This window comes from Phoenix dactylifera, chromosome 1 (genome assembly GCF_051530095.1).
Source record: "Phoenix dactylifera cultivar Ajwa chromosome 1, Ajwa_hap1_PhDact_Kaust_v1.1, whole genome shotgun sequence".
Lineage (NCBI taxonomy): Eukaryota > Viridiplantae > Streptophyta > Magnoliopsida > Arecales > Arecaceae > Phoenix > Phoenix dactylifera.
The window spans coordinates 2300187-2360506 of record NC_143190.1 but is presented as its reverse complement, the minus strand read 5'-3'; the positions used below and the strand labels follow the sequence as shown (position 1 = coordinate 2360506).

Sequence of the window (60320 nt, the reverse complement as noted above, 5' to 3'; positions counted from 1 at the left end):
GCAAAATATAACTGCCACAAGATTAAATTAAGTGAAAGTATATTTTTTGCTGTCTCTCAGTCTCTCTAATTGAAAGTGTTGCCAAAAATGAGGAAGTTACAGTATCTCTTATTCAATGGATATCTCGTAGCAAATCATACTTCAGCAAGAAGAGTAATACAATATATGGGAAAAATGGAAATAATTTTAGGACAGAACCCAAGTGAAGAATTGAAGATTACTGAGATATGAGAGGATATAGGTTGTAAAGACTCAATCAACACATTTTTTTTTAAAAAAAAAGAGTAAAAGTGGCATGTAACACTGACAGCTTGCTCCCACATTCATTTGCCTGTGTTAACTAAAATAAAAATGTTTCAGCATTAACCAGGAAAATAAGTCTCAGCTAGTATAGATATGTCAAGTTCAGGTGTCAAACATACGTAAACTGGAGTTGTGATTTGCAAATTTATGCAATATATGGATACACATCAAATCTAGAAGCATTTAAAACATAACATGCTGTCCTAAGCTAGAGATAGGTGCAATTTGAAAAGTTGTCTTACAACAAGCATAGCATTTCAGAAATGTCAGGTCTGATACTTATTGGATACTTTGTGTTGATATCAGTTTATTTATTTCAAAAAAAAATGGTGATGGCTAGGATGTGCTCCAGACATTTCCTGAAATGTCCTGAATGCTTTTGAACTGCTAGTTTATTTGTCCAGTTGGTTTCGCCCTTCATTATCATGTGCAATCTAACTGAGAGATTTAAGGAGTCCGGAGAGAGAGAGAGAGAGAGAGAGAGAGAGAAGACCTAGAACTATAGAGTTTTTAGAATACTAAACAATAATTAATGTTTGCCATGGATGATATAGTTATCTATGACAACTAGAATATCTACTGAATGCTGTGTTGGGATTTGCAATATTGGTGTTTCTGTATAGTGTCATATCCATCTCATGTCCTGTCTCCATACTTCATAGCAAGACGATCTTCAATTCTTCACTTTTATTTACTAAATGGGCCCAAAAGGTACAGGTTTACACTAATTTGCAAAGAATCAATTGCATATTAGTGCTAAATATAAGGACTAGCACCTTGTACCTTGTGAAAATAGGGTTGGTATATTCATATATACTGACATACGCATAGCTATAGGGCTCTTTGTCTAGTAAAAAAAGTTAACCCATGGACTTACTGCAGAGAAGGTACAATAACCATAGTTTTTTAGTATAGAAGATTATTTGCTCAGGTAAACATTCTGAATTTGAGATTGTATGCTGCAGAAGAAGTCCAATGCTCATGGATCAGATAAACTAACAGATATTACTGCATTCAAAAAAAAAAAAACAGAATTCAAAGCAGTTATGATTTGAAAAAAAAAACAAGGCATGACTTGTGCATCCAGATGTTGATAACCACAAAGGTTTTCAATAAAACAACTAATGCTTACCCTCCTATCATTTTTTGCATGAGACTGGCGGAGGAAGAAGCGATGACAAAATACAATTGCAGTTGCTATTGTTACTTGCGGTCTGCATCAAAAATCATTCAGTGTAAAAATGAGATATCATCAATTTTGTCATGCCATGGGCATAAAATTGATAGCTAGAGGTTAAATTTATTGATGATACTTGACAGAATCAGTATACTGAAAAAAGATAGAGAACTCAATGCGGTAAAAATACCATATGATTATAACTTTAGCAGCTAATTAGGAATACTCAGAGCACAAATCTCAGATTGTCAATGAATTTATTGCAACAGCAAACATCTTATCTATGAAAGAAAAAGAACAAAGATCCAAACCTCATGAACAGATTGAACTGTTAACTAGGAGAGCAAAAAAAAATACAAAAAAAAAAAAAACAAACAAGTGAGTGAACCTACACTTGAAGTCTCATGGCTAAATCTTGCAAAAATGTGCAATATGACTTTGAAAAGGCAAAAAAGAAGTGAATGGAAACTCACACTTTAAGTCTCATTCCTAGGTCCTGCAGAAATGTGCAGTATGACTTGCGAAGATATGCTTCTTTCTTCAGATCAATGCCATCTCTCCTAGATGGGGAGTTTTCTTCAATTTCCTTCCGGCTAAAGTACCAAGTAGAACCAGGATGATGAACCTCCTCAAGCCTTCTATAGGGACTAGTTTCCACCATTCCGTATTGTGAGGGATCACCTGGTAATATACTAGCCATATGGATTTCATTCACCAATTATATTAGGCTGAAAAAGCTGATCCACCTTGTTCTATAGTATGTTTGACAATGTAAATTGGTCATCTTAATAAAAGCAAGAGTAGTTTCCTGCAAGAAATAATACAGAGTCAGTGAAACAATTGTGTGAGTACTAGAAGTATTTGAATTGGAAGAAAGCAAAAGATTGTTGTGACTAGTTGTTTTATTGTTAAGCATATCTACAGCCTTCCACATCCATGTCTAAGAGCTGCATGTTACAGACAAGTTATTTTTCTCAATACAAGATGCAACACTAGAACCAACAGATAGGCAAGGATCTGTCATAGTATTTTATCTACTGCATTAGCTGATAGTTAACTTCACTTGGATGCAGCTATCCTAAAACTTAATTTCTTGCTTAAATTTGTTTCTAACATCTAGTAGTTTCTAAAATCAATCCTGAGCTTGAGGCAGTCACATCATTATCATCTATTGAATTAATGATGAGGTCTCATCCTTGATCAGGATATTCACTAGAGAACTGACTTTTTTAAAAAAAATCAGAATATTGTTTATTTTGGCAAAACCAGAATTTTTCAGCTATTTACTGAAATTCTGGCAATAGCAAATACACCTGAGGCAGAGAAGGTTGAAGTCGAAGGAGAACTAGTTTTTCTTAAAAAAATAGTCCAACAGACTGCCTTGAAAACTTCTCTGCACTTGCTCTTCTCCTCAAAACCTTGCATGACATAAAAGTAAATCTTCCAAATGATATAGGCTCACCATCAAGATGAAAACCGATAAAGAAATCTTAGATAGAACCATTTTGAGAAGCAATAGCAGCTGGCCAGTTGGTTGAATGACCCAAGCCTGAAATTTTTCTCTTTTTCCTTCTTTTATTATATTTTCTATTTTTTCCCTTTCATCTCCTTTCTTTTCTCTCTTTCCTTCCTTCTCTCCTTTTCCTCTTTCTGAGCACAGAAAGAGAGAAATGGATGCCTCCTCTCTTCCATGAGACAGTTGGGCATCTTTATGTCCTCCATCTTATAAATGAGCAATCCCCCCAAATAAGTTGGCCAGCCCTATATTTGAACTAGAACAAGTGGGGCTGGCTTGCTAGCTGAAGGACTAACATGAAAAGAAAAAATGACTAAAATATATCACAGTGAGCTGCAGTCTCTATTGTTGGATCGAAGAGAGTCTAAAATTACAAGTCCGTCCCTTAAACATGGAACAAAGGCAAATAAAATCCTGTGAACATGCACCCTCCTTTTGATCTAAGACCAAATCTCTGACTCGTCTCATTAGATAATTATGCAGTGTCAAATGTTAAATGTACCAGAGTGAAAGACAATGTAAAACTTTTGCTGATAGAATTGCTACCATAACTCAACTAGATTATGCATCAATGTCTGCCTATTTGATCCATAGGTTTGTAACTTGTTCAGGGGATAAGCAATGCCTTCCACCTTCCAGTGGCATGATTAAAGGCAGCCATATGCCACTAATAGAGAGAAACAAAATGTAGATTGGAGACCTCCTAGTAGCCTACATCATAACTAATTTCCATAAGTTATGATGTAGCATAACAGTTACCATCAATTAAAGAAATAAAATAATGATGCAGCAGATATCTGCAAATTACTGTGGTTCTTAAGTGCCAAAATTTTATTTATTTGGTCGCACAACAAGTCTATTTTATATTATAAAGGAGATTAAATTAAGGGTAACTGTTTATTTCAGGAAATCAAATCTTGTGTTTCGCCTCAAACCAGATGGCAAGGTAAATTATTCCTTCAATTGGCATAGGCTGTCTGAAAGTAAAGTTTTCCAAGCACATGTTCACCATGGCAGCATGTCATTTAGCCAACATTTGGAAACCTCGGTCTGCTGGGAATGAGGAACCATAAAGCAAAACCAAATAGTTGGGACAAGACAGGACGATTATGGTTGGAAACCATGGTCTGTAAACCTCCTTAAGAACCAACATCTCTCCACCCCCTTAATTTCTGTGCAATAAATGAAGATGCAAGAACGGCACCTAAAATTACAAAGTTGACATGCTTCCAAAGTGATCCTAACAAACAGCCAGCCTATGCAAATGTTATCTAATCCTGGTGATAAAGGCAATATGGCAACAATGCAAAACAAGAGCTTAATAGGTAAAGGTGGAGGGCTGTAATCTGAGTTTAACGCTCTAAATTTAATATGTAAAATCGAGACAAAGATCACTAGGACAATAGGAGGATTCAATATATTTTTTCCACACTTAATTTGGGCCAGTAAAAGCATCATGACTAAGTAATGACAGAAGAGGCCATGAAAAGCATTATGACTAAGTAAACGTGATATGACTAATTAATTTATTAGTACAGCCAACCACCTTATTTATTGCCAAAGATATCTTAATGAACCGACCAAAAGAGATGCAAGCTAGATCAAGACAGCAAGAGACAGTTGCAACTGGCTGCATCAGTTTCTTCTCTCTGTGAAATCACTACAGAAGAATGAGTGGCATTCATTTGAAGGTGGATTCACAAATTTCCTTTGGGAGTTCACAAATTAGTAGTTGGATGAGATCCCGGAGAGGGCAGAATATCACTTTCTTGCATCCCGAAGAAAGCCTGATAAGTTCGACACAAGGCTCACATATGATCCAAACTAATTCAAAGAACTTAAATTCTTGTCAGCCTGGAGGATTTATATGTCCAAAAGGATGAAAACAAATGAAGATACAGAGGCAAGGCAAGGAAAGGAAAGAAACAGATGCAAAAACAAGAGAAAATGAGATTAGAAAAATATCACCACGCACATAATCAAATTAGAGAGGGTTTTTCCGACAATGCATATGCTGTGAATGTGGAGGTCCAAGTATCACCTCTTCTTGCATCAATTTTTTGTTTAATTTATTCAAGTTTAAAAATAAAAATAAAAACCCGGTTGCATCAAAGTTACGGAATTTTTTCCCAACAACCTCCCGCACTATATGTCACCTATAATGAAAAGATTACCGGGGGCAAAAGAAAAGGTAAAAAAAAAAAGAGCAAAGGCACTATCCCTAATTTTCACTAATCTCAAGAAGTTATTATCAGATCTCAAAAGGATTCACATGAAAAGGAAAAATTTTACCAATGCCTAATAAGTAAAACCCTAGCAATCAATTTGGGCGGACAGAATTAACAAGGCGAAGCTTTCAGATGCCGGCGGATTAGATAAAACCATGCTATGCATCCAAAGCTGATCCAAGCTCGAAGAATAAGAGTCCAAAAAAAATAAATAATAAATACCTTGCTCCGAAGAAGATCGAAATCCGACGCTCAAGCCAATAGCCTCTGCCTTCCAATCGAAACCCTAGCGAAGAAATTTGGAAGCCGGAATCGAACAGGGGGCGGTGGAACGAAACCCTAGAAACCAAAGGGATCGGGATTGGGGAATTGGGATCGAGGGGAGAGCCGGAGGAGAGCGGAAAAGGGGCCTTGGCCGCCGCACCCTTTCCTCTCGCGCGATGTTTTATCTAATAATCTAACGGCCAGTGTGGTATGGGGGCACTCGCGCTGCACGTGCTTCAGGAGAGAACTCGGGGAGGGAGCAGCGGAACTACTCGAAGTCGGAGATGAGAGAGAAAAGGAAAGCCGATGCGGTGGCATGTCGGAGGAGACTGAATTAAGGGTTTAGGGTTTGGAAAAGTCAAACGGGATTTGTATCTGACCGTTGGGAACTTTATAGTGAGATGAATCATGATGACCATGGATTTAGATAGATAAGGGGGATAATGTTAGATAAGATAGTTCATAAATGGACATCAATTCACTCAAATAAATAAAAAAATAAAATGATTCCTAAATATCATTGAATATTTTATTTAGATAAATAAACACATTGTTGGCAGCCTTGGTAAGTTGGCCAGGCAAACCCGAACCCAATCTAATGTAGACTTGATTTTGAGATTCTTTAACCCTGCCTAACCTAATATGAGCTAATTTTGGGTTCGGTCAGGTTAAATGGATTTGGTAGGATTTGTCCGGTTGTGCCATTTAATTTAATTAAAATAAATTTAATTAAAATTTTAAAATAAGACAAAGGTTTCTGATGTTTTTACTGGATTGATTGTTGTTGAATCAAAGCCTTAATCATTGATAAATTTTAATGACACTTACTCGTATTCCAATAAAATTAAAGATATAATTATAAAATTATATAGATATAAATTATTTATTTATTTGTTTATTTATCTATCGGGTCAGATTGAATCAGGTCAGGTCAAGTTGGTTTAGGTTGTGGGCCCTATGTTAATACTACTCCTAAAAATACAATCCGGGTTTATAAACCTTCCACCCAACCCAATTATTGGGTTGAGCAGGTCTGTTTGGGTTGAGCCCAACCCCTCAACCCAAGTTGCACCCACCTCGATGAATAACACCCTCATTTTTCTCAAGAAAGAAAAAAAAAAAGAATAAAGTACAACAGTTTAGTCTAATGTCCTATTCTTTGTGATGGGTTTTATAGAGAAAAATATATTGAGCATGATTAACAGCCAAGAAATGTGACTTGCACGGCATTTTGCTAAAATGTGTTAGACTATCAATCTACTTGTCAAAATTGCTACTAGGACTTAAGGTTGTTTCCAAAAACTGAATGATTCCAACTTCCACTCATAGGGTCCTTGGAGGATGACTACGTCGAGGGCCTTGTCTTACATCCATGGTTAGGCTTTGCTCATTCCGGACCAAGGCCTTGCTCCCTTCTCTCACTGGCTTATAAACCTTTATGCACCCAACCCAATTGCATCACTATTGCATTCCGTCAAAATAGAAGAGACCGCATCAATGCGCACTTCAAGGGGAGATCCTTGCCGATTGGTCATTGGGACAGGGGATGCTGATAATAATTCCTTGAAGCTTCGATTATGTGATGATAGGTGCATGCCATGGTAGCAACCATTCTTATTTGGCTAAAAAAAAGAAGAGATATTTTTTTTGGGACTCGTTTGGTTCGTGAGAAAATTTTTTTCTGAGAGTGACTTATGTTTGGTTGAGCTTCTATTTTTCTAAAAAAAATGTATCAAATATATTATATATTTAATAAAGAAAAAGATCTTACTCATGAATTTTAATGGCTTAAGAGTATTTTTGAGAGAAAAAAAAAAATCCTAATTTTCAACCGGTGGAAAAATGATTTTTTCCTGCTTTTTATTAATTTTTCATTGCTATGAAATATGAGAATCTTATTTCCACAAGCCCATTCAGGCCAAAATAACGACCAGATCGGTCCAGCGGCACCAGCTTAAAGTTAGTAAAAGAAACGATCAATTCAAAGTTAATACACTCAAGTTATTTAGTCCTGATGGCAAAGCAAGAAAGTTAAAGCTGATATTGGTGATGGATGTTGATCAAGCATGATTCAATACAAAGACTAAACTTTTCTTTGCTTTTTAGTTCAGAAAACAAAGACATAATAAATAAAGTCACCCATGCAAAATTCTATTGGCTGTACTTTATCCATACGGTCTGAAGGGCATCTATGATAATATTCTGCTCTGCTGGCAACAGAGATGTTCTTGAATTGATGATCCGATACCAAAAATTAGAATATTCTTGCTCAACATGACTCAAATGATTAGCAGCAAGATTAGAAAATAGGAATTGTAATATTATCCCTGGTCTTCAACTTCTGAAAAGTCATCAGACCAAGAAAAAGGTGATTGTGTAATCATACTTCCATAACTATTAGAACCAGACAATCCAATCACATCATAAACTTTTTTAAGTTTCAGAATCAAAATTAACACATGGATATGTCAGATGCTTAGCAAATTATGAGAAAATCTGACAGCCTTTTTTGCCAATTCCAGTGTTTATTGCCAATTTCAGAGGAGTACTCACACTAATGAAAGCTCTCCAGCAGGTACCGACCTTTTAACTAATTGAGCCCATGCCTCGTTCGTCTCCGTGATAACCTTCAGAGCATAATCCTATTCATCACAAGGAGTAAAACATAGAAATGAGTGGATAATGTATCGCTTCCAATTTTCTTAAAAAAATTAGCATCCAGATTTAAAAGGAATACATTAAATTCAAAATGCATAGTTCATATCAGACGCTGGCAAGCACGGGCACCAAGTCCAAGCACCAAGAAGCAAGCATGTAGTGTTGATGAGACAACATAAATTCCAACTTGCTCGGGCATGTAATAAATAATAAAGATAATCATCTCCTTGTTCCTATTAGATGCATCAAAAGAGACACGTAGTTATTATAAGATGGTATTTGTATCCTATTCAGACAGGATACAAATAGTCAAATAGCATCTGTACCAACAAACTTAGAAAAGCAGGTCAAGTAGAAAACATAAAAAATACCAAACTAACAGCATCATCCAAGCAGACCTAAATCTTGGGAATACCATTAAATACTTCCCAATGGTCCATCTCTAATTGCAAGCTTTTCCCTGAAGGCTTCTGCACATCTGAAGATAATTTGCCCCTCCCCATTCCTGAAAATCACTAAGACCATATTGTCTCATGCTGATTTGCCCCAGGCCATTTCTGATGATTCCTGAAGAATCCAGTTTGGATTTCATTCTCCTGTGTATTCAGACAGCACACCATGATGAATGCCTAAATAGTCATGGGGTGGTCTTACTCCACTGCTAAACAAGCTCATATCAAGAATCTGTTAAACCAAGAATTCACTAGAAAGTGTACTTTTTTAGCCTCAAATATTGAAGCCTTCTCGACCTTTTATATCATCTTAATACCGCCAATTCTCGAATACATAAGCAGTTCCATGAGACATGACTCCAATTTCCATGTCATAAATTTATCAGGGAAGGTAAAACTGCCAAGCAAAAAACTCTTGGATATGTGGAGCAGCGACTTACCAGGTGAAAGCTTGCATTCACCTTCAACTAACCCACATGGAACCTTTCATCAAAGGATAAACTGCTGGTGCCCAACAACAGGAAACTCTTAACACAGAAATTGATAGAAAGCAGCGATCGTATCTTAACATCAGATCGCAACATATCCACCAAGTCATTGTGAATAGGGTGAGAAATCTTCTAGTCCTCCTTAAAGCACAAATGGCAGTTTTTTTTTCCGTACCAATTATCAGCCAACAAAGATGGTCAGGGATAAGCAGTGAGGATCTAATTGTGAATCGATTAGAAATATGCAATCTCCCATTTGTGAGCTTCACAACAAGTTTATAACAGGCATTCGAGGCTCCTTAACATAAACCAAAGGAAGTGTGCAATTTTTCGCTTCATGACATCTTTTATAGGTTTTTCAAATAACCTGGCAATTCTGAAAGTTCTTGAAGTGAACTTTGTCATTGATCAATCTAAAGCATTTCAAAATTTGAAGTTTTGAACCTTATTGACACTTATAAATGATCAGTCCTCTCAGAAAGACGACAAAGACATAGTTACACTCAGCCACATGCATGCAGGAGAATTTTGAGGAAAAAAACAGATTTACTGCACACTCAACCATCATATTCACATCCTGCTTCTCTTTGTAAAGTATCTAATGTAAATTAAGGATCAAATATCTCTACACAGGTTGGAAAGTCTCCTAAAACCCGAATCATATTTTATAAATGCACATAAAGAATCCTCTTCAGCAAAAGATGGTCTAGAAAATGCTGAACATAAATTTTCACGCCGACAACTTGTGCTGTCACTTGCACCTCCAGAACCATCAAACTGTATAAATGAACAGAAAATGCCATAAAGGGCACAGCTTATCAAATAAACTGTCATCAAGTTTCCATGTTACATTTAAGAGTTACATGGTGATGCCCTCTTTCACAATACACATAATTAACATCAAAGAACCTTGCTCTTCATATGAATACAGAAAAGTTGTGTGTCAAGGCAAGGTCAGAAATTTGGTAGCTGAGACACATGGACAAGTGAGGCCCAATAGAAGGGATTTCATGAACCAGTAGGTCATCTCGGCTTTGACCAATCACTAGCTGAGTCCTACCCAATTAAGTCAGAATCCATGTAAAGGTTCATACTATGCCGAATAGTCAGCTGTCAGTCCCCTTTTTTTCCTGGATCTTCAAAGCTAGCTTACACTTTTCTCTCCCAACAAGATGGACACACACCTGGTTTTCCATACCAGCCAGCTAATCACTTGATCTGGTAGACCAGAATGACTTCACAAATCTTGTAGAAAGGAAAGACTTGAGTCACTATTGTCCAAAACAACCATCGTTACCATCACTTAATATAGATGAGATCCAAGAAAAAGTACCCAATCTCACAAGCAAATCTGAAGTTCATCACATAATAAACCATTTCCTGACAACTAACAACAGAACTCACACTCCTAATTCATTGGACATTGATCTTTAAAATGATTCTTCAAAATATTTTCATGAAACAAAAGTCACTAGAATAGTTTAATGCATAAATGTAAGACTGGTTGAATATCTAGACAAATATGCTCATTGGTGATTTCGAAGTTTTGTGACATTGGGCAATGTGTTTTTTTTTCTTTCTTTTTTTTGAAATTTTGATATGTTCATGCCTTTGAAATGAAATATGATCCACTGAGAATTCCCAGCTAAATGCTAGATTGTTACTATGTCAAGTTCTTCCACACCCTAAACTTGTCATGCAAGATTCTCCCTTTTTTTCAAATTTTTCTCATAAGTTCATGATCAAATATCAAAGCTTCAAAGGGTGCATAACCATCTCCTCAACAGTAAACCTCACCATATGACTGTCCAATCAAATTTTCTCACACATTCATTGCTTTTGCAATCAATAAGAATTGCATAAAACTAGAAAGCATTGGAAACAATCAAAAATCAGGCACAATAGCTGAATTATGTAAATGAGATTAACTAAGAGGTGGATCAATTTGTGAGGCAAGAAGAAGAAATGATGCCACTTATCCAAGTTAAATTCAGCATGGAACGCAAAGAAGTGAAGTCAAACATGCTATGTTTACCTTGTTGGCTGCTTTGTTTCCAAGTCCAAACTTATTAGCAGGCTTTCCATCTGGTATCTTGTAGTCTCTAAACCAGTCCCTTATAGCCATAAGAGTGCCCTGAAGCAACAGCAAACATCCAAAAGTAAGCAAAAAGTAATCAAATCACAAACTGCAATTCAAATTTTAGAATTCTTAGTGCCCTGAAGCAACAGAGAACATCCAAAAGTTAGCAAAGAGTAATCAAATCACAAACTATGATTCAAATTGAAGTATTCTTTGTTGGAAACATCCTCACAAGGTTTCCATATTTTAAAAGGCATGCAGTCCTCTTAATGGTGATGTTATACATGGCTGTCAGGCATTTCCTAGGTAAAACAAGAAATCAGAGCAAGATCATGTAGTACACAAGATATAATCACAGACAATTACCAGTTGTCATCTAGAGCTGAAAGCCATATATCCAGTACAGATTGTGCACATGTCACATGAACTATTATTTTCTATCCACTAAAACAAGAAAAACAAAGCCAGATAACCTCATGGAAAAATTGTGAAATCCAGAGAGTAAAGGTGCTTGTTGTATTAACTTTTGTTACATTTATGACAATGTCCTTATGGCTCCTCGTCAGGAATTTGTATATCCAATAAAGAATGAAAGTTTAACTCGATATATACATATATAATTTCGGAAGAAAGTGCTCCTTTTAGTAATTATTTAAATATTGTTGTCAGTAAATGGGTAGGATATTGATCAAAGATGATTTCTAGACCCATTGTGGTCCGGTTTAAACTAGACATTGGACACGAGGGTCAAGTGTCCAAGTATCATGAAGTGTCCAACATGGCAAGCTCAGAAAATTAAGATAAAGGGACATGGCAGCTATTACATATATACACATATATGTATGTATATACATATACATATGTGCATGTCTATATGTAAATATATGCGTGTGTACAGAGTAGAGGCATATGCAACATAGACATGTAGTGACACACAAACTAAACATATACTAGCTCTGTTTCTGAACCACTAAGGGCAAATTTGAAGTATCTTCTATAATAAAGCCAAATCCTCTTGCCTCTTTGGTGGATCGGGTCTACCATTTGATCTTTAACCCACTTTCCTAAAGACATGCAGCTGTAGAACGTTTCATTCTAAACCCTAATGGACTGCTAGGGTTTCCACGACATGCCTCCCATGGTGGTGGAAGTGATGGACATAACTCTCTCTAGATCTGCTAGGGTTCTCTTCTCGAGAGGAGAGAAATATTACTGGAGACAAGAGAACAGGACTGCAGGACGCTTGAGCGCTCAGTGGAGATACGGAAACAAGACTGCGGGAGACAATACTGGAGGCATGGCTTGAGGAAGACAGCTTGGAGACGAAGACAAAAAGTTATATCATGCCCACACTCCACTATTTTTTTATTTCTTTCTTTCATTTTTTATTTTACCTTCTTTCTCTGCACGACACAAGACTGATTTGGGCTTTGGGATAAGGCAATCTTTTTAATTTCGTTTGTTGGTAAGCCATAAGTTAAGGTAGATGTGAAAATTGGGAGCCTCAAGCAAACCATGAAGGGAGTTGTATCCACCACGTCTGACACATGCAACACGCATGTCATATCATGTCCACATGGGACACAACGAAAAATCTAAAAATCGTCTTGTCCAAGTAACACTTCTTTGGTCACTTTGTGTAGGTCTAGACAGGGTTTGTGAGCAAGATCCGCCACATTCAAGCTGATTTGCCATCAAAACTTTCAGAGGGTATAACTTACACATATTGTATCTATATGCACCATCTATTTTCTTAATTAGGTAACTTTTTGATATCTAAAATGTGGTGACTCACTGGTAGGCCCATCAAGCTCCGGATGACCCTATTTCAAGGCCTTTTAGGCCCATAGAATGCAATTGTCAAGCTATATATTGTTGTTTTTGAAAATATTCAACCAAATTGTATCTTTCGGCCTAGGAGGAATTAGGCCATGAGATAGAAGACAGTCGATATAGAAGTTAAGATCAACACTTTAGCTCATGGTACGCCGTACCGGTTCGAACCGGACGGTATAGGGCATACTGTACTATATCGATTTGGTATTAGTACCAAGTACGGGTGGTGTACCGATACTTAGTATGCCAAAAAAATTTTGTATCGTACCGTACTAACACTGTGCTAGTGTGGCACCCGTACGGAGTCCAGTATTGAGACGGTGAACCTTGCTTTAGCTTTTTATGATTGTCCCTACTAGTAACATATTATTTTTTTAACCTTCTTTAACTAAATGAGAATCCAACCTAAATTTGGGGACAAAGGGTCTAAAACCCTACTTTCAAATTTTCATTATTTTCTTTGAGAGGTCCGCATTGAGCACATTGAATGAATTGCTTCCTTCTCTCTTTGATCGGATCAGACACATTTGATACACAAGGTATAGTCACTTGCTATCATTTTTTTTGATAGAGCACTTACTATAATTGATTTGTATGTAATACTTACAAAACTAAAAAAGATCATATATCCTATAATAGATCGCACATTTTTGAGAAATTAAAGCCAAAGAACTTTAATTAATAGAAACTATGAATTCCAGAGTAAAAAATATTTGCTATGCTTATTGTTAGTAAATCAGTATATTTCTAAATCAAATAGATCATGGATCTTAACATATTTTACAATATTCATTTCATGTTTGCAGTTTAGTATGTTCGCCTCTTGGCAATCTTAGAATTTGGAAAGCAGAACAACGAACAAACCGGTGCAAAGCAACTAGTGTTCTGCATGTCCAGCATAATGCCCACAAGGCATTCTCTTCTAAGATATTAGATGTAAAGTCAACTTAAATTCTGTGCAATGCATAAGAACTAAATAGAGTGCACGCCAACTATGAAGACAGCAAGTAGTTTGAAATATGCAATTCAGATTATCCCTGCCAGCATAGGTGCTAAAACTCCAGTAGTCGCTAAGGCTCGATTCTGCTGAATCATGTGGTAGTTAGAAGTTGAAGAGCTCCTTAAAGTGGTCCATTAAATTGTCATACTTAAGCAGAGTTATATGGTGTAATGTGCTAATGTGGATTAGCATAGAAGAGCATCCAGAGGACCACTTGAAGAGAATTGTTAACTATAAAACCAATTTAATTGTTACCTAGTTCAGCATGTCTCCGAGCACAATGATCACATAAACACAATTAGTCATTTAAAAAATATTGACATGCAAGAATGTTGTTGAATTCAGCCAATCTTACTGTCAGGTGACAAGGATGTCTGCAAGTTTGTCATCTTTGAAACAACTTTGTTTCAAAGGAAACTCATTTCAAGAAATAGCCTTAAATGCACTACCAAACACCCATAATATGACATTACATGACATTGAACACATTGTCATAAGCAGATAGTAGATTAGGTACTTATTTAACACAATTTTCCAAACTATAGTAAGAAATTATGTTTATTGCAAATAACAGCAGAAGATGGGGTAATAACTAGATTAAAATAAAATGAAAAAGAAAGGCTCAAGAAAGGGGTCATGAGCTTTCACTGTATGAAAGCATATTATCATATCTAGACTCACCACATACAGGAAGCATCAAAGTAATCATGCAGAAAAAGATACCGAGTTGACAATACTGATCACCAAACCATGTTTATGTTTGTGAAGCAGAAGGTTCATGTAGCACTTATTGAAAAGTTATGATACAAGTGATTGGTAGAATGAAACCCAAGTTTCCAGAAAGGAAGCCATGTAGGTTATAGCAACTTATATATTGACCAGTATGTCTCAATCTACTACAACAAAGCGATTGGTAGCTCTACACTAAAAAAAAGGTCAGGCACCTTTGAGCAGCATTTTGATAAACTCATTTATGACTTAGAATATAAAAGCATTACAGAATTCACAGATAAAGTAAAACTCATTTTGAATATTTGTGGCACTTGCATATAAAACCACAGCCTTAACCAGCAAAGAATTTAAATGGTTAACCCAACTATTTCAGTGGAGTTTTTCTATCCTTCTTCGCCCAGGGTTATCAGTTCCATAACCTTCCTTTAGCTAACTAAGGCCTCTTCCTCCTCTTTCATGACCCTTCTACACTGTTTCTCTCCCTAAGGGAGTTGCATCACATTTTTGCTGCATATGAGACACGCTATCCATTTTTTTTCCTCCACTAGTAGTACTTGTAAACATGCAGATTGAAATGTTTAATCCTCATGCACATCTAAAACATTTGAAATAAAAGTGTAAAATATAATCTGGGAAATTGGAATGTGGGCAAGCCAGTGGGCTGACTTGTGATTCAAGGGTGTATGATGAACACTTTCCTATTTATCAGCAGAGGTTTTATGACCATAACTACCAATAGAATGAATTTATCCAACTTCACAATTCAAATTTTGGCAGGCAAAAGATCTCCAAGGAAGAAAAAGAAAAAGATCCAAACCCGACCTGCTTGAACTCCCACATCCTTAAAAGGACAATGATGCATCAACTATGGAATCAAACAGCTGAAGAAAACATATGGCGGGGAATAAGCCATAAAAGATCTTATTCATGAAATGCAGAAAATTTATATATCCAGAAGAATCCAGAATTAACAAGAATGATGGTTGAAAGAGTTAGGCTTACCGGGAAGTGCTTTTCAACATCATTGACATCATTTACAAGAGAAGCTCTAGGATCATCCAATGAAATGGCAACTATTTTCCAGTCAAGCTCCCCTTCATCAATCATGGCCAAAGCTGCTAAGGGCTTTACTTTGAGAACATCACCAATCTTAGCCCGTCTTTCACCTATCTCGACAACATCAACTAGACAAGGAAGAATATCGCAATAAGAAGTTGCATGTTTTGCCACTACTTCATTACACAACACCTTAGTAATGATCAAGGTGTGCCAATTTCAAGCAAATAACAAGGGATGCTTAAAAAACCTGGATCATTATCGCCAAGTGCTCCTTCAACTTCTGAGTTGGCAAAAGATGGGTCTTCCCATGTTTGTGGAAGCAATCCATAATTCCAGTTAATGTTGTACCTGAGGTTGATGCATTAGAATGCAACAATCAATTACAGAAAATTACAAACTTATTCAAATATATTTTGTTACAGGTACATCTGATCCTTTCATAACATATCATGAGGTTTCTAGTTACAAGGTCTCTAAACAACATAAACATATAATAAGGTACCAAACAACATACAATCATAATGATACCAAAAATTTTGGTTGCATTTGTTCTAGAGATGACCAGAATCAATGATGAAAGCATTTTCAAATTTTCTAACTTCCACGGATACTTTATTAGGTAATCCTTTCTTTTTTGACCCTGCTTGGCCCCAAACAAATTTTATCCCCCATATTTGTCAAAGCTCCTTAGACCATCAGGGCATATGCTCACACTATCTAATTTGGTTTCAATTACTTCTCCACTGTCAATTAAATCCCTAAGCTGAATCTATGCATCCATTTCTCAATTCAGCCTTCCCAGTTATCTACATCAGTATTCTCATCATGGTATGCCGTACTGGCTCGAACCGGACGGTATAGAACGTACCGTACCATACCAGTTTGGTATCAGTAATCGATACAGGTGGCGTATCGACACTTGGTACACCAAAAAAATTTTGTACTGTACCATACGGACATTGTGCTAATGTAGCACGGTACCGAGACGGCGAACCTTAATTCTCATCATAAAATAAATAGGTCATAAAGCATATGAGACATTTGAAATGTATAGGAAGTGAGAATGTACATAGAAAACAAAAATGTATGAGTATCATATCAGCTTTATCAAAATTTGATTTATGATATGATTATGTTATCTCATTAATGATGCCAGCAAGCATCAAGCATCCAAACTTTGGAGATGTTAATTGCATGACTGTATTAGGCATCAAATTCTAATAAATCAATAATGCAGCTCCTTAAGATCATGTTTTTAAGGGCATGATCTTAGTTAAACCACTTTGCTTCCTAGATTCTTATTCATGTTACCTTTCTGGACTGGATTTCATAGAAAAGTCCTTTTGGAAATAAAAATTGCCTATCATCAAATTTAAAGCCCAAATAAGTTATGTTTTTCAGATCGTGCAGCATGGGGGTCATTTTTCTAAATGATATTAAGCCTTAAGCCCCTATATTATTTATATACTGACCTAAGTTCTCAGAGACAATTTTCTCAAGAAAACATTTGAAAGTTTATACTATTGATAAATCTTCAGCATACATACATAGTCATAGCATGCAAATTAAATGTATCAATATCTAGATGGATGTCAACTCAAATGATTAGACCTTTCACTAAATTGTTCTTCAAACAATTTCTATGAGTGAATAAACATTTGATTGTCACATTATATGTTTGAGAGTAGAAATCAACATGATTTCCACTTGTAAGAGTTAAGTTATTCAAATATTCACCAATTTGAAGGGATAACTTCAGAGAAGAGGTATCTTCTTATGCCCGGAATGAGTTCAACAAAACCTTCCACTCCTGTTTGCATCTAACTGGTCTCCACTTCAAAATTCTCTCTCACATCTCTCAAACGACAATCATCTCATATAATCTCCAATTCTAAAGACTGTAGTAGACTGCGCCCAGGTAAAATCTTCAAGCAATCCAATCCTAACAAAACTATGACCGCTCTATGATATCAAGAAATCGCAACCCAATAAACATAAAGATAAAATCTTCCCATTTAAAAACTAAACTGCTGTAAATCCAAAGCAGATTTCCAGAAAGATCAGCCGTAAAAAGAAGTATGTTTAGCCGAAAGAACAGCAGAAGAGAAGGAAGAAGATATCGAAGTGGGAAGAATCTTACGGATAGTATCGCAGCTTCCCCTTCTTGATGTCCTGCTTTATTGGAGTGTGGGGCTCGTCGGTGGCCACCTCCATCTTGGCGCTGGTGTCCTTGGGGATCTCGACGATAACGTTGAAAACACCATCGCCCAATTGCAAAGGGACGTCGTGCCAAGGCGAGATCTTTTTCCCGGAGCCATCGAGGAAGAAGACTCGGTAGTCGAGGGTCTCGGGCTGGCCTTCTTCCTTGATCTGTACGTCGTGCTTGTGGAGGGCGGCGGGGGCGAGGAAGTGCCGCCGGGACCGGAGGGAGGCAGCGGACCGCGGCTTGGGAAAGAATGCGCGGTGCGTCAGAGGAGAGGTCCGCCACCGGAATCCATGGAGGGCGCCGGCGGCGGCGGCAAATCTGGTGGCCGATGCGGTGGCCGCCGTTGCCATTGGAGTCCGGGAGCCTCGGAGTTTTTGGTAGAACGGGAGTCTCGGAGCTGGGGGGAGGAGGGGTACTGGGGATTTGGATTGAGGCCAGGCCTCTCCACGGCCTCCTTACGGCACTCGGGGGATTGGGTAGCGGTTCAAGGGGGCCGACACCGCGTGGACTGCGGTCAGTCGACAACAGTCCTACCGACTCAAACCCGGTTCAGCCCTGACATCTGTGGATCGGGGATACATAGCAGACACTCAGGGCTGGTGGCGTATCTAACATTATTCTAACCGTATCGATTCTCAAATCCGATTCAGATTCAAATTTGGATATTATTTTTTTATCCAATTAGATCTAAATATAAATTTGGATAGTTAATTCAAAAATCTTTCGAAAACAAATATGAATGCGGATATATTTAATTTTTCTAGATTCGGATCCAAATTTCGATATTCATATAATAAGAGTAAGTGAAAAAAAAGAAATTTAAGTTAAGTTAAATTAAGAAATCAATTATGTAATTAATCAAAGCTAAACTAAAAGTAACCTAAATATCAGATGACCATCATTTTAGACAGTAACCCAAATATGGAATATCCAATTTGAATAAAATCCTTTGAATCACCCAGCATGCGTGAAAGACTTCAACCTCTCATTCATCCGTTTCGTCCCTCTTTTTTTTTCATCGTCTTCAAACAACTAGAGTTTCGAAGGTCCCATCTATTTTTTAGTTTCCACTTGGCGATTACAATCGGCGACAATCTTGTGATGCCTTGGAGCGCCATAGATCTCATCTACTTCGGCGATGACCAACTTTGAGCGGTATATCTTTTATGAAATTATTAGCTTTTAGTATTAATAAATACTTATTAAAATTAATATTTTTTAATTGAATCTTTTTTTTGTGATCATTTCTTTATTACTAGTTTTCATTCTTGAATTTTGTTCGAATTTGATTAATATAAAAAAATATCTAATTTATATTCATATTCAGGTAAGAAAATATGGATATGTTTAATATCATATTTTGTATCTGTATTCGTTTATGATAAATATGGATATACTTAATATCCAATTCGTATTCATATTCGTTTAGAACAAATATGAATATTAACTTTAGCATCTGTTTAATATCTGTAAACATATCCATATTTGTTGAAAAATATAGTTATAAATATGGACATATTAATATTCGATTCGTTTTCATCCCTAGACGCTCTCTATCTAGGATACAAATTTGTAGACTCGCTCTCTAGTTGGTGGACAATGAGGGTTATTATAGGGTGGCAGTTGGTATAGGGTAAAGACTCCAATATGTAGGTAGAGATAACAAGATCATTATATTTGGTTGCTGCTCAACCTAAATAATCTTAAATGGTAGTAATCCCAACCTACTTTTATAGTCACCGCTTAACCTAGTGATGTTAAACACATCCTTAAAAATAGATTTCCAAGATCATCTAAGGTAGTGATGTTGGGCTAAAATTCAGAGATAAAAATACTCCATAGTCTAGCAAGAAAAATTATTTCCAAAAATGTCAGTCCTTTGAAAACAGTTCTAGCTCGAAAAGGTTTGAGATCCTATAAAAAAAATTCTTCTAGTTGGAAAGGTTTTTTTTTGTACATAGTTGGCAAGATTTGATAATCCTCCGGAGTTACTTTAACAAGTATTAGTTAATTTTTGGGCGTATTGAATTGACATGGAATAACAAGTTTTGATAATTTCGTTTATGTTCATATATGTTTTTCTATGATTTTTTATGAAAATTATGTTTAATAGTTGCAAAATATATAGAATATATCCAAGGTATTTTGATATTATATTGTTAGTGATCTTAAAATAGCATACCAAACAAGTTAATCGTGGATACTTAGGAATATTTAATTATCGGAATATAGCATACCATACATAGTAATCTTAGATCATTCAGGAACAAATTGTTCTAGAATGAGAATCATCACTAATCTTTCTTTTTCTTGCATCTCGACTACTGGAAGAATATTTAAATAATTGCTGTTATTTAAATCCTGGTCAATAAACGAAAGCTTCTAAAAGTATTAAAAAGCTATTATTTTTATTTTTTTAAATTTTTGGTCAGAGAAAGGAGAGCAGGTCTCTCCAACTATTATCATTTTTTTTTTTTTTTGCTAAATGGCTGGATCATACAGTTCTAGTACGAATATATCTAAAAAAATAAATAATATCAAATCACGGAGTGATCTAGACAATTTTCTCTCTCCAATCCATAGGATTTTTTTGGAGTGATCGATTACATACGAGGTCATCCAATTCATGGCTCCATTAGCCTCTCTATAAATATATATGGTCTGTAACACCATACTGCTAATATCTCGAAACAAAGGATGGCATCTATCTTGTCATAGCGGCTCATGCCTTCATATGGCCAGCATATTCACACCTTTATTCCGAGATTTATCTTTTATATTGGTAGTCATCACGGGTTCGCTGCATCCAATGAGTCAGCACATAACGTCACTTTCGCGATGCCCGGCACGCGACTCCATAAACAGACGGAAGGGATTATATGTAACGCCGGCAAAGAGAGACGTTATGCGCGCGAGATATAACGCATGGCAGGCTGGCATTGACGGATCTCCAGAGGACCCACCGCCTTCGCCTGTCTCTAAATATGCCTCCCGTGCGTCTGTTATTTCGCTTTCTTCGGGGGGGACTGGGAGAGTGAGAAAGGGGGAGCGATGGAAGATGAAGGAAGGAAGGAAGACGGCCCTAACGGAGCGGTGGACGAGAGGTATAGCCGCCCTTGAGTCAAGATCGCAGTGCTCTACCACTGGTTCGCCGACTAGAACTACCTTTTTCTCGGTCTCTCCTCCTCCCTCTCCCTCCCTCCATTCTTTCTTTTCCTTCTTTTTCTATGCGTTTCTTGGTCCTCCTAGGGTTTTGAGTCTTGGTCCTCCCAGGGTTTTGGTTCTTGTTTCACTTGTTGTATTGATTATTTGATTTCGTACGGTGGAAATTATAGGTTTGTTGCTCAGGCTAGGGTTTTCTTGGACTCTTGGAGGGTTCTAGCTTCCAGGGTCCTGATTCTTTATTCTTTTCTTTTATTTCTTGATTTATCATCTTGATTCAACGGGTTTTTCTATGAAGAAAACAATCAGAAAGGGAAATTATGCAGGATTGGTGGCTTTATCCGAGTAGATGGTGGAGAAAGAGATGATCTTGATGCAGTCACGGTCAGCATTATGGTACCATAGATCAAGCGTCGTTCTTGCTCCTTGTTTGTTTTCCTTTGTTTTCCCTTTTAAATTTTCTTGTATTTTACGGGCTTGATTTAAATTAAGTGAACATTTGTCAAGAAAAGGCAAGCAAGCTTTTTCTTTTTTTGCTGGGAAAAAGCAAGCTTTCCTTGCTAATTTTCATTCTGCATGTGGGAATATAATGCAACATTGGTAGCCAAATATGAGGAAAATCAGCACCATTCCCGCATCAAATCATTCGATTTACCTTAATGGTACCCTTTCTCAGGTTTTCTCATGGCAAGATCTGAAGTTGTTTGTTTCCTTCTCCATCACCCAATTGCTCAAATTGGTTGTGAGATGAGGTGGTTTTCTTCTCGGTAGCAGCGTGATGTCATTCTTTTTTGAGCAAATTTCAATTATATTAAGTCTTAAATTATTATGTAAAAGCTCTGATGCAAAATGGACTTAAAAAGATGCCAGATTTTTAGCTTTTAAGTAAAGAATTATAGATAATAAATTATAATAAATGATAGCTTTCAAGAATGCTTACTTCCTAGAGTTGTATGCTTTCCCTTCTGGATTTTTTCTATGGGCTATAGCCAGCTACCGCATAGAACAAACTATGCGGACATCTTCCACTCAGAAAGGCTATGCGGAAAGCGTCTGCATAAAGGAAACTATGCGGTCCTTGTTCGCATAGAGCGGACTATGCGGAAGTCAAGTCGTCCGCATGGAGGAAACTATGCAGGAGGTCCGCATAGAGGATACTATTTGGACAAGAGAGGAAACTATGCGAACCTTTTCCATACATAAATTATGCGGACCAGTCCGCATAGAAGAAACTATGCTGAAAAGGTACGCATAGAAGAACTACGCGGACGGATTCCTCATAGAGCGGACAATGCGGACCTATTCCCCATAGAAGAAACTATGCGGTCCATTCTGCATGGAACGGACTATGCGGCAGTTGTTTCCATAGAAGCAACTATGCGGTCCATCTGCATAGAACGGACCATGCTTGCGTATACGCATGGAACGGATTATGCGGACGTAATCCGCATAGAAAGGACTACGCGGAAGTCGTCCGCATGGATGAAATTATGCAGGAAGCCCGGACAAGAGTGAAACCTATGCGGACTTCCCCATAGACGGACTACGCGGAATGCGTCTGCATAGGAAAACTATGCGGACAAAGTACCCATAGACGGACTACGCGGAATGCGTCCTCATAGAACAAACTATGCGGACATCCTTCGCTAAGAACGGACTACGCGGAATGCGTCCTCATAGAACAAACTATGCGGTAGTTGTCCGCATAGGGAAAAACTATGCGGATTTTTCCGCACGGAAGAAGCATGCGGAGTTGATGGAGGAAACCATGCGGACACTGTCCACATAGAGGAAATTATGCGAACTATGTCCGCATGGAAGATTATGCGGACAAGGTACTCATAGAAGAAATATGCGGACGGATTCCGCATAGAACGGATTATGCGGTCATATAATGCGGATGCGTCCACATAGAACGAACTATGCGGATGGAGTCTACAAACTATGCGTCCGTGTCTGCATAGAACAAAACATAGAGGAAACTTGCGGACTTATCCGCATAGAATAAATAATAGACAACATATGCGGACGCGGTCCGCATAGAATAAAGTATAGAAGAAACTGTGCGGACTTATGGGTACTAAAAAGTCACGGTGCGAGGAACAGAAGTAATAATATATGATGATTATAAATCGAGTGAAAGGCTGTCGATGTTTTAAAGTGCCATGCTAACCTTGACGTCGCCACCGTTCGGGCGGATGACCTGGCCGTTAACCCACTCGGCGGCGTCCGTAGCGAGGAAGCCCACGACCCGTGCGATGTCCTTGGTCTCCCCCAGCCGCCCCAGCGGGCACTCCTCCACCACCTTCCTCACCGCCTCCTCGCTCTTCCTGGCGAAGAAGAGCTCCGTCGCTACCGGCCCTGGCGCCACGCAATTGGCCGTGATCCCCGTTCCCTTCAGCTCCTTCGCCAAGATCCTTATCATCGCCTCCACCGCCGCCTTTGACGCATGGCAGGCTGGCATTTATGGATCTCCAGAGGACCCACCGCCTTCGCCTCTCTATAAATATGCCCCCCCCCCGTACATCTGTTATTTCTCTCCCTTCTGACAGCGCGAAAGGGAGCGTCGGTCGAGACTGGGAGAGGGAGGAAGGGGGAGCGATGGGAGATGAAGGAAGGAAGGAAGATGGCCCTAACGGAGCTGTGAACGAGACGTATAGCCGCCCTTAAGTCAAGATCGCAGTGCTCTACAACTGGTTCGCCGACTAGAACAACTACCTTTTCTCGGTCTCTCCTCCTCCCTCTCCCTCCCTCCCTCCATTCTTTCTTTTCCTTCTTTTTCTATGCGTTTCTTGGTCCTCCTAGGGTTTTGATTCTTGGTCCTCCTAGGGTTTTGAGTCTTGGTCCTCCTAGGGTTTTGGTTCTTGTTTCACTTGTTGTATTGATTATTTGATTTCGTACGGTGGAAATTATAGGTTTGTTGCTCAGGCTAGGGTTTTCTTGGACTCTTGGAGGGTTCTAGCTTCTAGGGTCCTGATTCTTTATTCTTTTCTTTTATTTCTTGATTTATCATCTTGATTCAACGGGTTTTTCTATGAAGAAAACAATCAGAAAGGGAAGTGATGCGGGATTTGTGGCTTCCCTTCTGGTTTTTTCTATTGGTTATAGACATACGTAGTTGTGGTAGTAACAAAATGAGGAATCTAGTTATGTACATGAAAGAATCAAGAATTTAAATGGTTATCACTCTCCTATTTCCTCCTTATAACCAATAGAGGGAACAGCAGAATTTGACTCTGTTGCCTTTCCTTTTTCAGTTTCTTCTTTTCAATGAAAATTTTTATTGATTGGTCTTGATACTATGATAATCACTTCTACCAGCTGTTATCTGAACGCAAACAATTTTAGATATACTAGTGTTAGATGCTTCCGGGAAATATGCCTTTTTTTTGCTTCTTAGACTATCTAATGAGGACTGTCGTTTTTGGCTGGTTATGTAGCTATTTCAGGTTTGTATTCTTAGAGTGATTCTTGGCTCGATGGTAAGGTTGCTCCATTATAATTTGGAGGTCATGGGTTTGAAACATGAAAGCAATATCTCCGCACTCAAGTGTAAGGCTGTGCGCACCTGACCCCCTGAACCCATAATGGACGGGCATGCATTGGACCACTTTTTTTAGGTTTGCCTTCTTCTCATATGAATTATTTTGGATCAATGGTTGCTTTATTTCATTTGGCTTTGTGTAATTATATGTGCAGCTTGGCTAGAATTTCCTTGATACTCAGATGTATAAGGGTAACAAAGTAATATGTTGACTATGTTTGGTAGAACTAGAGGGAAGAAATGTAATTTCACAACAATTGCTCTAATGGGTTGTTGAATTGCTTTAAATTGTGTTCTCTTCATTCAAACATTTTTTTCATTAGTAATTTATCGCTGATTATTTTGCTTTTGCATAACTAAACTGGAGTAGAGCTACCTTCACTTGATCCTTGGATAAATATTTTTGTGTAAAGATGGCTGGTGGAGCTAGGAGGAGCAAGCACTTGAGTTACTGGACACGCACCAGATGAAGGTAAGGCTATCAACCTTTTCATACCCTTTGTGGTGTTATTGTTAAAAAAAAAAAATGAAGTGCGTTGATATATCTTAAGATTCAAGTATTTTTTTCATTGTTGGTCTTCCTAGTTTCATGTTCTATGATTTGAATTTCCTATTAGCTTATCTGGTTTTTATTATTATATTTAAAGGAACATCAAGCTTACTCTGATTCTTAGTGATTCTTTAGGTAATACGAAAAGCACCCATGTGTGTTTTCTATAAAGAAAATCATGCATATAGTTATATTTTTAATTAATATGTTCAAATGTTTTGTACATTAGCCCAAGCCTTGGAAAGGGTGATGTGAAGGAGGCAGTATGTTCTTTGAAGTTTACAATAGACGCATGTGGGAGGAGGTCAGTGTGGTAATGTCTTTGGGTTTACCTTCTTATTGATCTGGGACACCAGGGGCTGCATTATACGGGTGTAATAATTGTATCGACCTAGCACGGGTTTGGGAAAGGCTGGATAGGGCTTTTGTGTCAGATCAATGGTTGGATCTATTCCCTGAAGTCTAGGTATGCCACCTAACTAGATTTGCTTTTGATCATTGTCCCATACTTCTTTTTGCAAACAATGAAGGATCTAGGGGGTCTATTTCCTTTTAGTTTGAAAAGTTTTGGTGGTCTTGTGTGTGCATCCAGGAGGTTATTCGTCAAGCTTGTCATTGTCATGGTAATTATTTTCCAGGTGTTAGGATTACAAGGCTCCTTCAGAACACCAAGCAGACTATCAAGTAGTGGAATACAAATATTGCCATTTGGCAATCTCTTTAGGCAGGAGCAGCAATTAAATGAGTTGATCCACTAGTTACAAGTTCAAGAAGCTCAACAAGGGGGCCTTACTAATCAACAACTAAAGCATCTCATAACCCTTTTGCGAGCATATCATTGAAATCTTCACATGCAGGAGATGTTTTGGAGGCAAAAATCCAGGGTTACCTGGTTGAAGGATGGGGATGTTAATACTAAGTTTTTTCACCGAACTACAGTTCTCCATAGGAGGTGAAATATAATCACTATGTTGCTGTCTGCCTAGGGGAACATAATTAAAGACCAAGCACTAACTAGGCATATGCTAGTAGATCATTTTCAGCAAAGGTGGGCTAATCAATCAGTAGTGCAGGATGTTGGTCTACCTGTAGTGATGCTAGAGATCACTGGTGTGCAGAATGCTACACTATTTGAGCTAGTCACAGAGGAGGAGATAGTGGATGCTATCAGGGGTATGCACCTGGACAAATTGCCATGACCGGATGGCTTTCCGAGCTTCTTCTTTCATGAATATTGGCGTATTATTAAAAAAGAGGTCATTCAAGCAATTCAGTACTTTTGGTTTGGTACGATGCCCACGTCTTGGAAAAGAACTTATATAACTTTAGTTCCTTAGAAACCTAACCTTGAAGGAGCCTATCTATAAGATTGAGGCCAAAGTTCTAGTGGATAGATTAAATCCTATCCTTTCTAATCTCATTTCACTTGAACAAGGATCCTTCATTCAGGGCTGCAATATTACTGAGAACATTTTGCTTGGCCATGAACTGATGCATTCCTTGATGCAGGCATCCTCCTCTCAAAGCCTCATGATGACATGTGTTCTAAATCCTCAATTTGCTATGTTGATCAATGGTACACCTACCTACCCAGTACCCACTGGTTTCTCCCAGCTAGAGGCCTCAGACAAGGTTGCCCATTATCAGTCGTATTTATTCATTATGTGTTCTGTGGTGTTTTCTAGATTCCTCTACGTTGCAGTACAAAGTCGCATGTTAAGGACTTGTCAACTGGGTGGCGGATCTGCATCGTCATATGCTTTCTTTGCTGATGGTTGTTTATTGGTCACCAGAACTACTCTTAAGGATAGTATCTGTGTTATGTCAATTATGGATGTTTATTGCTCCCTTTCAGGTCAAGCAGTCGAGGTTGATAATTCTCAAATTATATTCATCAACTTCAAAGTTTCTTTGGAATGGCTGAGAAGAGGGGGGTGTGGAAATACTTGGGGGTTCCATTATATCAGGTATGCCATTGGTTCTCTCGGATTTCAATTTTCTATGAAAAGGTGACAGATCGGATTGCGAGTTGGAAGTGGAGGGCTCTATCACTAGCGGGTAGAGCAAACCTGCTCCAGTCCGAGCTATCACCGATACCTTTATATTTCATGTCTTCAGTGCCTGTGCCTTTATCATTTAATGCCAGATTGGAAAAGCAATTTTGAGCATTTTTTGGGTGTCATTCTTTGGACCGAAAGGGACCACTTGATTTCATGGCCACATGTATGCACGCCTAAGTCTAAAGGGGATCTTGGAATGGTATCTTTATTTACTAGACGAAAAGCTTCTTTGTGCAAACTTGCGGCCCAGCTTATACTTCACCCAAATTCTTTGTGGGCTAAACTTGTATTTGCCAAATCTTGTTTCACTGGTACGTGGCTCAATTATTCAAAGCCAGGGCAGTGCTCTCTCATTTGGCGAAGAATTTGTGACTGGCCCTCTTATTCAGCACCATTTTCTATGGACTATTGAGACTGGTTCTAACATTAATGTGGTAACGGACCCCTGGATTTCTACAATTCCTCTTAGTGATTGGCCTACTTATTTCAACCTTCATACCTGCAGCTTAGACTTTAAAAGTTCCAAGATCTGATTACCTGAGATCATCTATGGAATAGGGAATTACTGGCTACCTTGTTTTCAACTGAGATGAGGAACCAGGATTTCTGCATTCCTTTGGCGCAAGGATCCAGCTCTGTTGAGTAGGCTTTAATCAAGTCTCACTCAGGGACATGTATGCTTTTCTGGATCTGCAGGTGCCGACAGGTGGGCAACATAACTATAGATGGGTTTGGCAACTGAAAGTGCCATTGTGGGGGTCAAAACTCTTTGGTGGAGGCTGTTATGGGATAGATTACCTTGTAAAAAGCTACTATGTGGGAGGGGTATCATCCTAGCATTAACACGAAGTTTGTGATCTTTGTGTTTCAGCTGTGGAGGATTGTGATCATGCCACAGTATCATGTTCCTTTGCCGTTAGTTGTTGGAACCAGCTACGAAGTACGGGTGAGCAAGTGTTTTTCCTTGGTCTTTGCCTAGGACCATATCATCCGGACAGCTCTTCATGGGTCCATTTTATGTTCCCAGCTGCCTCGTATTCCTCTATTCGCTACTGGCCCTGTTATGTGCACTAGTTGAATTCTTACATTATTCTGATTATGTGGCGAGATCTCATGGTATCATGGCACGGCCAAATCGTCCCCAGCATCTACGCTCCTGGGTTGCTTTATTTTTGTATGAAGTTTGCTGGAAGGCTGCTCTTTGGTTTGTATATTTTTTTCCGCTAAAGCTTACTTGTCGTATTAGTGTGAGGCATCGCATAAGAATAACCTATCCTGTTACTGTAATACCTTTATATTTGTACTCAGCGGCTAGTTCCTTTTACCCAAAAGAAAAAAAAAAAAAAAAAAAAGAGAGGAAAAAAAGGGACCCGGTCGGTCGGAGAAGGAAAAAGCGTTAAGAAATAAAGGCACCCGGGGAGAATACAAAGTGAGTCAGCGCTGGCACGTGGTCCCACTCCATGCCCGCCAAATGCAATAAAGTGTCCTTTACAGCTGGTGGGGTCGGTTGCACCCACCGGCTTTCCTTTGGGTTGCTATAAAAGCCTAATCAACGTGCCGGCCCCTGTCCTTTCTCAACAATCTCGGGAGTCAATTTTACCTGGTCCAATCTTTCTGTCTTTAATTTATTGCATGGCACCGTCTCGGTGGGCCCACCACTATCATTTTGTTTTTTTTCCTCCTGGAAGCTGTCCGTGTCGTCCTGGGCGCGCCAGAGACGAGACGGCGAGGGTGTAAGCTCCTGGAGGTGCGGTCCCACTGTCTCAATCCTGAAAAAGCGCTGCGAATCTACTAAAATTTCAATGTGAAAAGCCCCTAATAACCCTATGGTTCTGATAATTACCATACGTGCTATTTTTAAAGAGGTGAACCGCTGCTGGCTGCCAGGCACATAACCATAGTTATAAATTATAAATTCAGAACGGTAACGGAGATGATTTGGGGGATGCCAGTTTTCAAGCTCTTGGAGCGATACAGACGTGAGAACATAATAGGAGCTTTTGGCATTGAAAAGAGCTCGCAGTACAAAGTGAGAAAAAAAAAAATATTTAGCTCGGGTAGCAAGTGGTAAATTTAACATAGCATCACAAAGAGACTCTTTTAAATGGTATAGGAGGAAGCTAAACCTTCCCCTGAAATATTGGTAAAAGAATAAGACTAGATATAAGGACAGATGATGAAGAAAGAAGAAAAAGGATGCAGTGAGAGGCGTAGTACGGATGTAACATTGCATCACTTGTAAATTGCTTGCAGCCCTTGTTTATGGCTCAGGAATCATATAAAAGCTCAACCAGTGGTCAGCAAAAAATTCTTCATACTGTCTCATGGCTGCTTCTCATGGTTTTGTTAAAGTCATGTAATTCACAACCTGCCCGCTCCTCTCAGGCCGTCCTCCAGGTAAAAAGCATCCAATCCAAAAACAAGGGAAATTAAAAAAAAGACGCGGGTTCGGGTGGGGGGTGGGGTAAAAGTTTTGTTAGTGAAAGCGCTCCTCCATCAATCTCGGAGTCACCGAATCTGGAGGCTTCCCAGCGGTAACTTATCCCCCACGCCCTCCCAACAGGAACCCCCACCGGCAAGGCACTAGGCCACTAACCACTTTGGTCCTTTCCTTACGTCTGCTATTTTCTTCCTCCCCCACACCCCCTCCTCCTTCCCCTCCAAAACCGCTGTAATTTCCGGAGACTTTGCGGGGCAGCGGAAGCGCCTTCGATTCTCTAAAACCTTCCTTCTTTTGACTTGCAAGTCGGTGGCCGCGCGCTGATGTCGACCTCGCCCACTCCGCGGCGCTTTTTGGCCCTTTTCGCCCTCGAAAGATCCAGCATTTCGATCGCTCCTCGGAGTCGTTGCGGCCAGGGAATGCTGGATTTCTTGCGTCCTTTTTGATTCGAGGGGTTGCAATGGCGATGTAGGTCTTGGGTTTTTCGTTCTTGCGAGGTTTCTTGGGATGAAGACGCTGGACTTTTGGAGCTCGGAGATCATTTGAGCTAAGTTTGGTGGTTAGTTGGCACAATGCGCTGGAGCGAGGCAGAGATCTGTGTGTTTGAGTCATGGGTTATAAGAATTTGGTGGTTTAGGGCTTTAGAAAAGTGAAATTTGAGGGGTTGATAGGCTTATAATATTGTCTGTAGGACGATTAATTCTGAGATGTTTTGGTGTAGATGGAGAAGAAAATGGTGAGTATGGTCGAAGGAGGTCGAGCTGCGGTTGGTTTTCTGATTGATATGTAGTGGTATTCAGTGTTATTTTTGTTTATTTAGGTTTCAGATGTCCAAGAGTTTGTGTATTTTAGGTTAAAATTTGTAGCTTTTCATCAGTTTTATGTGCAACTCTAGGAGCTGTCATTGATTTTGGGGAAGAAAGGTGCTTTTAGGATAGGTGGGCTTTTGATCGGAAATGCCGAGCATTAGAGCTCCTGCCTCGAAACAGACTGCAACACTCTTGGTTGGTCTCTCAACTATGAAAGCTTACCCTTGGTTTTTTGACTGTTAACAAATACGATCTTGCCTTTGTCTGATTGTAGGTGGCGGTCAAATGCAGGCCATTGACCGAGGCAGAATGCCGGCGGAGTCGTCATATTATTCAAGTAACTGATGACAAGGTTTGATAATTTTTGCGTTCTGTTACCATGTGAAAGCATAATTCTCTTTGCTTAAGAACAGGACAGCATGCAATGATTGATTTTTATATTACAGAATTTAGTCGTTTTGGACCCCGACCTGTCAAAAGACTACCTTGAACGCATTCAAAATCGAAGCAAAGAGAGAAGATATAGTTTTGATCATGTATTTGCACCTGGGTGCACAAATGCGGTATGCAAAATTCCTCCTATTTTGTTCAGTTGCTCAAAATTATAAGTTTCTCATGCGTTGCTGTCTTTTATGTTCTTCAACTAATGACTTCCAATTTCTATTTATGTGAATTTTATCCGGTTCTTATTCTACATCATTAGATTTAGCAAAATAGCAAGAGTATGATAGAGAAAGTAAAGCAGAAAACTGTTAGAAACTTAGAATGGTCTTGGGATATGCATGGTGACTTAACCAACATCAACCTAATTATGTATAATGCGCAGCAAACAGTGATAGGAGTGGGTGTATGATTGGCTGAAGAGTTACAAGTTAGGAGGAGTGCAAAAAAGACCAAGGGTCAAGAAAATTAGAGGAGACAGAATTGTCCTTAGGAGGATAAAGTTTTCATCTACAAATGAAAATAAATCAGTTATTTGAAATTTATTTTTGACTTGTGGGTATATTTATACATAAAACCACCAAAAAGACTATGATTTATAATTCAGTTACTTATTATTGATAATTATTTAAATGGTCAATTCAGTTTGAATAGCACCAGATCTGTTGACTTTGAGCACTGCATCATGGGTTCTACTCCAATCATGACCCAAACTAGCAAGGAAAGCTTGGGATGTTGCAGTACCATACCCTTCTGTGGTCTGGACCTCATCCATGGGCTTTACCTTCAAGTGAACTCCCTATCGTTCGGTCTGAAATTCTCAAATGTCATACAAAAGAAATCTCTCGACCCAGAGCAATTGAACTCCTATTGTTACTTTATCAAGATCTTCTAAGAGAAAGGATATCTGGAGGGTTGGGAAGGAAAAGGAAATGGATGTGTGATAGAAGGGGGGGGGGAAGATTAGAGCAAGGAATGGGTCTCCTGGAGGAACTGTTGGACTTGTACAAATGGAGGGCAACTCTTGGAGGAGCTGTTGGACTTGTACGAATTGAGGGCAAAGTGATGGAGAACTCATGTACAAGAAGGACCTGAAGATGCTCTAGTAAAGAGAGGTTGGAAATTGCAAGAAAGGATTTGGGAAAGCATGCAAAGTTAGAGGTGTCTTAATAAGAATTATTGGCAAACATGGATTTTTTTAAGCTGTCAGCAGTTAGTTGGTAAAAGGGTCATCACGATTGTGAAGGTAATATAGCTGGCTTTGAAATTTGATTGGCTTACAATCATAAACTCTTTCGATTATTGGACGTTCCTCTCTTTCTCGTGTAGGGGTCATGCCCCTGATGATTCTGAACAATTCATGGGAGTCTTTGATATGTCAATTTAGTAACTAATCCTACTCTGCAATATGCATCTTTCTGTACTTCATGCATGGTATGCTGTACCGTACCGCATACTGACACTATACTAGTGTGGCACCGGTACAGGGTCCGATACTGATACGGCGAACCTTGAATTTATGTTTTTTAAGATCGGATAAACTTGAGGACTTCTTTAGTTGATAGATCGACTGTTGAATATTGAAAGAAGAAGGGAGTGTGAACATAAACTTCCTGTCTAAACCTTTACAACCATAATACCTCTATTCAAGTATAAGAAATGTTGATATACTTTGTTAGTATTTTGAGTGAAAACTGTGGTTGTAGCATTACAATTTTGGAGTTCTAGTGCTTTCAACTTTTGCGAACATATTTATATGTTTCCATTTTGCATTTGACCTGATCAGGATGTATATAGGAATATCTCATCTACAATCGCTGGGGTCATTCAAGGTCTTAATGCAACTGTGTTTGCATATGGTTCAACTGGAAGGTACTATGTTTGATATTGCATTCTTAATCTTTTGTATTCTTTGATATGTGACTTCCAGTTTGCGTAGCAGATGGTGTGATGATTTTGCACTTGGGCCATTTACAAGACTTTAAACAGTAATACTATCTCGAAAAAATTTGAGTCTGTTTCAGTAAATCCCCAACAACAAGGAGCAAAACAGTCAGTTATTTGTTATTTTTGATTTATTATGAAGTTCACCTTTGAAGTGCAACATCATCTTTTGCTGATCATATCAAAGTGATTAATCATATTGCCTTGGAGTTACTTATTGCTTTTGTTTTCTAAAATGTTTACTATTTTAAGTTTCTAAACAAAGAGTCCTAATTGATTTCAGATGGTTCCATCTAGCACTTACTTTTTCTAATTTTTATTGGATAAGTATTATTATCTTTGTGTACTTACCTATCTGTGAATCTTCTAAATATAAAAGATGTCAGATTTTATAGTATATAATTCTCATGAAGTACTTTGAAACTCTCCTATGAGCCTTCTGAGATCTAAAAAAAAGGTCATGATTTATTAGCTAAATATAACCTTTTATGCAAAGACATGGGCATGATAGCATTTTGAGAAGATAAGTCTTGTTATTTTGAACAAAATATTTCAGGCCTAGTCTTTAAAAAATAAACGGTTTCTACATGATTATAAATGCAAGGCATCAACATGATTGTCCCACATAAACCACATAGTACTTGTTAATTGTATTATCAACTCACCAAAGTCAAATTTTTAATGTCAATAACCTTTTCTGAAGTTGAACCTGTTTGGATTCTGAACCTTTTAATGGCCAAAAGAACTGCTTACATTGTTCATTTGATGGTTCTCAAATTTCTTGCAAACTAGCTATTTTCTCCTTTCAAGTTTTTGCTACTTTGAAGTCTTTTTCTTGTAATTGCAATTAATATATTATATGCATAAAATAGATATTACAGAGCTTCGCATGTGACTTACAATCATGTAATTGGATTTTAAGACTGTTTTTCTCGATATAATCGTACTTTTTTCTGCATGTATACAGTGGGAAAACATACACGATGGCTGGCACCCGTAAAGACCCTGGACTAATGGTTCTTAGCTTTGACACAATTTTTGATCTTATCAAGAAGGATGAGAGCTCAGACAACTTCGAAGTCTCTTGCTCCTATCTTGAAGTGTACAATGAAGTATGACATGCATTGGCTGTATTAAGAATGTTGCAGTGTTAATTGTCTTTAATTTCCTACTCTATAAAGAATTTTGACAACTTTATTTCCCCCATTCATTTCCAGGTTATCTATGATCTGCTTGAAAAGTCATCTGGACATTTAGAGCTTAGAGAAGATCCGGAACATGGAATAGTGGTTGCTGGTTTGAGAAGAATTAAGGTTTTTTCCCATTTCCTGCCACATTTATATTTTCTATTGTGAAATATAGCGGGACTTTATTTGTCACATGCCTTCATTTATATTGACATTTGTTGTTGTTCTTGTTTCCCCCTTCTCACTTGGAAGCATAATGCTAGCTTTTTCAGCTGTGTTTTTGCTAGTTTCCTTCTGCATTTCACAGCATGTATTGGTGTATGATTTTTCCTTTTATAGGTACTTTTCTGAATGAAAATTTTGAGTGTGATACTAAAATGAATATAGAAGGAGATTTGCACCAGATGCTGTTTGTGGAGGTATGGAAATAAAATACGAAAGCATTTTATGACTATATGTAAGTTGATGAAGCAAAAGAAAAGAAAAGAAAAGAAAATAGAGCACAATAAGATTATATCCTTTTGGCTAAACATGACTACCTTTATTTTTACCCTTTTGACTGACGAGGTTTTGTCAGTGATACTCATCAGAGTGTCTTATGCTGTATTGTTTCTCACTTCTAGTGGGATGCGCTTTTCTGTACTTGTGTCCAAGTTTTTGTGTTACCAATCTCTTTTCCAATATTCGGAGTGTGCTATCCTGTTTTGTGGATCTCTACTCTCTGTTCTAATATTATCTGATTATTATATTTACTAGCACTTCATGTTTTTAGTTATCTTTCTCTGAAATTTGTGTTTATCCCTGCATAGTATTATTATTGTTTAAACTTTTTTTGATCATTTCTTTGATATTTCATTCTCCTCAGGTCCAATCAGCAGATAAGATTCTTGAACTTTTGAATGTTGGAAACAGTAGGCGCAAAACAGAAAGCACGGAAGCAAATGCAACCTCATCACGGTAAGTCTTGTTTTCACAGTCAATTGTGTTTTTGCTTTTTTCCCTTAAATATTCATGGCAATGTTTGTGGTATTTCCATAAATTGTGCTTATCTTAGTAGTTAAAGAGTTTTCAGTGACATTTGATTACTAAAGAAGATGAAACTGTTTTGAACCATTTCTTGCCTATCAATTTTAGCCTGTATGATCTTTGTGCTACTATTCTAACATGTTTTGTTGCATTATATTTACACGTTCCCTCATTTTATTGTCTTTGTGATAGTTTGTCAATTCTGTGATGACATTTATGGACAGCATGGTGTAATATCTGCAGAAACAGTAAACTTCTCTCTTTTTTTTTCTGCTTTAACAGTTCGCATGCTGTATTGGAGATCACTGTGAAGAGAAAACAGAAAACCCAATATAAGAGTCAAATTCTCTGTGGAAAACTTGCATTAGTTGATCTTGCTGGCAGGTGGATGGCTACATACAAACAATTTCATCTGTTGTTATTTGTCTCAGTTTCCAGAATACGGAAAATTACATCAAACCATCTTATGCGCAGTGAAAGGGCTTCTGAAACACACAGTGGAGGGCAAAAGCTTAGAGATGGAGCCAATATTAACCGTTCACTCCTTGCTTTGGCAAATTGCATCAATGCCCTCGGCAAACAACAGAAAAAGGGACTTGCTTATGTTCCTTATCGCAACAGGTACCTGAATGACAATCATAAAGCATACCTTTTCTTTATTGGTAGCCAATGCTGAGCTTTTTTTGGCAGTAAGTTGACCCGCATTCTAAAGGATGGACTCAGTGGTAATTCTCAAACAGTCATGGTTGCTACAATATCACCTGCTGACGATCAATATATCCACACTGTGAATACCCTGAAATATGCAGACCGAGCTAAGGAGATCAAAACACATGTTCATGTAAGGGCTAATTATGTGGTTTGAGTGCCAGCTCCTGTTATGGTAACTTTTCATATATATTCATTTTATCCTTGTCCAAGCAAAAATACATGGAAGGAGTATAGATAAACTTTGTTTGTAGAAACTGCATGCCGAAACTATGCCTTCTTGGCTGATGGTAAAACTGTTATGGTAACAAAAGGGACAAACATGAAAGACCCCCCTAAAAGGAACACCTAAGTGGCTCAGCATCTCAGCTGTCAAACTCCCATATTTCCAAAATAAAGCAGAATTATTGTGTATACCTAGTAATGTCAGCATATGTATCAGAAATGTCAAAAAATAGAAGTTAACTGTCTATATATTTCTCACTCTGTCACATAAAAATGATGTTATTGGCTACTAGATTCTTATTTTGGTTCTTTTCTCAGAAAAACATTGGGACAGTTGATACTCATGTTGCAGACTACCAAAGGATGATTGGAAATCTTCAGGTTTTCTTTTGGCCCAAAAGAATGTCATTTTTCTTCTTCCCTTTGGAAGGAGTGAATAAATTGGTTGACATATGTTACACAGGTTGAAGTTTGTCGTTTAAGAAAGGAACTAGCAGAGAAGGAGTCCCAGTTAACTACAAAACCTGCTGAAAAAGCTGCAGATGATGAGCTATCATGGTTGAATATTTTAAGCCGTGAAACTGGTGAAAATGTTCAGGAGCGCATTAATCTACAGAAGGCTCTCTTTGAGCTTGAGGAAACTAACGTACGCAACCGCATTGAGCTCCAACATCTTGATGATGCGATTGCTAAACAGGAGGTCTATACTTTCCATACACCATTAAATTGACAACTTTTATTCTAGTTCTCTTGTTTTTGTAAAAGATTCTAGTTCTTTTCAATCATTCTTTTGATCATAGAAGTTAAGTAAAACACTATTTTTATCTTCCTTTTAGTATAGCTTAAGCAATGAACAAGAAATCAGGAAGAGATATGGAACAAAAAAATGGTCACATGGAGGTCAAACCTGTAAATTATGTGGGCGAACTACTTCTTCTCCTATTTGAATCTGCATGCAGAAGCCATACTGAAGTTTTGAGATAGTATTGAAACATAAACAAAGTTGGTGGGGTAACACTTGATAATTAGTGATTTCCTCCCATCTCTGCATGTGCATCTTCATACTAAAGTATTTCAGAATTGAAGTATGTTGTGAAGTATTTCCATTCCGATTTTGCAAGTTATGGTTCATATTGTCATTATGAACATAAAAATATATTGTTAGGTTTGGAGCTCAAATTTTGGAGAAAACGAGGTTGGCGAGTTCTTAAAAACGTTTTGGAAATAAAATTTATTTAAAATTCTAATTGAAAAAATTATTTTCCTTTCTGAAATCTACATTGCATATCATGTTGATAGGTAATGTTCAACATACTCAACAGAATCCCCAGATGTTGCCTCGAATGAATTGCACCTTGTGCTTGGAATCTATTAGATGACTTGCTGATTGCTTCCTTAATAAATTCCATTTACTCTGCACTTTAAGCTCTTCTGAGTGTGCTTCTTAATATGTTTCTGGATTTTGTAGTTAATTTCTCCCTTGATAGCAGTCCATTTCACTTTTGATAAATTTCTGTTTGATCCGGAAGAAATTTGGGGAGCATCAGTCGAAGCATGAAAACCTATTGTTTTATGTTATTGTTTATCTGTGTGATGTATGTGATGCGTGAGTACACCCACACAAGCCCCTATTTGTGTGGGTTTGTGGTAGGATGTATGCTTAAAATGGTAGGATGAATAGTCTGTCTCTAAATAATAGAAAAAAAAAGAAAGAGCAAAAGCCCCAAATGGCTCTCAAGTTGCAACTCATACAATATATCTAGAGAATCTCTTTAGATATGAGTATAATAAAATATATAGGCGAAGGCATCTAACTTTCTGATGTTCTTGAAGCAAGTAGGCAAGGGCGATGAAACTGAATCCAATTGGGTTGAGTTCAGGTAAATATGTAGTACAAGTATAGATCATCCTCAACGAAGGGAGTAAATTATGCCACTCAGAGAATAAAAAAGTAAAGGTCAAGACATAATTATAGCACCATATCCCAAATGCTATAATGTCTTAGATCTGAAGAAAAATGTGGAAAGTTTTATAGGTAGACACAGTTCACTGGCAGGTGACGTTGGCAACTCCAGTGCCTGAATTTGATTGAACTCCACCAACACCCAGTGGATAATTAGTCCAATGACCTAAAGTTTTGCTATTATAAGACAACTTTCCAATATTTGTGAAATTTCATTGTAATTTGAGGATTATCTATAGTCTATTGATGTTAGATATGAAGGTGACGACCATGAATTTTGTCCAACAGTTGAGATTGCCTACAACTGGCTAGATCACACATTGCATCTTGAAAATTTTGTTGAAGGTCCTTATTTGATGAAACTGTCTAAAAAGCATTCTAGGGAATGTGAAATCTGATCAGGGGAAAGCCAGATTTGTATGATTATAGACTAAAATTATATACAAGTCATGTACGAGCTTGTGCAAATAATGCATGGACTTATTATGTGGATATACATGCTTTGATATATGCATCACTGTGCACTAGGGCACTTTCTCTATCAAGATTACTGCAAAATCCTTCAATCCAAGTGCCATGAAGTGGATATATATACACAACAGTTATATACTGATGCTAACAAACTACCTGTGGATCTAGGTTGTTGAGAAGGATGGAACGGTTGTACAAGCTTTAAGGTCTAGAAGACAAGTTATTCTTGATAACATTCGTGATAATGATGAGGCCGGTGCTGGTTACAAGAAGGTAATTCTCTTGTCATCGTCTGTTGCATTGTTTTTCTGAAACCAGCTAATTTATGCATATAATTTCTTCAGGACATTGAGATAAATGAAAAGCACCGGCGCCAGCTTCAGAACATGATTGAGGAAGCCATAAGTAACAATGGCAACAGAACATATTTGCATATTCTCAGTCAGTACAGACTCCTAGTAAGTATAAACTTTGATAACTTTAACTCATTGATCTTTGTGTTTTATTGACTGATTCCTGTGCTTACAAAAATATAGGGGATGGCAAATACTGAGCTTCAATTTGAAATGGCCATGCGGGATCAAGTTATACATAATCAAAGAGAAGCACTGAGGAACCTGTGGAACATGCTTTTGGGTTTGGGGCTTGAGCAGAAACAGATAATGGATTTGGCTGCTAGACAAGGGATTGTGATAGAAGACTGCACTACTCCCTATGCAAATTCTGTTGTTGCTAAGCAGTCACCATTTTTGCCTTGCTGCAGATTCTCACCATTAGTTGCACACCCTGGTCCCAGCATACAACCACATGTTTCTACTTGTTTCTTCCAGCACCACCATGGTTTCAGCTCTACGGCTTATCTTAGGGGTCAGCATGACACTTCTACAGTATGTAGACAGGAACATCTCAGCTCTTATTACTTGCTGTCTCCCAACTACTCTCAAGCTGGATTTTCTGGGATGGAGAATCCATGGGCAGTTGGAAGATCGGGTGCACGTTTTCATACTCCTGAAAGCCTTCCTCAAGAAGCATGCAGCTTCTACTCGGCAATGAGAGCGCAGCAATGTCCATGCAGTAAGGAACAATTCACACCAACTTCTTGTGAAGGCCATGGTCAGCAGCCGAAGGTATTAATTACAGCATTCTTGTGTCGATGCTGATGAAAATTCTGCTTTGGTTTTCTTATCCATTATTTGTCTCAGTTTCTTAAAGCAGCTTAATTATTTGCACGACTCCTAAACAATTCTATGCCGAATAATCAAGATACAAGCTAATACACTCTTACCTATTCTAAATTTGTAATTTGACCTATAAGCCGAGCAACTAGGGCAACCTCAAATGCTGGCAGACAATCAGAAAATTAGTTCAAATGCACAATCAAGATCTGACTGGAAGTCACCATGGTAGGTGTCACTTATAGTTGGCCCAATTCCAAATGGGGTTTTTAATTTATTTGTAGTATCTTGATGGATCGGCATTCATCTATGGTGTCGTAGAACATGATTTGAACTCTATGATGCACATTCTCAATTAGCTATCAAGGTGCAATAATTTTGGTTTCTCATGGTATGTGACCATATGCTAAAGTTCCCTATAACCTATAGTTTCAACGTTCTGAACAGGAATCATGGGCTTCAAGCAGCCAAAACTCGTGGGAAGTTCCTTCCGTTGCAGTCAACAACAGCAGAAACCTGCCCATGAGGCGCAGTGGGACAAACTGTAGTGTACGTCAGAACTCTTCTGCCGAGATCATAGGCACTGGTATTCCTGAATCTCGTCATCTTTGTTCACCCTATGGAACTACACCAAGGGCTTTTAATCCGTCTGGGTCATGAAGTGTTCCATCCTACAGTTTCGTTTGTGGTTGCAAGTAACTGTCTTCCACCCTTCTGTACCAGTGCTTGTGGTCAAAGTAGAGCTTCTTTGATGTGCCTGAAAAAAAAAGAGAAAAATGTAAAGCTAATTTAGCCCCTTACCGATTTTAAATTTTTTTTGGGAATTACAATCTAATGAACACCTAGCATCCTCAGGTAGCGATTAGATAATAGTTATATAATATTATTCTGTAGCACTTCATAAAGTAGATCAAGCAACTGCATGCCCAAGGGAGAGGCTGGAATGGTATGATCTATCCGGAAGCCTAAGCTAGTAATCAATCTTCTAGCCTAAGAGAAATATATGTTGATACCGAACCAATCATCCGCTGGATATTTCGTGGAGATGTTAGATTTAGTTATAAGATCCTTTGGGTTGGAGCCATTTGTTATTCTTGGCTCATAAAGCAAGTGATAATATATGCTTATGCACTTCCTCTTTTTCTGGTTTTTTTTTATTGGATATTGATACATATTTAGGTCATTTTGCCCCTGGTCTGAAACAAGTGAAATTAGTCTGCTACATATGGTGCACTTAGATTTGTGGAAATGAAGAAAAAAAAATCCAACCTTTTTATGCAAAATCAATAACTAAATAGATTTGTTCGTACAATCTATATTTTTTATATTATCGCTTCCTTAGAGCTGCATGGTGAATGAAGAGAAGAAGCGCTGCTGGTTTTCTTTGCCAAGATCAATTGGTTCCCATATCAACATGCCAACATCAATTGGCTCCCATATCAACATGAAATCATACTAAGGTGGTAGCACCGACCATTAACACATACGGGACTCAGTCTTCAACTGAAAATTCGAAAATTTTGATTTTTTTTTTGTTTTAATGCAACAACTAAAAGAGATGTTTCACTTCTTCCGTCTCGTCCATAAGGAATTGTGAACGCGCACATCCAATGGGTGGGGATTGCGCTAAGGGCAGAATGAACTACGGAGGAGGTGACCGGCTAGTGTTAGGACTTTGCTTTTTTACTTTGCTAATCTCTTCTCTATCTTTTTCTTCTATAATGATATTCTGAATCTGTAATTCTACGTCCGAGGAGGTGGGGGACTTATCATGGTTGATCTCTAACCCTATTAAGAGTTCGAAGGCATAGAGAATAAGCTTTAATGTAGAGACATGGCGAAATAGCAAGCGGTTGCTTGTCACAACTTAGAGCCTCATCTAAAAAGACTGGCAGGAAGATTTTTTTTTGGATTCTTTAGTCCTATATAAGTACCTAAGATTATTCTGCTGAATAATTGATATTAGACTAAACATAAGTCTATACAAATGCTCACATAATTGATGAAGATGACGGTGCCATCAGCAAATTTATTGAACCCTGCAAAATTTGTTTCTAAAATAGTGTACGTCACCATACCTGCTGATGTTTTAAATCCGCAAATCTGTTGGATTTAATCTTTTAATGCGTGCATGAATTATTTTTTTTTCATATTGGCATCTTTTAAGGATGTTTCCAGAACTGGAAATGTTCTGTAGATCTATTGGACGGTATCTTTTGAAGCTTGAATAAATGTTATGACGTACTTCTCATATGTTATCAACTGATGCCTGCGTGATGCTTTAGCTTTTATGGATTCTAATGCATGTACCCTTTAGGTGATACACTTAGTAGGGGCAAGATGAATGGATATGGTCGCGACGAGATGAAAATCTATGCAATGAGATCCGGGGCTGGTAGTTCACATCTGATAACTTCTGCAACAAATATTTTTTAATTTTCATTTTACGTCTCATGAACATGTGTAATGGAGGGCTTCTATATGTTTTCCTTTCTTTCTTTTTTTTCCGAGAGAAATGACCTCTATATGTATTATTTTATGAATTTAAGCATGTAGATGTTCATAGATAGATTTTTGTGAATGCAGCTTCAGCAACCTTCATTCAGAGACACAACATTTGTGAATCCACTTGCGCATTTGATAAAAAGATTAAAAGCAATAAATTCTTATCCTTTAATGTAGCTTCATGATGCATTCTTGCTTTTTATAATTCCACCTCAATCTTCTTTTTCTTTCTTTCTTTCTTTCTTTCTGAAACAAGTAATAACTTTGACCACTAGTAGATGCTCTTCTCTACTTTTGGCAGATACTGTCCTCATCCAAGAAGTGCCATGCTTTTCAGAGATTGCTTTCGAAGCTTTCCAACTATATATTGTTACTCTTTTGCTTATTATCTTCTTCTTTTACTTCTGCACTCAAGTGCAACTGAAGTAACCTTCTGTTCTGAAACTTCAACTCTTAATGAAATGGATGGAGCTCCTTGTCTTCTCCTTTGAGAAGAAACTCACTCCCCGTATGCAGACCACTAATAGAAACTCTCCTTATTGGATATCCCTCTTAATAAGGTGGTCTTGTCCTCCCAACATTGGATGCTGTGGATCTGTAATGATCTTACTAGAGAATTGAGATAGAGGTCTATCATAGCCTAAACACTTCTAATATCAGGAATTGAGAAGATGCCCCGACAAAGAAATTTGAAGGATTTACTTGTAAATCTAGATATTTTAGTTGGCTGTACTTAGGATACGTTTAACTAAGACCATGAAGAGATATAGTTCTTTTTTAATTGGAACCTTGACATTTCACAATATGAACCTCTTCCAATTTTTTTTATTGTCGCAATTTCTCCTTAGCAACCTTGCAGAATCCTGCTGAATTCTGTAGGATAACGGGAGAGGAAGAGTTCTGCAACCCCGATCTTGGTAGGATTAGAAGAAAAAGACCTCTCCAGATCTTTTCTTTCATGGCTCAAATTCGTCGTTCGGGTTCGCATCATGTGTCAACCCAAGTGGTGGGTTTCAGGGATAACAGTCCCAAATAGACTAAAAATTAAACCAAAAGAAAGAAAGTTCTTTAAATTTTTACTCATAATAATAAGAAATTTGGTTTCTGAAGAACGTTCCAACAATTAATCTAAATAATATTAACATTTGTCATGTACTGAATGGAAAAGGAGAAAATGTGTATACCTCATATCCTTGCAAAGAATAGGATTCAACACTCCACATACTTTCCTACAATATTTTAAAGAACAAATGAGCTGAGCAGCAAATGAAATTATTCTTCCTAAACTGTTTAGAACACAACATAATTTCTGCTATGAGGAATTTAAGCAGAAAAGATATCTTAGAGAGAAGTTGGTAATGAGGGTGTGAAGGTAAAGATTGTTAGAACAAGCCTAAAATATAAATTTTGCTTAATCTCTTTCATTACCAGTGGATTTTTCCACACATACCACGGTGTTTCTCGCATGTTTTCATAGTATAGAAAAGCAAGAAAGGAGGGAAGAAAAATGAATCTTTTAAAAAATTAATAATAGTACTAGAGACATATGGGTGCATTACTTTTTAGTATTATGGTTGCATATAAGTAGATGCTATTCATGGGGTTTGGGATTAGACTCCTATTAATAAGATTGTGAAGGCCCATGTGAGTGTGTGTTTAATTTTTATATTGACGAGAAGATTTTGAATATTTATATGAGACCAAATAATCAAATATGAGCTTTTGACTAGTTTTTTTAGTTGACAACCTGTGCTATTATAAATAATATCAGGATCTAAGGTTGACTACTGGCTAATTATAGCGCTTGTGATTGAGTTTGAATAAATTTAGATTTTAAGTGGAAGGGTATATAAGGATTCATGCGAGTTTGTGTTAGTCCCAGATCAATTATAATACATTTTGATTAGTCTTTTTAATCTTCATCAATTATAATACCTTTCGTAGAAGAATTTATGCGGGTTTGCATGTCGGAGCGACAACCTTAATACAAAGTTGATGGTCGTTACTTTCATTCTTCTTATAACCTACGGTAAAATTCCAGTTGACAGAGCTGCCAATGTTGCAAATATCCAGGGTTAAGCACTCAAAGTAGCCTTCAATCCCTCTTGCCGCCACCTCGTCGTTGGCCAACCCTCTCGGTACTCTCCATCGTCGGAACCCACAACACCACCCAGTGCCGGCGATGGCCTCCTCCGCCCCGCCCACTGGATCCCCTTCCTTCTCCCCACCGTACGTCCTCCGAGAAACCCTAACCGGCCACAAGCGCGCCGTTTCAGCCGTCATGTTCTCTCCCGATGGCGCCCTCCTCGCCTCCGCCTCCGCCGACAAGAGCCTTCGCGTCTGGTCCGCCGCTGACCTCTCCCTCCGCGCCGAGCTTTCAGGCCACGCCGCGGGCGTCTCCGACCTCTCATTCTCCGCCGACGGCCGCTTCCTCTGCTCCGCTTCCGACGACCGCACCCTCCGCCTCTGGGACCTCGCCACAGACGGCGCCGCTGCCCCCCTCAAGACCCTCACCGGCCACACCAACTTCGTCGTCTGCTGCGCCTTCAACCCCCAGTCCAACCTCATCGCCTCCGGGGGCTTCGACGAGACCGTCCGACTCTGGGACGTCAAGTCCGGCAAGTGCATCCGGGTCGTCCCCGCCCACTCCGACCCCGTCACCGCCGTCGACTTCAATCTCGACGGCTCGTTGATCGTTTCGAGCAGCTACGATGGGCTTTGCCGGATTTGGGATGCTTCGACTGGACGTTGTATGAAGACATTGATCGACGACGAGAGCCCGCCGGTGTCGTTCGTGAAATTCTCCCCCAACGGGAAGTTTGTGCTTGCTGCTACCCTCGACAACACCTTGGTACGACCACTGATTAACTTCTGAATTTTTATGATATATTTTCTTTTTTGTAATTGTGTCTGTGTTGATGAGTTCTATTGCATGAAAGATGCTTCTTTTTTGAAGAGAATAGAAAATAAAGGAATTTCGTCTACACGAACAAGATGGTAAAGAAAAGGGGGCATTGATGGATCAATATCTATCATTACAAATATACTTTTCAAATCACCTTCAACTCAGTGGCTTTCTGTCAAGGATATAATATCAAAAACCTGAAGTACCACCACGAAGAGAAATGTGATATAAAGTTGTATCTTCCTAATCTTCCTAATGGCATGATTTTTTTTTTCTGTGGGAAAAAATTGCGAAAAATTGCCCCTTAAACGAGCTTATTTTCAACCATTACCTTCTGAGATAAGAGCCTCCTCTGGAGGTTGATTTAAGGATCTAGAGATAACATGTTAGTTTTAGCAATCTTCATCGTATAATGTATAATTAGGATGAGATTGGGCATCTTGATGAATCGAAACTAAGGTTTCCAATCACTACCATATTGTCTCAACTCCTTATGGCATGCCATATTGACGCATAATGACATGGCCGTATCATCTGGTTCGGTGAACCGTGAGCAGATATGGGGGTCATAATGTATCTTGTACTGTACCAGCATACAAACAGTACGATAGCATATTTGAGATATTTTACATTTTATCCATGGATAAGCTTCCATATTAGCCAGGAAATATCCATTTAAGGATGTAATTTCATGGTTAGCCTAAGAGGCTTTTTTTTTTTTTGTATGGGCCTTTAGCTTGTTATAACTTATAAGTACCCGGAAAAATGGTTACTGCAATCTTCAGGGGATCTAATGGCTTGAAGAAATTCTTATGGAAAATTGTCATAAATTTATTCTTCAAAAATGTAGTCAGGCATTACGAGAAAAATGTCAAGAGCCAAGAGGTGAAGAATTATGTCATTCATCTATTTCTTAATAATGTACTCTCATGGATCATTTAGAGATGTGTGATTTCAGCATCCAAATTGATGAGGTTCTCTTTGGGGCCTTATTTAGGCATTTCTTGGAGATGGATCTAGTTAATACTTACTTTTATTTGCTTGGAGTAGCTTTGCTCTCACAAGGTTTGAGTTGATTGATAAACAATGCTGAACTTTCATTGGAGATAACCCAATTGTGCCCCATTCCTTATCCAAAATTTGCATAGTATTACTTATGTTCCTGGATATGGATTTATTTTGAATTTCAATTTGGATCTAGAGACAACTATAGATATTGATGTATTATCTTGTACTGATCCAGATGCGAGGATATAAGTACCAATATGGATGTCAACATAGCAAAAATATGGTTTCTTTCTATCTTAATGACATGTTTAAGTTTTTACATTATGTGATTAGTTTTTTGTTTTGTGATTTGTGTACGAACTCTCTTAGTATGTTTTATTTGATTTATCCCATAATATTGGTTGTATCCAGCTCATTTATGAATTTATTCAAAACAAACTCAGATATTTTACACATCTGATTTATGCCCAGAAGTGTCTAAAGAAAATACGTACACTGCTCATTGATTTTTAACTTTACGTATATTAAATAAATACAAATAATGCCTGTTATATATATATATATATATATATATATATATATATATGTATGTATGTATGTATATATGTATGTATGTATGTATGTATTATGTATGTATGTATGTATTCATGATACTATATCATCCTTCACTGGGTTTGCCATAAGTTCTCGATATTTTACAATTGAGTTTTATGTCTACTGATTGAAATGTTTTGATCAATTGCTGAAATTAGCAGGTTATAGTGCTTCTTGCACTTTAGTCGACTAAGTAATAAGCCCCGAGTTGAGTCATTGTCAACCGAACTTAAGAATAAGGAGGTCGAGGAGAGAGAAACAATGTAGCCGCAAAGCCGAACTTTGTAAACCTTTATTTCTTTCCTTTAAAGCTGAACTTTAAAGCCGAACTTAAGAATAAGGAGACTCCAATCTAATTTTGTTTACATCATACACCTTTGTCCATCTAATGGATGAAAATAATGGTAGTTAATTATAAAAGATAAGGATTTCACATAGGTCAGTTGGGAGAGAAGCGGTTGGTGGATGGGTGGAAATATCCTTATAAAAGGTTTTTTCTGTGTATATACCCTTATAAATATCTGAAATTACATGTATAAACTCATAAATTTGTTATTGACATGAATATCCTTATAAATTATTCTTTTTACATGTATATCATTCTATAAAATTGCATATATACCCTTGAAATTTGTTATTTACATGTATACCCTTATAATTATGGCTTTTTGCATGTACACCATTATAAATTACTTCTTTTTACATTTATGCCCTTAATAAAGGTGGACATGCTAAAAGAAATAATCTATGAGGTTATACACATAAGTAGTAAATTTGTAAACCTTTTCTTTTCCTTATTTTCTTTCTTTCCTTTCTTTTCCTTTATTCCCTTTTTTGGCACTTATGTGTTTGCTTAGATGCAATAAGCTACTCGAAAAACTTACTTTTTCTAATGGTGTGTTTTTTTGTTGCTTCTCCTTTATAAGGAGAGAAGGAGAAGCTAGAAGCTAGGTTTCCTAGCTTCTCCTAAAAGCGCTTTTTATCTTTTTCATATAGTAGTACTTTTCTGATAATGTTACCAAACAATTATTTTTCAGGAAAGTGTATTTTTTCACTTTATATGCCATAAAATCTCTTTTTTAAGCAATACCAAATATGCCCTGAGAAAATCTTGTTTTCAATTTTTTTATTCTAACAAAAAATGACAAATTTAGAGATTGATTTCTATATCTCCAAAAAACATGCTCCTTTGCCTGGAAAAGTCTTGTTTTTCTATTTCTCTTCCAAAAATTTCCTTGCAACACAACATCTCTTGAGGGCATTCGGATCCTTTCTTTGCTATGCCATGCAGTTAACCTGGAAATTAGAGGGGCTAGACAGCTTCCCTCCCTCTCTCTAATGTGGGGCTCTGGACTTACGAATTTTGAATCATCTATGAAAGTTAGATTGATGACAGTCTTTCAATTATGATAGTTGGTTGAAAAGACTGCTAAAACTTTATGAATGAACTCTTAAAGATACAGAATATTTGGTAAATACCCCCTAAACTCATAAAAAAGACTTCTGTGACTCGCTGGAACTAATCAAGGTTAGAATTTTGCCAGTTGATGCCTAATTGGGCTCTGTTTTCCTTAAAGACAATCCATAATCTAAACTATATATCAATTGTAAGCTCATGGAGATTGGTGACATATTTCAATAGTGATTGATATCCATGTCTGTGTTCTTATCAACTAACTAACAGAGGATTTGGATATGGATCTAGGATTAAGGTACCAATAGTATTACCTCATCTGACTGGTACCGTACCATTCCACAAAGAAAATACTGATCTATGCATGAACTGGGATATCCCGCTAGTCCTGCTTGGAATTGGTTGGGACCCCGGTGTCAACCTATTCGGCTGCTACCAGCTAGCACTCAATGTGTCTTTGTTTAGAAAAGAAGAGAAATGTGGCCATCCCTGCTGCTCTCTTTTCTCTCATCTTCATTCACAGGAGGGCCTAAGGCGTAGGAGAGAGAGAGAGAGAGAGAGAAAAGGAGAGGATACATAAAGGAGGGAAAGGAGGAACGCTCAGCTGAGAAATACAGAGAGACTTCCCTAGGAGTCAGGACAGTAGGGTCTTGGTACCATACAAACTGGGGACCAAAATACAGTGGTCTGCATCGGGTTTTAAACCCTCGATATGGATATAACAAAAATTTGACCTATATCCAATCTGTTTTCATCCTTATTTGGTAATTAGTCATATCAATCAATATTCACATGTGATTGTTTGGTTTTGTTACAAAAAATATAATTGTCTGTCGTTATGAAATTTGAATATATTTATTATTATTGCTTCTCTTCTTTCTATGTGGTGGGTCTCCACAGAAATTTGGATGATCACTATGAAATGAGTGAACGACTGTCTTTTAATTGTGATAGTTCGAAGAAAGGATTTGTAAAACTTACAACTAAGTTATTGACACATACATTTCTTAGCAAAGACTCCCTAGATTCATAAAAGAAACTCCATAGATTTTATTAGGGCTGTAAATTTTGCCACTTGATGCCTAAATGAGCCTCATTTTGCTCGAGAAACACAATCCACCATCTAATCTGCATTAGTTGTGAGCAGACATGGGAGTACATCTTTCAGCAGTCCAATTGACATCAATATCCATATTCTTATCCACTAACTAAAAGAGGATTTGGATATGGACATAACAAATATTCGGCCCCTGTCCTATCTGTTTTCATCCTTGTCAATTAATTTGTCATATAAATGAAAATCACTTGTAATTATTTAATTTTGAACTAGAAAAATAGCTAAAATCCTTATGAAATTTATATGTAAAATGTTGAACTAGATTATTTTTTGGATAATGCAAGATGTCTTGACCAATTTGGTTTTGACAGTCATGAAATTATGATTGTGCATGAGTTTCTATCCATACACTTTTGGAGATCATGTCCTGACAGTGTTTTAAAAGTTACAAGAGTACAAGTTTCTATTATCCCTAGAGCAATTTGATCTATGTGCATTACCTTGACTTTAGTAGACTAGGTAGGCCGCTTCATGCAGGTTTGGATAGCGTCTGGGTCCATGATAAGCGACAACCAGCCCTTGCATGTGAAATTTAACTTAGAAAGGCCATAACTTCCTCAAATTCGATTTGCAAGGTGTTACATGACCAAATGATTAGGTCGGTTAGCACTTCATTGAATTAAATGGGAAAAAACCCTTCACTAATCGCCTTTGTCGTGGATTTAAGCTTGTTTTCTGCCCCAAAACATTTGTCAGACCTGGTTTACTATATCTAGTAAAGTTTGACTGAAGTTTATTTTTCAATCTATAAGAACTTCAAGTATGGTGTAGAAGGCATAGTTGGTATGTAAGGCATCACATGGTGTTCTGTTGGAATTGCATTTTTTGTAATTTACAGCAAACCATACTTACTGTTAGAGGAATTGCTACTTTGATCAGCTGAGGAAGTGAATTCCAATTAAGAGAGATGAACCTTGTTAGCATAAACAAAGGTGATGCAGCCCCCTGCACCTGGGCCGCGAAATAGAATTATAGCCAAACAAATAGGAAAGGATAACTGGAGGGAAGATAATGTGTCTTTCTGTCCCTTTCCTCTTCCTCTTTCTTTTGTTCACCTGACAAAATAAAACCTAACATACTAAAAATTGTTAATATAGTATTTCAGGTTAAGACACCATGCCATGCAATTTGAACCCTCCAAATTGAGATTAGGGAATCGAATGTCAACCATGCAAACAAACGAACACCAAAACTGCAAATAAAAGTTCTAAAGACTAAAATTCTGTGACCAAATGTTAAGAAACCTGATCATATTAAAAGACCATTGTAGTCCTCAAAGGGGCTCTCTTATGACAGTTTGTAAAATTGCAAACATAAGAACCTTACTTTCAATTTTTCGTGGAAATTACTTTTCTCTTTCATGGCTTTTAGTTGGAGATTCGAGCTAATCAGATTGAAGAAAGAGATTACTTACCTTTTTGATTGGATGACAATTTTTGAGGATTTTGTTGAAGTTGACAGTTGGCATCATTCAAGTACAAGAACCTACCACTGGACAAGGTCACAAAGGTTGCATGCCATAAGAAATAACATTTTAGGTGGCTTAGGTGTTTAAGTAACAGATGATCTTAAGAATTGCAGCTTAGTTATGCCTCAAGAATGGATGCGTCTGTGTTAATTGGCTACACAATATAATTGAGTCCAGGATTACATGCGTTTAAGTAACCAAACATGTGAAAATAGGCAAAGGCATTTAATTAAAAAAAGCAGGTTTTATGAAGTAGAGAGATGTTGCCAGGTTATTTTGTGCTTGTCTGGCACCTTTAAGATTGAATATATTTTTTTTAGTACGATATTAAGGTTGACAATGTTACATGAATCAGAGAATTCGAATATGAGAGGGGTCCTAATTATAACATAGATGAGAATAAGTGGATAGTTCATATAGCTAGGGTCATGTTAGAAATGAATACAACCGTAGGGAACATATAGGACACAGCTTGAGGATAAAATGGTGGAGAAGCAGCTTAATAGTGATGGGCTTGTTCATCAATAAGCTGAGAAGTCCCTAGCAAGGTGAGCAAATTATATTTCTGTTGAATGCGGAAGCAGAGGAGCAGAAGATATCAGGTAATATAGATAAAAGTTGTTAGAAATGATTTCAAAATTTTGCTGTGGCAGCTGATGGGATTCTTATTGAAATGAACATATAGGAAGAATACAAATACTGAGAAAAGATCTATAAAAGCTGCCAGTAACTACAGATACAGCTCTCGAAATGAGTGGATAAGAAGATTCTGTAGACCTGACCACACGTGTGTAAGTTCATGCATGTTTTGCTGTGCTTACATGTGCAGTGTTTGTCCAGCATGATTATAAATCATATCAATTGCTGCACTCATGCTATAATATTAGTAGAGTTTCTTATTATTCATCTGGATCATTTATCAATTATTAATTGTAAAGTCTCTTGTCAATTGTTAATGCTATGTCTTCATAATATAGGTTTCCTGCCATTTGGATTAATTTATTATACTATATAAACAAATTTATCTAAGACCCGAAATATTTCTTAGCTTTTGCTTAAAGGCTTAAATAATTCTATATGCTTCAACGATTTCTTTTATCTTAAAATGGTTATATTGCACTTAAGTGCTCCATGTCGAAGCTAGTATTACTTTTTATGTAATCAACTATACAAATTGAAGAGTCTGCCTGACCACTTCTGCATTTCAATGTACTTTTATTACTCTTTTTTATGATTACTATACTCCCCTTGAGAGGCATAAACAATACGCACACACATACCCAAACACACTAGCAGACATATAATAATATGAGATGTTTGATATATGTTTATGCTGTAACATCATTACCTTTTACTATCACTTGATGTAGTAATTCTGGCCTGTTAGTTTATGTTATTAATGAGTTTGCATATTTCATGTTGATTGTTTGCTACTATCACAACCCAGGACCCTGGACTTTGCTAGCCGTAAGATATTATTTGGACTTCTTGGCCCTTATCCAAGATCTATCCATTGCATAACTGATGTGGGATTAAGCACATGCCCACACAGGTCCTCACAACTACTATTTTTTGGTATTTGTTGATCTAGCAAGTCCAGCCTTTGTTGATCAATTTGTTAGTTTCTTTGCACCTTTGAGTGATCTGAACTTTTTCAACTGGATTTTTTAAAAAAAAAAAACAAAATCTTGGGGGCATGACTGTTCCCTTAATCATGTTCATCTTGATAAGTAGGTCATAGGATATCATCATATGGGTGGGCCACCTTGGATGTATCTCATGTAAAATGTTTTTTTATGGCAATTTTTAATTGTTAACTGAATCTACAATTGTTTATTTCTTGTGATATAGAGGAAATGCATGCTGTGTTAATATTGTTGTTTCATTTATCTTCTTAGAAAAATTAGTTTGAGGTTAAAGATCGTAATAATCACTCATGGGCTATTTGTCAAAGAAGATTGCCATCTACATTGACGTAAAAGAACTTGATACTTTTTTGCTTGGTGTGCTCCCTGCTCTACGGAAATGTTTTTTCACAATATGGAAAATTCCAGTGGTCCAATTATTTACATAAACTGGAGTTTATATCAAAATTTATAAAGGTGGAGCAAGACATTCACCCAGTTTCTCATAACCATTATTCACCATCAATCCCATCACAATCACCTCCATCCTCCCTGGTTCTATATATATCTTCTCCTCTAACAAATATTTTCCTATGCTTAGCATACCCATGAAACTTATGCACTGAATGCCAATCAAACTCGTTTACTTTCTGGATAACCAATGTCATGCATCTAAACACACACTCAGGTATGGCTGTTGTTGCATTTATTCAGCTTTGGTTGAATGCAATGGAAAATGAAGTAGAATTTGCAACTCCCTAGTTCTCATGATATTCTGACTCTAAAAATATTATTTGTTTTGTTAATGATCCATGAATCATGTTGCCTGCTGTGCAGAGACTATGGAACTTCTCGACTGGTAAATTTTTGAAGACATATACTGGGCATGCCAATCTGAGATATTGCATTCCAGCCACATTTTCCATAACAAATGGGAAGTACATTGTTAGTGGTTCAGAGGATAACTGTGTATACTTGTGGGAGCTTCAGAGCAGGAAGGTGGTTCAGAAACTGGAAGGTCATACAGACACTGTTATTGCTGTTTCTTGTCACCCCTCAGAGAACATGATTGCGTCAGGTGCACTCGAAAAGGATAAGACTGTGAAGATATGGGTTCAGAAGGGTGAAGATCAAACGGAAGCCTGATTGCACACATTGCTAACTCTTTCCTAATGTTGTAACTTGCTCTGTATTAATCAAGAGTTTTCTTTAATCTAGGTTATTTTCTTTGAGTGATATTGTCCTGCCCTTATTTTGGTGACATTCAAGTAGGAACTCCTGGCTCAAGTTTTCTGTTTTGAAGCTATTATGGGAGCGAAATAGCTGATAGATACCTTTTCACCAGTGCTAGAGCTCAGAGTAGACCAAAAGAAATAAAAGAAACAGGTATTGCTGATGCTAACATATCCCCTCACTGTTCATCCATTGTTAGTACATAATCATGTGAAGACTCTTAACCCACAACACTTGGATGGAATGGGAGCTTTTTCTTTCTTGATCTTTGCTTTAGCCATGCTGCATGTTATCTGATGAAGTATGTTAATATAATAAAAACTCAGGTACGAGATCTTAATAATTAAATTGTTTCCTTGATATTTCCAATCAATAACCGTAACCTCAATATGGATTTGTTCACTTTCTCTGAGAACAATTTCGTATGCTTTATTTATTTATTTATTTTTTTTTTGTTAAATTAAACAACTTGAGAATTTGAGAGTCACCTTGCAGTATACGATGAACTCCCATCCAATGAGCACAAGTAGGGCAAGCACCCGAAATCAATTGAAATGTCCATTATTTTTGAGATGAAACTGAAATGTCCATTAGTAAACATAGTGACTGCTTTGGATTCTTATTGGATGAGCATGTGGGCTGTGTTTTCTATTTGTCTATAACCATGCGATAGTCTCAACTCCATCTTATTGGTGCCCAACTTGGCCGCTATAGCTTCTGCTAATTAATTAACGTGCGTATGCCCCCTCCCATGGGATCATGGGTAATTGATAATCTTTTATGATATTAGAAATGAACTTATAATCATAATTTCATAAGAAATAAATTATAAATTTTCTGTTGAGATTTATATTTATTATATTTACATCCAATAACTTGTAAAATCTACACCTACACCTAGTTTAATTAACAGTGTTATGTGACTTAAGATTATTTTGGTCATTTTTGATTTTTTTCTTTTTGATATGGCATTTGGGTTTCATTTAAGATTAACGGTTTGAGTAATGTTTTGTTAAGTTATGAGTTAAAATATTTTGGAAAAAATAAACCTTATTGGGGTAAGATATAGGATATGTTAGGTTGCACCGTTGATGTGCCCTATCAGCCCAATTTTTGTTATTTAGAATTTAATCTTTGCGGCTACGCCCTCTTGAACTCATGCGAGATTTCAATAAAGAGCAATACATGGAAATACCCCATATATCTGCACTGCTAAAATGATGAGATGATGCATGCTTGCGGGTGCAGATGGTAGAGGAGTTGGGGTAGTAGTAGTCGTGCTAGTAGATGTTCCTAAAAGATTTAGATACTCTTGCCATTGGGAACCGGTCAAACCCACATGCCGAATTTATGGCGGTCGTTGGAGATCTTGACTTGTATGCCATCCAAATCGGAATCGGATAAGGGTCATCGAGCGCCTTCATAGAGAGAATGGTCGATATCAAGATGGAGCTGGGGCTTTTGTGGAGTCAGTTGGCTGCAGAAAAAGTTGTTGACACCCAATGTAAAGTGGTAGAGATGGAGGCAGAGCTGAGAGGAGCCCAAGTTCGGACAAAAGAGGCGGTGCTCCGGGCTTTTGAAATTAGGAGGGAGCTGCAGATCGCTCTCCATCAAGCTGCAGAGGCAGAGGGGAAGGCCACTATTGTGATGGAGTGTGAACCTTCGGCCGGATTTAAGTGGGACGTTATAAAGTCCTCGTAGGGACTGCTCGGCTGAGGTCGCCTCCTTATTGAAGGAGTGTGATGCAAGGTGAAGGTCATACTCTTTCTAAATGTTGTAGTTGACAAGGATCTAACTATCCTCAAGTTATTCTTGGAAGAGGAGGAAGCATTGCCTTGAGGGAGCGTGACTCTCCAATCAACAACCTCTTCACCCAATCTATCTGGTTTGTAGAGTCAGTAATGTTTGAGTTTATCTCCTTTTGTGCGGTCCTTTGGCTATTAAGGTGACATTATTTTGTAATTACAACAAGGAATGGAAACAATTTTGGCTTATTTTTTGTTGCCTCATTTTTGCTCGGGCTTGTGTGTGAGAATGTCTATCAATCCGCTAAGTAGCATAGGTTAGCTTTGCATGCAATCATCCTGATCAATGTTTAGGTTGGTGCTTTCGGGGGCCAAAGAATTGAACCATCCTTAGTAGATCATATGGGCCTTGTCCTCGTTCTCAACTATGCTCGGATGAAGCCAACGACTTGCACTTATTCGGAGGAACATCCAAGAAGTGGATGAATTCATTGACAAGTTATGGGGGCCTTGCCCCCTATTCCTAGCCACTCCTGGCCAATGCTTGAGATTTGAAACTCTTTGAAAAACTCTTTCATAGATTTGGTGAGCTTATTACAGGGTCGCAATGGCCACGTACCTTGAGCTACTAAGAGTCGAGAGTCGCGTTATAGTTAGCAAGAGCTTATTGCATTCACTTGAAGGGGGAATTTAGTCAACTTCACAATAGTGCAGAAGTCTCCACATAGGCTATCTCATCCTTGAGAGATCGATAGGCTCACTAGATCTTTGATGCAAGGGCCAACTTAGGACAGATGTGTCACCTTCTTGGGGTTGCAAACTGGCTCGCCCAACTTGCACACTCGGGCCGTCCCGATTTTGAGGGATTGGTTAGCTCACCAGATCTTTGATGTGAGAGCCAATTCAAGATGGAGGTGTTGCCTCCTTGATGCTGTAGAATGGCTCGCCTGACCATGCACTCGAGCCGTCTCGACCTTAGAGGGTCGATTAGCTTACCAAATCTTCGACATGAGGGTCGATTCAAGATGGAGGTGTTGCTTTCTCAGGGTCGTAGAATAGCTTGCCCGACCTATGCACCCGAATCATCCCAACCTTGAGGGGTCGGTTGGTTCACCAGATCTTCAACACGAGGGTCAGTTCAGGATGGAGGTGTTACCTTCTCAGGGCCATAGAATGGCTCACCCATCTTGTGCACCCAGGCTGTCTCGACTTTGAGGGGTTGGTTTTCAATTTGCTGCTTAGGAGCAAACAACTCTCGCCTAGTGTTTCGATCTTGTGGGTGGTCAATGAAGTATCTGAGCTGCTGCAGTCTTCAGTATCATTTCCGAAGTCTTGGGAGAATTTGTAGAATTTACTCTTATCCTTCTTGGCAGCTTTCCTCATCTTCCGAGGTCATTTGACCCAACCTTGATTCTTGATCTTTATTAGGATCTACGTTTGAGAGACATTAAGAGGGTTTACCTCTCGAACTATCGAGGTGGACTCTTCGATCAATGGAGACCTCGACTGCCCATCTTTTGCTTCTTTTGGACTCATTTTTGTCCTTCCGAGCCCACTTGTCCTTCTTTCCGAACTTCTTCCTGTCTGACTCTCATCGATCTATCATAGGTTCTTTTGTATTTATATATTTCTCAGCTCTAGCAAGAAGCTCCGATTGACTTCTTGGAAACTTCTTCTCAAGGGAGAAGAGGAGTTGAGAGGTCTTCGGCTTGCAATTTAATATGGACACCGTGACCAAATGATCCAAGTCACCCACTTCCAAAGTCGCGATGCTAAAGCGATTGACATAGTTATGAAGGGACTCTCCATCCTGCTACTTGATGGCGAGCAGGCACTCCACGCCTTTTCTTTATCGGTGTTGTTGATGATGACGTGAGCCACGAATAGTCAACTGAACTGTCCAAAGGAATGGATCGAGTTCAGCTGCAGCCTAGTGTACCACAATCTATCCCCTTTCCAGAGAGTAGCTGGGAAGGCTCGGCAAAGCACTACGCAATGGCTTCATGAGGGCTCTAAAACTTTCCAGGTGGTCCAAAGGGTCAGTATTCTTGTCGTAGATCTCTAGTTGGGGCAACTTAAATTGAGGAGGAAGGGGTTCCTCCATTATAATAAAGGATTGGTTGAAAAGTCAACTGCATGCTCGAGCTCGGTGTTATAGCCTCTTAAGGCCTCAAGATGTCGATCCATCTTCTCCAAGCTATGATTGAGGTCGACATCCTTTCTGAATATTCTCTCCGAACGGTGGTGAGATGAACATCCTAGCGTCGATCCCTCTTGAGACTATGACTCAGAGACTGATGCCACCTCCCTTGCCTTGTACTCCATGGATGAGAATAGTGACTGTGTTGAGCCCATCCTGGACTCCGAGGATGTGAGTGATGATTTAGTTGCTTTTGGTCCTCCTGATCTCCTGGTGCATGACTCTGCTGCGGCAGTTGCTGTTGTTGGTGGTTGGCGATCAGCTGCTGTAGTGGATGGCGGTGGTAAGCATCTAAATCTACTACATGAGTAGATGAAACTTCTCAGCAGTGACCGATGTGTCAAATTGTGCCTCCTACTGAGTAAGGAGCCCTTTAAGGGCTCTGTAAAGAGTTGTTGGACCTAAGGGCTACATCTTGCTGGTCGGTTGCAGTCGTTGTCTGGGTTCTCCTTGATTTCATGATTGTTGTCATCCGCTTCGTCGATCATGCCTCCAAAGATGGGATCAAGACTTTTCTTTTAGCACCAACCTGTTGCCGTTAGAAATTGGTTCGACCAAGGCATCGAGTTATTGGTGGTCATTGAAGATCCGACTCGTTTACTATTCAGATCAGAGAGATTGGATAGGACAGCTGCATGCCTTTGCGATGATGCTCTGGTGGAGTTGGATGGCGGAGAAACGGCTTCGAACGGTAATCTGACGCTAGCTCTGACATTAAACAACAAAAATAAATAAGTCCATGCACTAAAGCATATGCAACACCTACGTCAGACATAATTCTCCAACACCTAAGTCAGACATAATTCTCAGAGAACAGGAGGAGACCATAGAGAGGCAGAGAGGCAGTATAAGAGGGTCAAAAGAGAATTTACCTGAAGGGTCTTCGAGAATGCAAACAATATATAGGCGAGGACTGAAACCCATTGCCAAGTAGTTTGGGGCTATCTGTAAACTGCATTTTTTAGTAGCAGAATTTGCTCAGATATCATATTTGTTAAGAGATAGTTAGTGATACGGCCGAGTTGTTGCAAACCATAGTGAGAGTTAGAGATACAGAGGACTCTTTACATGCTCTTTGGATGGGCCAGTGACAAGCTTTGAATGGCCACCCCATAGGCTAGATGGCAAGTTTACGTTGATCGGTTTACCTTAGAGGCATAAGATGCTAACAGTGGTTTGCGGACCGTGGTCCGGCTGTAGTAGTCTTCATCACTACTGTTAGGAAAAGTTTTATTTGAATGATTGACTACCAGTGTGAAAGTAAATATTCTCAGGCCAAGTAACCTTTTCTTCACTTTTAAGCCAAAAGCTAAAAGTTAAATGGCACGTGAAGAAAAACGACTCCAATATGAACTCATAAGTCGTTCTATGTCACGGTATGTTGAATGGACTGGTTGAATTGAAATGTGGCAGCAAATTTAATCATGTTTATAAATGTTAATTTCTCAGCTTTCCCATGATGCTGGGAATTGTTTATTACTCCCACTGTTGCTTGACCACAAATGTAGAATTAGCAAAAGAGAAATCAAACCTGGGAAGAAAAGTTTTATTGTTAATTTACTAACCAACAACAATAATATTAGTTAGCAAGCCTACAAAATGAAATCTTCCGGTGGCTATCCGTGTGGAGGATCAAATCGTGCTTGCCCACCCGTGTAGCCCAAAATCAAAAAGGCCATAGCATTAAGGGGGACATGGACAAACAAAAAAAGGTTGGTGAAGAAATTTGACAGCATGCCTTGCTGTCCTATCTTACGTAAAGGTCCTTACGTAACCTATCCTACGTCCGCAAACACTCATCACTGATACCATCGTTATTCACGGTTTGATATTAATTAGCTTTTCTCAAGGTGAAGCAATGCTGTACACCCACTTACATAGCCTTAAAAACTAAATAGAGTTTCTGTCTCAAGCAAAATATTGACTAGATATATATTTGTCTTAGTACCAGATACTCACTGATACAACGGACTTGCAATCTTGGTCCTTAATAGTTCGGCTGATGCAAATTAACAGTATGATATACTTAAATACTAAGCAACAGGCAGGAGATGTAGTGGTAGAGGAAGAAATAAGATAGGCGATGGTATATCATTATCATAATTTGGCCAACTTGACAGGTTAGCTATATTGCTTTTTCCTTCTCTTTTCATGTTTGTTTCTCAGTAGATATGATTGGTTTGAAAAAAAGATACAAAAAGAAATAAGCATTCAGGTGTCCAAGAGCAATGGATGAACAACATGAATCTGATCTGCGGAATTTGTTATCCAAGTAATCACAGTTTCTGAATCCTCCTGTAAAGCTATATTATTTGCCCTCGGAATAGAAGTGGCACCTTTCTTTGCCCTTCTCAACTCGGTTAAAAGGAAAACCAGTTATATTGCTCAAATCTTTGTTGACATGCTTGTGTTAGTATATATAAATCATGGGCGACATTAATGAAGTTCGTATGACCTGAAGCTTCTGACGCAGCGCACTTCTTTCTACCTCTCAAGGTACGGTAAAGAAGCACGCCTATCGAGCCCCAACCGGTATTTTGGCACCGTATCTCGTGGCCATTAAGTCCAACGAGCAATTTCCATCATAATTTCTTAGTGGAATTTATGTTCCACTCATCATTTTTTATTATTTTATGAGTAGATTTAGAAGTCAATAAGCTCTTAATTTATGTAAGGAACGTGATTAACATTCTAGGGAGGAGAGCATTAGGGTGAACTAGTTCTTGCCACTGGTTGGGGAGTTCACTCGCTGTCCTCCTGCTGCTCGCCTGAAACTGTGTCCAAAGCTGACGAAAGTATCCC

At 38.2% G+C, this 60320-nt stretch overlaps 4 protein-coding genes and 1 long non-coding RNA gene across 21 annotated transcripts in view; 3 read left to right on the top strand and 2 right to left on the bottom strand.

Moving 5' to 3' along the window:
• LOC103705704 (cyclin-T1-3-like) overlaps positions 1-5952 on the bottom strand; it is a 16276-nt gene extending 10324 nt beyond the window's left edge. Inside the window, exons 1-3 of one of the 2 annotated variants that reach the window (XM_008789525.5) lie at positions 5447-5952; positions 1954-2288; positions 1436-1517 (exon numbers count right to left, since the gene is read on the bottom strand). In XM_008789525.5, the coding sequence (XP_008787747.3) occupies positions 1436-1517; positions 1954-2180 (309 nt within the window). In that variant the 5' untranslated portion in view covers positions 2181-2288; positions 5447-5952. The remainder of the gene's footprint in view (positions 1-1435; positions 1518-1953; positions 2289-5446) is intronic. The other variant, XM_088716827.2, reaches the window with a different exon arrangement.
• A 1835-nt stretch (positions 5953-7787) lies between these two features.
• On the bottom strand, positions 7788-18455 carry LOC103705705 (soluble inorganic pyrophosphatase 6, chloroplastic-like). Of its 2 annotated transcripts, XM_088716837.2 has the most exons (6): positions 17934-18455; positions 16041-16141; positions 15737-15918; positions 11122-11220; positions 8226-8379; positions 7788-8130 (listed from the first exon to the last, which is right to left on the bottom strand). In XM_088716837.2, the coding sequence occupies exons 1-5, from the start codon at positions 18347-18349 to the stop codon at positions 8233-8235; spliced, it is 945 nt and encodes a 314-aa protein (XP_088572963.2). In that variant the 5' UTR covers positions 18350-18455; the 3' UTR covers positions 7788-8130; positions 8226-8232. The 2 variants fall into 2 exon arrangements, with proteins under 2 accessions (XP_088572963.2, XP_008787749.4); XM_008789527.6 differs by lacking the exon at positions 8226-8379 and having other exon boundaries at positions 17934-18452.
• Positions 18456-21017: 2562 nt separating this feature from the next.
• Positions 21018-40558, top strand: LOC103705708 (P-loop containing nucleoside triphosphate hydrolases superfamily protein). 15 transcript variants are annotated; one of them, XM_088716777.2, is made up of 20 exons: positions 23308-23888; positions 24611-24781; positions 25119-25177; positions 25485-27029; positions 27111-27222; positions 30839-30916; positions 31011-31127; positions 32792-32877; positions 33917-34061; positions 34167-34262; positions 35002-35093; positions 35445-35546; positions 35637-35783; positions 35853-36003; positions 36414-36476; positions 36559-36795; positions 38698-38802; positions 38874-38987; positions 39066-39656; positions 40152-40558. In XM_088716777.2, exons 5-20 carry the CDS (start codon positions 27172-27174, stop codon positions 40362-40364), a joined length of 2388 nt encoding a protein of 795 aa, XP_088572903.1. In that variant the 5' UTR covers positions 23308-23888; positions 24611-24781; positions 25119-25177; positions 25485-27029; positions 27111-27171; the 3' UTR covers positions 40365-40558. The 15 variants fall into 15 exon arrangements, with proteins under 15 accessions (XP_088572910.1, XP_038970448.2, XP_026659928.3 ...); XM_088716779.2 differs by having other exon boundaries at positions 23308-24781; positions 26765-26831; positions 26941-27029; XM_088716771.2 differs by having other exon boundaries at positions 23327-24781; positions 25076-25177; positions 26765-26831; positions 26941-27029.
• Positions 27882-28420, top strand: LOC148714994 (uncharacterized). The gene is made up of 2 exons (XR_015975792.1): positions 27882-28021; positions 28187-28420. It is a non-coding gene; the product is annotated as an uncharacterized LOC148714994 (long non-coding RNA).
• Positions 40559-44260: 3702 nt separating the features above from the next.
• On the top strand, positions 44261-53578 carry LOC103705709 (COMPASS-like H3K4 histone methylase component WDR5B). Its single transcript, XM_008789530.4, has 2 exons — positions 44261-45060; positions 53178-53578. Exons 1-2 carry the CDS (start codon positions 44392-44394, stop codon positions 53484-53486), a joined length of 978 nt encoding a protein of 325 aa, XP_008787752.3. The 5' UTR covers positions 44261-44391; the 3' UTR covers positions 53487-53578.
• Positions 53579-60320: the final 6742 nt, after the last annotated feature.

What these genes read in the sequence shown, in the direction of transcription:
- LOC103705705 (XM_088716837.2), bottom strand. Translation starts at nt 18,349, where the DNA reads ATGGCAACGGCGGCCACCGCATCGGCCACCAGATTTGCCGCCGCCGCC. An exon ending in ACTTGGCGATAATGATCCAG is followed by an intron (nt 15,919 to 16,040) that starts GTTTTTTAAGCA and finishes TTCCTTGTCTAG; the next exon opens with TTGATGTTGTCGAGATAGGT. An exon ending in ATGTTGAAAAGCACTTCCCG is followed by an intron (nt 11,221 to 15,736) that starts GTAAGCCTAACT and finishes CTGTTGCTTCAG; the next exon opens with GGCACTCTTATGGCTATAAG.
- LOC103705708 (XM_088716784.2), top strand. Translation starts at nt 27,172, where the DNA reads ATGGCTGAGAAGAGGGGGGTGTGGAAATACTTGGGGGTTCCATTATAT. An exon ending in TATGTTCCTTATCGCAACAG is followed by an intron (nt 35,784 to 35,852) that starts GTACCTGAATGA and finishes TTTTTTTGGCAG; the next exon opens with TAAGTTGACCCGCATTCTAA. An exon ending in TCAGTCAGTACAGACTCCTA is followed by an intron (nt 38,988 to 39,065) that starts GTAAGTATAAAC and finishes ACAAAAATATAG; the next exon opens with GGGATGGCAAATACTGAGCT.
- LOC103705709 (XM_008789530.4), top strand. Translation starts at nt 44,392, where the DNA reads ATGGCCTCCTCCGCCCCGCCCACTGGATCCCCTTCCTTCTCCCCACCG. An exon ending in CTACCCTCGACAACACCTTG is followed by an intron (nt 45,061 to 53,177) that starts GTACGACCACTG and finishes CCTGCTGTGCAG; the next exon opens with AGACTATGGAACTTCTCGAC.